Source organism: Lupinus angustifolius, chromosome LG18 (genome assembly GCF_001865875.1).
Source record: "Lupinus angustifolius cultivar Tanjil chromosome LG18, LupAngTanjil_v1.0, whole genome shotgun sequence".
Taxonomy (NCBI): domain Eukaryota; kingdom Viridiplantae; phylum Streptophyta; class Magnoliopsida; order Fabales; family Fabaceae; genus Lupinus; species Lupinus angustifolius.
The window spans coordinates 2,798,937-2,862,578 of NC_032026.1; the positions used below are offsets into that span (position 1 = coordinate 2,798,937).

The 63,642-nt window shown below is 32.8% G+C and overlaps 3 protein-coding genes, 1 long non-coding RNA gene and 1 pseudogene across 6 annotated transcripts; 3 read left to right on the forward strand and 2 right to left on the reverse strand.

The window, feature by feature from the left end:
* Positions 11,167 to 15,862, forward strand: LOC109333481 (AT-hook motif nuclear-localized protein 1-like). Its single transcript, XM_019568982.1, has 5 exons — positions 11,167 to 11,878; positions 13,262 to 13,329; positions 13,842 to 13,973; positions 14,668 to 14,829; positions 15,342 to 15,862. The coding sequence occupies exons 1-5, from the start codon at positions 11,500 to 11,502 to the stop codon at positions 15,570 to 15,572; spliced, it is 972 nt and encodes a 323-aa protein (XP_019424527.1). The 5' UTR covers positions 11,167 to 11,499; the 3' UTR covers positions 15,573 to 15,862.
* LOC109332470 lies at positions 19,040 to 23,383 on the reverse strand (annotated as a pseudogene).
* Positions 32,136 to 34,635, reverse strand: LOC109332302 (protein cornichon homolog 4-like). The gene is made up of 4 exons (XM_019567245.1): positions 34,380 to 34,635; positions 33,258 to 33,439; positions 32,601 to 32,723; positions 32,136 to 32,512 (listed from the first exon to the last, which is right to left on the reverse strand). Exons 1-4 carry the CDS (start codon positions 34,449 to 34,451, stop codon positions 32,476 to 32,478), a joined length of 414 nt encoding a protein of 137 aa, XP_019422790.1. The 5' UTR covers positions 34,452 to 34,635; the 3' UTR covers positions 32,136 to 32,475.
* On the forward strand, positions 53,849 to 62,388 carry LOC109332116. Its single transcript, XR_002105877.1, has 3 exons — positions 53,849 to 53,860; positions 56,100 to 56,104; positions 62,271 to 62,388. It is a non-coding gene; the product is annotated as an uncharacterized LOC109332116 (long non-coding RNA).
* Positions 59,415 to 62,237, forward strand: LOC109332115 (U3 small nucleolar ribonucleoprotein protein IMP3). Of its 3 annotated transcripts, XM_019566949.1 has the most exons (6): positions 59,415 to 59,527; positions 59,810 to 59,944; positions 60,037 to 60,144; positions 60,628 to 60,702; positions 61,850 to 62,089; positions 62,120 to 62,237. In XM_019566949.1, exons 2-5 carry the CDS (start codon positions 59,811 to 59,813, stop codon positions 62,079 to 62,081), a joined length of 549 nt encoding a protein of 182 aa, XP_019422494.1. In that variant the 5' UTR covers positions 59,415 to 59,527; position 59,810; the 3' UTR covers positions 62,082 to 62,089; positions 62,120 to 62,237. The 3 variants fall into 3 exon arrangements, with proteins under 3 accessions (XP_019422494.1, XP_019422492.1, XP_019422493.1); XM_019566947.1 differs by having other exon boundaries at positions 61,850 to 62,237; XM_019566948.1 differs by lacking the exon at positions 59,415 to 59,527 and having other exon boundaries at positions 59,804 to 59,944; positions 61,850 to 62,237.

Below are 63,642 nucleotides of genomic sequence, written 5' to 3' on the forward strand. Positions count from 1 at the left end.
GATTATCTTGCTTCTGTTAATCGATTAAAATTGTTTCTGTTAATTGATTAAAACTGTTTCTTTTGTTAATCGATTAATATTGTTCAAATAATCGATTATCTTTCTTCTTTAATCGATTAAATAGGGTTGATTCAGCATTAAGTGTTGATTTGCGAAAAACGGTAATTCTAACCGCAACACCTATTCAACCCCCCTCCCTTCTAGGTGTATTGTAACCACTGATACCTAACACAAACTCCCTCACAAGTTTGGAGTTGCCTTGGGTATTAAGAAAACTTGTACTTAATCAATTGCTTGTTTGTTTAGATTAAGTACAACAATATTTCTTATACCGATTTATGTTATGTTTATATATGCAAATACCATATTTACTATTGAATTATAATGTTTGAACAATTATTATGTGAATGATATGTATGTGATAATTATTAAATTCAAGGTTTAAAAACATGTGATATAAATAAAAATATTTTCCTTGAGAAAAATAACTAAAATGATAAGCAGGCTCTTCTCGCTTGAGCAAGACAGTTCTCGCTTGAGCAAGACAGCTCTCGCTTGAGCGAGAAGTGTCTAGAGAAAACGAGTGTTTTAACTCGGGGTGAGACAACTCTCGTTTGAGCTAAAATAGGCACCAAGAAAACTCATTGTTTTCTCGCTTAAGCGAGACAACTCTCGCTTAAGCCACAAATGCCTCAAAAATGGATGTGCCATCGCTTGAGCGAGACAGCTCTCACTTGAGCGAGAGGGCTCCATACAGACATGACTTCTTTTTAAGTCGTCTGAACAATAACTCTCATATATACAAGAGCCTAATGGCATGTTTGCCATCAAGAAGTTGTAAAGGTAAATAACTATATGAAATTCTTGAAAGTAATAAAAGTAAGGAATTGCTTTGTTAAAGGTGAGGGCCAGAGGGACCGTTTTGGGCGTTTTTGGCGGCCGAGCGATCGTATTTTGCCCGGACACGGACCAGACAGGTATTTTGACCAATTTTTGATGGATTTGTCGCTTGAGCGACAGTCCCTCGCTTGGGAGAGAATTAGGAAGAGAATTGAGTCTGTTTTGATGAGTTTGTCGCTTGAGCGACAGTTTCTCGCTTGAGCGAGAGACATATAATATTTTTTACTGTTTCTGATTGTTTGATTGGTTAGGCAATAGCCCTAGCTTGGGTGTGTGTATTTACACTTGGGAAAGACCATGACTCGGATGATTGAGTCTGGCGCCTATTTAGGGCAAGGTTTCCGACTATGATGTCGTGATTAGGGCAATGCCCAAAATGGATTACATGATACCATGCAGTGAGGTCGTCTGACCGTAAGAGGTTTGGCCATTTGGTCGTCCAGGATATTCAGCGATGGTTCATAGTGGTAAGGATGTTATTCCTCTTTTACGTGATGACGTAAGATCAGGTCTCACGTAAAGCATTCCTTTTGGAGATGTCTTAGGTTGAGTCGATCATATAAAAGAATGATTAAAAGATTTAAATGGCTAACCTCGGTTAGTGTGCATACTCATTATGGATAATGAAGTAGTGGAGAGGAAATTTACGGGAGACGAACGAGCCCCGTGATGTAGAGAGGGATGGCGATGGCGGTGATTCGTCAGCAAAGTCTTGAGGGTGAGTCTAGGTGAGACGAGTCCCTTGTATTCGTGGATGAGGTATTCTGTTTGATCGGACAGTTCTCACAGCGCAAACTAGACGACCTCTGACAACCCCTCTTTGCAATCAGGATCAATGAGAGGGATGCCCAGAAAGTATTTGATACGACACCGTCCTGAAATGGACAGTTCTTCGGAACAGATCGATCATATATCCTTGCGATGAATAATTTTGGTGCGTTCAAATCGGCTTATTATGGGACCTGTACTCTTGGTTATTTCCGAATAGTATATTGGGACGATATTGGTGAAAGGATGGATGAAACAAGCATAACATTCATACATTGAGATTGTGGACTTTGATCCTCATAATCTGAGATTATAACATCATTCATCATTATGCATTTTTATATGTGATGTATATATAGTGTTTATTATGTGTGTCTGTCTAGATGTGATATTCCGTGTAATTTCACGCCGTCAATGAGTAATATTCATTAGGATTCTTACTCCCTCTTCTTCTTGTTTGTCTTATATTCGTGTTTTGTTCAGATGGATCATTCTACCAAGATTCTAAGTTACCGCTTTTTGATATCCCGGGAGGGGGCATGGAGGATTGAGGGAGATCAGTACACCTACACAAGCCCTTGCGACTTAGATCTGTGTAGGGTAATTTTTGATGTGCTGGATGTCTCAGCCTTTTGTGTAACTTCAATTTAGGCGAATATTTCTTACGCCTTGTATTTCGTACATATATTTTCCGTTATTAAATGAAGTATGATTCAAAGTTATATTGAGTTATATTTTTTATTACCTTTAGGTAATGGTGTTTTTTATTTTCCGCATTGTATGTTACTTAAAGTGATGTTCCGAAAATGAAACGAATATAAGGAAATAAATTTTATATGACATTATTATTAAAAAAATACCTATTTTTGAGCAAGATTTTTGGAGTAATTTTTGGGGCGTTACATCAATGGAATCTTACACCACTAGACTAACACTCGGAAAGTTTTCGATTTAAATAAGAATGCTTATTGTCATTTTCTTGTGCGTTTATAATATATAAGAGTTTTTTTTTTGCATACTATATAATTAATTTTAAACCATTAAATTAGAAAAATAATAATTTAATATAAGATAAAAGGAAAATGTTAAATTAAAACAAAAAATAACCATTAAATGTTAACAAAAAATGCCTAAGGACATTGTTTAACAAAGACAAAGTATAAATTTTGTCTTGAAAAATGTTCCATCGATAGCAAAAATAACTCTTTAATCACATATATGAAAAATACAATTAATTTTGTTAGAATTTAGGTAAAAATCTATCTTACTTTTTAAACTTTATTTGATTTGTCATCATCCTTTGAACTACATGTAACAATTATTTCAAAACATTTTTTATTGTCTGGGTGAGTAGTTATTTAAAACAGATAAAATAATTAATATAATGAGAAATTTGTACTTAATTTTCCAATATAAATTTATTTATTTATTTTATATTTCTCAATGCACCTAAAAACATATATGTTGAAATAAAAAAGTCTAAGGAAATAATTTTTATTGCAATCATCACAAAATTTATTAACACAACCTAAAATAAAATAAGAGTGATAGTAGACACCTATGCATATTCTCACAATAAAGAAAACAAATGAAAGATGCCACTCAATTTTATATCGCAACATGTGAAGTCACTAAAAACCAGTAGTGATCTAAGCACACGAAGTGCTTATAGAGATAGCCCAATGACTATTAATTTTTTTTAAAAGAAAATGCTTTTTTTTTGTACATAAAAGATAACCCTTTGAGTAAACTTTAAGCAAAATTAAGGTCATTACTTCTCTGTAATATCAATAATTTATTCATAAACTGTAAGCATACATAAGGTTGTTACTGATGATCACAAAAATTTGATAATTATTTGCACTTGTGGTGGGTTTGAATTAGCTTCGTTTTAAAGGAATAATCGTTTATTTACTTGACTGCTTTATATATTTTTTTTATAATTCATTTGAATACAAAATAAATTACTTTGAAAAACATTGTTAATACAAAATAAATTCCAAAATAAAAGTTTGCTTAAGCGTGAAAAAAGTGAAAGTGTAGGGTCGTAATTCCTTTTCAAAAAAATTCCCATTATGTCTTTTCTAAATGAGAAAGTTATATATCCTCTTATAAATTTTCTTAAAGCAACACATATCATAAAATTTATTAATAATCGATTTACAAATGATATGTATTACTTTCTTAAAATAAAAAAAGATTTAAAAGAGAAGTCAACATTACTCTTTAAATAAATTATAATATATATGTATTGACAGTTAATGTATTGTCCTATTCATTTGTATTATTTAATTTAAAAATTAATTATAATTAAAAATGAACAATGAATTATACAATAACAATGTAAAATAAATTACACTTTCAATATATACATCTTTTCCTCTTAAGTAAATATATATGTTGAATATTTTGTTGTGATACTCATTACTTACCATTAATGTCATAACCCTAATCCCCTATTTAGCTATTATGATATTGTCAAATATGGCTTGCCTTGTAAGAGTGCCAACCATGCCTTCCTTTTCCTTTATAATATACTTTCTTTATTTCTTGGCAACCAACCTATTTTACTTTTTTCATTCACCTAATAAAATAACAATATTTGTTAAAATGTGTGGTTATTATTTTTTTGATCTTATTTATTTCTTTAGTCCATATTCACACACAATGTATATTTTAAAGTGGGGAAAGAAAAAGAAAGCCCCTCCCACAACTATAATATTATTTTTTTTATATTTCTCCACCAGATTCCAACCAAAACCAATGAATTATTCCCATTAAATATCATTAACTAATTAAATATTGTTGGCCAAAATATAATTTTTAATACCCACAATTTTCCTTATATCTTCCATCTCAAGTTTATTCTTATAATCTTAATTTAGACAATGATATGAAGCTAGAAACCTAATTGACTCAACACTATAAACAATTTCTCCACAATCTAGTTACTCAAAACCAATTATTTATTTTTCGACATAATGGGGTAATCATCTTTGTTGTACTATTCCCGCAATAAAGTGTTGCAGGTGGCCGGCATGTATCAAGTCTTCGATTGTGTCCTACAACTAGGTGCAGTCGTCGTGGCCAAATGTGTTGTGGTATTCACAGTATTTTGATCGATCTTATGGCTCCACCTTGTTGTTTGGATTAGGTTTTGGGAGCTGAATGAGGTGGGTGTAGGGAAGGCAAAAAATCTCGTACTTGTGGGTACATGCGGGTAAAACCTGTACAGGCATGGGTACGGGTCACAAATGGGTACCCGTGGGTATTATAAACGGGTTTTAAAAATATTCGTAGTACATATGGGCGGATACCATGGTACCCGTACCCGCAGGTACCAGTTATTTATATGATTAATATATTATATTTAATTAAAATAAAAAGTACATTATTCTAACATTCTTTACACTATGTAAATTTTTTCCTGTTACTTTGTTTATATATTTTATTGAGTTTGGTGGTGAAACACCCTACAAATATTATTACATGTGTATAAACACACATGTTTTACAAAGAAAATATATACTTTTTGTTAAGGAAATGAGAACAAAAAATCACACAAATATAAAACACCAATAAATTTAGCATTTTTGCCAAATATTCAATCAAAAGGTACAAAAATAATTAAGTTTCATCTCATTTGAAACATAATAGAAGTAAAAAAAAATAATTCATTTATAATATAGGAAACCCGCGGGTACCCAGAAATACCCGCACACGTGTACCCGTACGGATACGGGCGGTATGGGTAATGTTCTCCTATTTTGAAACGGGTAGCGGGTAGCTACTACCTGTGCCCGCCCGTGCCCGTTACCATCCCTAGGTGGGCGGCCATGACTTCTTGTAAAATTATGGAGCGGCTAGCATTCAGATGAGTGTAGGTCGTGTATTTCGGTTTGCAGGGTATTTTGGGGAGGTCATCTCTTAAGTGGTCGTGAAATTTTGGTCGTTTGGTTTCCCGCGAGAGGTTGTGTGTATGGTACTCGTCGGGTGACCGAGTAGTGTGGGTTTCTTCCAAGTTGATGAATTGTTGGGCTTTAGAGTGAAGGTCTTCCATAATGAGGTCATTGTACTTAGGTAGCTCAGTTCTAAAGAAACCATCTTTGAGACCCATTACCAGCACGTGTATGGCCATGTCAGGACTTAAAGTTCAGACCTTCATCGCCTCAGCACTGAACCTGTCTAAGTATGCACGGATAGACTCATGCGGACCTTGCCGGATTCCGGACAAAGTGTAGGACGATCTTGGTTGCTCCCTACCGGCTGTAAAGTGGACATCGAATGTGTTGGCCAATGTGGATCATTGATCGATGTTGTTCGACGTTAGCAAAGTGAACCATTGGAGCACAGTGCGTTTCAAGGTGAGCGGGAAAGCTCGACACATGGTGGGGTCTGTTGCACAGTAGAAGAGCATAGAGGCCTCAAAAACATCAAGGTGATCTTGAGGATCTAAGGTACCATTGTATTGGTCGATGTTGGCCGGATAGGCCAAGTGTTTTGGTAGAGGGTAGGACATTATATCATTAGTGAATGGGTGCTTAGCCCCACAAACGTTATGGTCGGAGAGGTGAGGAAGATTTATGGTCTTGGTGTGCATGGATGGTTTGTGGATTGGATTAGATTCACCGACAGATTCGATCGTACGTGTTTGAGTGTCCAGCGGTGAGGGTCGGTAACTTGATTCCAGTTTGGATAGGCGGAGTTCCTCCAGCAAATCTGTGTGCTGCTGGATTATTTTTTCATACTATTCCATGATTTGCAAGAATTGATGGGTGGTGGGCGGAGGTTGTTCTAAAGCAGTGTGGTGGCTTCGGTTGGCTTGTTGTGAGGGTTGCACTTGGGATTGTGGATTGACGTAGGGTGTATGGTGGTTGGGAGACATGTTTGAGGGTGTTGGTTCTATTTGGCTAGTAGGGTTTGCTTGATTTCTGGTTGTCACCATGGTGTAGTTAAACCACAGACGGCACCAATGTTCTTTTGTGGATGAATAGTGTGATCAGATTGGAGGTCCGAGTATGAGATCTTGAGTATCCGGGCAGGAGCTCTTCTGGAATCTGGTTGAAGGTTGATTTGGACCCGCCGATGGAGGTACCTGAAAAGGTTCCCCGACGATCAAGTCAGTAAGACTGGAGAAATAATGCTCATGAGCAATTAATGAGATATAGGAAGTAAGTGAAGAATAATAATGACAAGTGATGAGTTCTAAATGATATTTCATGTTGGGGAAGACCCCTATTTATAGTAGTTGAAAAGGATGATGTGGCCATGGAGGGTATTGTTGTCGTGGTCGATCATCCTGGCTTGTCTGGTCTAAGGAAGATGACTTTGGGCAAGCTCCTTAGTTGGTTATATCCGGTCTTCGTTCGGTTAGAGGGGAGGTCGTCCCAGACACTCAAGACATCTGCATGACTAGGATGAAACAAGTTGGAAATTTAATTTATTGCTAAAATTTTATTACTTGTAAAGGTAGGAAATATTTATAAACATAAATAAGGACGTTACTGATGATAACGAAAATTTGATATTTGTTTGCACTTGAGACAGGTTTGAATTAAATTCTAAGAAATGATTGTTTATTCATTTGATTCCTTTATATATACTTTTATTATAATTCATTTTCAATACAAAATAAATTACTTTGAAAAATATTGTTAACATGTCACGTGCTTGAAATAAAAAAGAAATAGTTTTTTTGTATAATTAATTGAGAATAAAGTATCATCTCATACCAAAAGATAACTTATCTCCTTAAATCCATTTGATGTTTGACATGTGTTTTATTTATCCTCATTCAATAAGTTTTCATTTTAAAATATATCATAAAAAAGTTATCTCATAATATGAGAATATAATTTATTCTCTAACTAATTATATTTCTCATCTCATAGGTAAAGAACTAATTCCTTTTAGATATATGAATGTCCTTTTCCAAAAACCGTCTTTCAAAGAAATCGAGCATTTGACCTATCATAATACCCAAAAATCTAATAGGTTTTTCATCACTATAACAAGTGCCAGAAAGTGCCAGAAAGTAATATACTCATTATCCTATGATTTTTTCTTTCTAATTTCTAAACACACATCTTATATAATTATTAGTTTAGTTTAATATGTGGAAATAAGAATAATTAATATAAATTATAAAATTTTATTTGAATGATAGAGATTAAAAGATAATAATAATGACATTCAATTAACTTTTAATTCTTTACTCAACATCTTTTGTCTATCTGTACTTAACTTTCAAGTAGTTTCAACTGTAAGTGGGACGAGAATTTATGAATGCATTGCTTTACAATTTATTCCAAAATAAAAGTTTGTTTAAGCGTGAAAAAGGTGAAATTGTAGGTCATAGTTCCTTTTCAAAAAATTTCCCGTTTTTTCTTTTTTAAATAAATATCAATGCTGAATAATTTATTGTGGGACACTGGTACTCATTACTTACCATTAGTGCCATAACCCCAATCCCCTATTTAGCTATTATGATATTGACAAATATTACTTACACTGAAAATACATAAATATTATATTATTCAAATATGTTTCCCTTGTAATTGTACATAAATCTTTATTTTCATATGATTTGAAACCCAATAAGTCATTTACTCATAATTTTCTACATCTTTGATTTATGATTAGCCACTCTCTAGTCATCCTCCACCAACAAAATTTTGTTTCTGTGTGTGTTGGGAGACGTAGGAAGGGACAATATATGTCATCTCATAAATTGTATCATTGTTTGTACCATAAGCCTATGATTAATTGAAAAATTATTTTTAAATTAAAAAAATTAATAATTAATTGTTTTTCTGATTAACCACAGCTAATGGTACACGTAACGGTATAATTTACAAGACATCAAATGTCTACACATAGGAATCCTACTTTTTAATTCATTTTTTTTATATTTTTAGTAATAAATGATAATAACAAATTAATCAAATAATTGTAACAACAATGTTGGTATAAAATAATTCATATATCCTTTATTATTAATAATTAATACAAATCGTGATAGTTTTGCTAATACTTTTTAAGTAATAAATAGTGATTCGCCAATTAAATTGGTGCATTTAACATATTTGTCAAATATTTAATTAATTATCATCTTAATATTTATTTTATAAAAAATTAATGAGGATTGAACATGCTGTAATGACTAAGATTTCATCCATCAATCCTTCAAGTTGAGACACAATAATAGACAATAGAATAAAGTATCTCATACTACAAAGAGATAAGAGCGTCCATAATAGCAAATAATATCTCTATTTTTATTTGCGCCTCACACAATATTTTATAATTTATTATAACTCCTCATAAAATAATCTCTAATGGTAATCGTTCACCTTTTGGATAAGTAAATAATCTCTTTCAGAGTGTGTGACTATTATTCTCAACAAGTGTTGTTTTCGAGAATTGAAACTTTAACATTTTAGTCCTTTTGGAATCTAGCAGAGTCTTACACCACTAGACAAACGCTTTATTAAAAAACTTTGGCTTTAAATAAGAATGTTTATTGTCATTTTCTTGTGCCTCTATAATAAATAAGAGTGTTTTTTTTTTTGCATACTATATAATTAATTTTAAACCATTAAATTAGAAAGAATAAATAATTTAATAAAATAAAACGAAAATGTTAAATTAAAACAAAAAAATAGCCATTAAATGATAACAAAAAATGCCTAAGGACATTGTTTAACAAAGAGAAAGTGTAAATTTTGTCTTGAAAATTATTTCATCCGTATAAAAAAAACAACTCTTCTATCGCATATATTAAAAATACAATTAATTTTGTTAGACTCCAGGAAAAAAATATTTGGTTTCTATCTTACCTTTTAAACTTTATTTGAATTTCTCATCATCCTTTGAACTATATGTGAACAATTATTTTAAAACAATTTTTTTATTGTCTGCTGGGTGAATAGTTATTTCAAAACGGATAAAATAATATTTTAATATGCTCAGAAATGTTGTACTTAGTTTTCCAATATAAATTAACTTATTTTATATTTTCTTAAGGCACCCAAAAACATGTTTGTTGAAATAAAAAAAGTCGAAGGAAATAATTTTTAATTCTATCATCACAACATTTATTAACACAACCTAAAATAAAAAAAGGGTGATAGTAGACACCTATGCATATTCTCACAATAAAGAAAACAAATAAACAAATAAAGATATGCCACTAAATTTTTTATCCCAACATGTACAGCCACTAAAAACCAGTAGTAATCTAAGCACATGAAGTGCTTATAGAGATAGCCCTATGAGTATTAAATTGATTTAAAAGAAAATTCTATGAGTAAACTTTAAGCAAAATTAAGCTAGTTACTTCTTTGTAATATCAACAATTTTATGAGTGTAATATTTATATACTGATAATATAAAGATTTGTATATAGTTATTATATCATTTATAATTCGTTTGTGTTATTTTTAATTAAAAGTCAATAATAATTAAAAATGAATAATAAATAATACAATAAAAATATAAAAACTCTAACACTTTCTTTAGAGATATCTTTTACTCATAATTTATTCATAAACAGTCGGCATAAATAAGGGCGTTCTGATAATCACAAAAAAAATGATATTTATTTGCACTTGAGGCAGGTTTGAATTAGAATCTTTTTAAAGGAATATTCGTTTATTTATTTGATTGATTTATATATTTTTATTATAATTTGCAAAATAAATTACTTTGAAAAACATTGTTAATTCAAAATAAAAGTTTGCTTAAGCGTGAAAAAAGTGAAAGTGTAGGTCATAGTTCCTTTTCAAAAAAAATAAATCCCATTTTGTCTTTTTTAAATAAGGAAAATTTATATTCTCTTACAATTTTATTTTAAAATAAAAAATGTAATATTTATATACTGATAGTCAATACATTGTCCATTGTTCGTTTGTATTACTTTTATTTAAAAATTAATAATAATTGAAACTAGAAAATATAAAATAAATTACACTGTAATTGCATAGATGTTTTTCTCTTAAATAAATATGTATGTTGAATATTTTGTTGTGATACTCATTACTTACCATTAATGTCATAACCCTAATCCCCTATTTAGCTATTATGATATTGTCAAATATGGCTTGCCTTGTAAGAGTGCCAACCATGCCTTCCTTTTCCTTTATAATATACTTTCTTTATTTCTTGGCAACCAACCTATTTTACTTTTTTCATTCACCTAATAAAATAACAATATTTGTTAAAATGTGTGGTTATTATTTTTTTGATCTTATTTATTTCTTTAGTCCATATTCACACAATGTATATTTTAAAATGGACAAAGAAAAAGAAAGCCCCTCCCACAACTATAATATTATTTTATATATTTCTCCACTACATTCCAACCAAAACCAATAAATTATTCTCATTAAATATCATTAATTAATTAAATATTGTTGGCCAAAATAAAAAATTTAATACTCACAATTTTCATTATATCTTCTATGTTAAAGTTTATTGTTATAATCTCAATTTAGACAATGATATGAAGCTAGAAACACAATTACCTCAACAACAAAAACAATTTCTCCACAATATATTTTCTCAAAACCAATATTTATTTTCCACTAGAAAATTTTAGATCAAAATCTTTTATTTTCTCAGCTTAATTTTTTTCAATTACAGAGTTTATGCAAATGGTGCAGAGTTGAAGTTTTCTGCTTCATGTTAAGCTTCTACAGCTTTTAATTTGATTTTTTAGCTTAAAATTTTAATCTTTTTGGTTAGAAGAAAAATCCCATCAAAGGTTTTGGTTTTGGGTGATTGAGTTTGAAGAAGAAAAATGAGAAGTTGAAGTGTGAGTTTACCAGTCTTATGAATATGGAGGCCAGTGGCGGAGTTAGCGGCGGCGTTACGGTGGTGGGATCGGATGCTCCGTCGGAATACCATATAGCTCCGACGAAGGAAAACTCAGCTCCGGGAGGCGGATCCACTGCACCGATTCCGGCGACTCAAGGGATTGTTCCGCCGCCACTTACGGCGCAATTGACGGAGCATGCGGCGGGGACAACGGTACCGGAGAAGAAGAAGAGGGGACGGCCTAGAAAGTATGCACAGGACGGTTCGGTGCTGTCGCCGAAGCCGATATCTTCTGCCGCTCCGATGCCGCCGGTGATTGATTTCACGGCGGAGAAGCGCGGGAAAGTGAAGCCAAGCTCAGTGAGCAAAGCGAAGTTTGAGATAGTGAATTTAGGTAACAAAGAAAATCACCTTCTTTTTAATGTCTCTCTTTTTCTAAATATAATAACATGATTTGAGTGTAAGTGTGAGAGAAATCTGTGGAGAGAGTAAATTTTTTGTTATGTTTTTTGGTTCTATAACTAAATTGTAGTTAGAAATTTAATTTATTGCTATAATTTGACTAGTTCTATAAGTTTCTGTACAAGTTTTTCTAGTCGAGTGTTATTATTGTATGCCTCTTTATTACCTTTTACGAGTTAAGTTTTATAGAAAAATTAAAAAATTAAATATTTTTTTACAAGTATATTTCATTACTTCTAAATATTTTATTTGCCTTCCTTTCTATCGAAAGAGAGAGAGTGTGCATATCGTATTTGCAGCAATCGAAATACTATTTGGCCTTATAGGGGATGTGGGACCCATGATTGGTGTTGATGACCTTTTGTTAGTTATTAGGCCAATTGTGTGTGTTGGTGATAAGTGAGGTTTAGTCCTGAAAAGTGAGTTAGCTTTGTGGGTCGGTGTGAGAAGGTAGAATCATGTTATGGCAGTACAAAGTTCAAACCTTGATCCTAGGAATTTGAAACCCAAAAATCATGCGAGGTACCATGTTAGTTACTACTTGCTAAAAACATACCAATAGGAGGAACTTCAAAAAAAACACTTTTTTTCGGTACTACTAAACATATCCTTTACATTTTGGTAAGGAACCAATCCTTGCCGAGTGCATAGTTGTTCTCTCAATAAGTGTCGTTCACATGAATATTGTTTGGTTATTTTGAGATCTAGAAGGGTCTTACACCAAAACAATGTCTTGTTTGTAAAGACTTTGTATTCTCTGCTCTAGGCATAATCTGAGTGTGCAACTTTACTTTCATAAGCCTAACAATTATAGGTGCTGTGTAATTTTACCATCTGACTCCAACCCCATCTATTAGGCAGGATGTTGGTCTACAGCCAACAATTTCCTCTCTATGGTCTTTCCCATCTGAAGCATTGATACTTTAGTTCCAGTAATGCACATGATACAGATACTCTCTGATACTTCATCGATATATGTTGATGAATTATCGGATTATTTTTTCAATAATTAAATTATTAATATTTTCAGATTATTAATAATAGAAGAAATTGTCAGATTATTCTGGAAAGAGAACTCTACGGTATTATTATTTAGAAAATAAATTTTATAATACTGTCTTACTGGGTTCTAATATGCTAATCTCTGAATATTATGAGAAATGTGTTGGTTGTACTTCCATGTTCCATAAATCTAAGACAAATTTTTTAATGTTGTTTCAACATTTTTAATGGTAATTGGGGTCTTTCACATTCTTTACTCTGATACTGATTACACCTCCAATTATTAATTGCTAAAATTTCTTCAATTTTTTAGGTGAATGGGTTGCATGCTCAGTTGGTGCTAATTTTACACCTCATATCATCAATGTTAATGCTGGTGAGGTAAGTGTGGAAATATCAAGTGCCTATGCTGTGATTCCTTATGCAAAAACAATTATATATTCATATTTCATGCTCAGGGTACTGCCAAAAAAATTGTGATATTCATGTGTTCAGCATAGATTGTGTTTTTTGGATTATGATTATAAACTGTGCTAATATAATTAGCATGTTTTTTTTTTCTTGATTTATAACTTTTTTCATTTACTAAGCTTGTTACCTAAACATAGTTTATAGAAAAGAGTTTATAACCCAAAATTATGGAAAAACAAGCTGAACTTTTCATGGGTAGAAGCTAAGTTTCACCATAAATAAGCATTGTACTTTCATTTTTTCCTCGGACTTACTCTTTTTCCCCAGAGATTACAAGTTATATATGTGTATCTTTCATCATGTCGATCGATAAGTTATATGGAACAATGGAGAAGATTAGTTAATAAAAGAATTAGAATGAGAAAGAGACAGAACTTATTAAGTCAATAGCTATCTTGACAACTTTTTTTTGGTTGTTTTAGGATGTTACCATGAAAGTAATATCATTTTCTCAGCAAGGGCGTCGAACTATATGCATTCTTTCAGCAAATGGTTTTATATCAAGTGTCACACTTCGTCAGCCTGATTCTTCTGGGGGAACATTGACATATGAGGTGAACCATTTACGAAGTTTGATAATATCATTTTCTCTAATTCAATGAACTGTAATTTATTTGTAGCATGGCAGATCTGCTTTAGTTCCTAAACCGGCTGAATTCGATCATTTCTCAACCATTCAAGTGTTAATGATATATGCTTAACAAATGAGTCATGCTAATCACTGGTACATATTTGCATAAAAAAGTAATAAAATGATTATTCTCTTCTCATTAAAATTTGAGGCTGTCATGAAAGAGATAGTGAGAAGAGAATTTTCAAGTTAGGCCACTATGTACTTAATGATCTAAATGGTTTAAAAGTGCTACTATTCTACCTTTCTGAATTTTGTTTTTGCATTTCATTGTTTAGTATATCCTTTATTTTGCAGCCTTTGTCTTTGGGTTTGTAGTTACAGTGTATTGCTCTTAGTCACTACTGCTACTTACCCTACAACAGTTTAATTGACTCTGGTCAATACTTTAGCTCATCCTGTTTTATCTTTTCATTCTACACTCATGCTTTTAAGTATTAGTGTTAGTAGAACAATCAACAATTTCTCTTATAACAAATCAAATTATCTCTCTTTTTTTATCTTTGATCTCTACACACATCTCGAAACCCGTTTAAATATCAAATGACAATTTAAAGTTGTCACAATTTGGTTGTCGTAATAACAATTTTGTTTCTATCCTGGTGCTGATTCAACAGGGAAGGTTTGAAATTCTGTCTTTATCTGGCTCATTCATGCCAAATGACAATGGAGGAACCCGAAGCAGATCGGGAGGCATGAGTGTTTGTTTAGCTAGTCCAGATGGACGTGTTGTAGGTGGCGGAGTAGCTGGTCTATTGGTGGCTGCCAGTCCTGTGCAGGTATCTTTTCTATCCATAGTCCATAAATTTGTTCCTTTTCCTTTTTGGACTGGTAAAGTTACCATGGACCTCCTGGAAACAACCTCTCCCCTTCTGGAGGTAAATCTGCATACATCTACCCTCCCGAGATTCCACTAAGTAAACTAAGCCGCCCTTTTTTAAGTTACCATGGACCTAAAATCATATAAGTAATATGCTAATATGCTTCACATACTAACAACCACTTAGTGAGATTTTTATGCTATTATAGTAGATAAATGAAGATTTTGATCCAGGAATATGCATGAGCTAGTAAGTAGTATTTCTTTTAGTCTTTGACTAATTGCTTACACAAGTTGTTGCTGGTTAGGCAAAGTGTTCATCAAATAGTGACTCCATTTAAACCCTTAATATTGTATAGATAAGATCACATTCGGTCATAGTTTACTTCCATTACGACCAATCACTTTTCGGTAGCTAGTAAATAGTATTTGATTGTTCATTCTAATGTCGAATCAATTGATGTGTATCAGGTAGTGGTGGGCAGTTTTCTGGCAGGAAATCAACATGATCAGAGGCCGAAAAAGCAGAAATACGAGGTTATATCGACTGTGACACCAGCTGCAATTGTTCCAAGCTCTACTACTGATCCGATACATTTTCTGTCATCGACACCTTCCTTCCGAGGAGATAACTGGTCTGCCATGCCAGCGGATGCTACAAATAAGCAAACCGATGTTAATGCAACACTTCCTGGAGGGTAATCGATAGGGATTAACCCATCTGGCATTTAAATTCGCTGCTAACGATGTTGTAATCGGATTCCTAGCAAGTTGGTTTTCTTTCCCTTGTTTGTTGTGTCTGTAAGCTTATTGAGTGTATTCCAAGCAACATGTTTTTCATAGTTTACCTGGTTCTTGTCTATGTAGAATTTAGTTAGGTGATTTGGTATGCTTTTAATGCTGATGTTGTGTCATGTAGAATGTTGTAACAGTTCTTGAAAATCAACCTTTCCTTGGAATGTATTGTTCTGCATATTTCAGAATGGTTTCTATAATTCTATGTTTTAACATTTTGTTCCTATTTCTATTTCTCGGTATAATCAATGGTATCTCATTCATTATCTGTATCAATATGGAGATCTATACATCCGTTTTCTAACTAAAGAGACTGGTATTTATAACTCTGACTCCAAATGAGGAAAAGACATTTTGGGATTTTAAGAATCTCTGACAACAACTTATATAAATTTATTAATATGGGGCTCATGATTTTTCATGGGATCTTCTTAAAAAATTAAATATTTTATAAGAAACATTATTAAATTTATTATTTAAGTTGTTTTTCCAATTTGATCATGTAACTTATTTGTTTCATTTGAATATAATAACATTTTTTATAGATCTCTCAATTGTCAACTAAAAGTTAAAATCTGTGTTAATGAGTTTAGAATGAAATACTTACAAAATCCCTCTATTATTTTATGAAACTATATCATTTAAAAATTATTTTAAGCTTAAAAATTAATAGAAACCTAACTTAAAAAGATCCATTTCACAACATAAATAACTTAAAAGAACAATTTAAAGATGGAAAGTATTTTAGAGAACTATTTGAAGAAAAAAACTTATATAGAACCAATTAGAAAACAAAGAATAACTTAAAGGATCAATCTTGTAGTTTTGCTTCTTGTACATCATTTAAGGTTTATTTTACGTGAATATATTATTTCCTCTAACAAACTTTTCTATTTCGATTGTTTTGGTAAGATGAGTTCTTCCGTAGCTAACTAAAGACTAATCTTTTTTTTAAGAGGTTGAGATCATCTTAAATTATACTGGTATCCCTGAGTTTTAATGAAATTACATAAATTACCTTTCCATTTTTTACGCATACAAAAAACCCTAATTTATATACATACATTATACTAGCTACCTTTACATGAAAGAAATAAGTGTGATATTTCAAATAAAAAATAATGATAAATGTAGTTAAGTTAAATAAAATATGATATATTATAGAGACAAATCTAAATAGTATACGAGTCAATACATTTTCATTATTTTTGGTTCATTACAAAATGCATCAATCATTCTAAGGAGATATTGTTTAAATCACTCTTATATAGAGGTGTCAAAATCGGCAGGGCCGCTCGGACCGACCTGCCAAAGTCCGAAAATTTATAAGGCTTGTGTATGATTTTAGGTATTTTTATTAAATCCATGCTTTTAGCCCGACGCGACCGGACTATATTTAAATTGGGTTCAGGCCAAGCTTACCCGAGCGGTTCGGACTACCCACTTTTCCTTATTTTTCTAATATTGTTTAGGACTTTTAGCTTGGTAATAAGTTTTAGGTAAAAATTGTCTTATAAAATAACTTATAGTAAAAAAATATATAATAAATATTGTGTTATAAATTTTGAATAAAAAACAGAGTAATATCTATAGCATAAATATTTATAAATTATAGTAGTATTATAAAGTTAAGTATTATATTATTTTTCCTATTTTGCACAATATCCTTTTAAGCACAATAACAAAATAGTGTACCAAATCAAATAAGGAGACATTAAAACATATAGAATCCACTTTTTATTTTTTAATTGTATATTTAATTAGATTTAATTTCTACAACAAAAATATAATAAAGAAAATAATTTTTACAACAAAATTAAAAGACGACATAATTGTTTACCATAAAGAACTTCACACAATCAAATTTATCGTAAGAGTTCGTACTAAATATGTTGATAAATAACATACAAAGGATCTTCATATTGAAAGTAAAGAATAACGATCATATATTACGATGGTGATTATACTTGACATATAGAATTCATTCTAAACTTGAATCTACATTATTATTACTATAAATCAAAGTGACAATATTTTGATAGTATCCAAATATTTATATATTAAAGTGAAGTTACAAATTGTATTGTGTCTGAGAGTAAGGGTGTGTTTGGGAGTACCATTTTGGAGGGGGGAAGGAAGGGGAGGGCTTAGTAGAGAGATTCCTTTGTTTGGGAGTTTAGTGGAGAGAGGGGAGGGTTTTGAAGAATTTTTCAAACCCTCTCAAACCCTCCAAATGCCAAAATACCTAGTTTCATCAAATTGGGGTGTTTTAGGAGAAAAATAAGCCAAATTACCTAACTACCCTCACTAATATTATTCTATAATATATAATACATAACATACTATTGATTTTTTAAAGGAGAAAGAGGGGTAAAATAGTATTTTTGTATTATATTAACCCTCCATCCCCTCTTATCTAAATTCCACACTCCCAAACAAGGGAGGGGTTTAGTTGGATTTGCCCTCCATTCTCTTTCCTTTCCTCCCCCCTCTTTACCCTCTCATCCCTCTCCTTTCATTTCCCTCTTAACTCCCAAACAAAGCCTAAGAGTCCAATAGAAATGAGAAATTTGATATGAGTTATGTTAAAAATGATATATGTGGGTTTGACATCTTGTCTTAATTAAAACACATAACATTATATCTATAAGTTTGGTTACACTAGGTATAACAAGTATATTAAAAAAGTTATACATTAATATCAAATGTTATATATATATATATATAATATAATAAATATACCAAGATTTAGATAAATATTTTTTAGCATTATGCAAGTTGGCCCGCCATAACTCGCTTAGGGGGAGTTTGAGCTACAACTTGATATTCATAAATTGTATCCTGACTTTTTAGCTCAGTCTGGTTTAGCCCGAATTCGATGTGGGTTAATCCGAACCTGTTCAGGTAGCCCGTTTTGACAACTCTACTCTTATACTATATTGTAATAAACGAAAAATAATCAAAATGTAGTGACTCGTATACTATTTGGACTTATTTCGACAAGATATCATATTTTGTTTAACTTAATTACACTTATCAGTTTTTTGTGTAAAAAATCACACTTAATTCTTATACAAGAAAAGTCAATATAATGTATGTATATAAATTAATGATTTTTTGTAAGTATAAAAAATGGAGAGATGAAATTATAATTTCACTAAAATTCAGAGGTGTAGTTTAGTTTATGTTAATAAATTTTGCCACTTTAAACAAAGTTGTTTCCTTGCCCACATAACCTATCACTTTTAACTAAAATACATTTTTCTCAACCAATCAAAACAAATGACAAGCTTTTTGAGACATAAAATGTGCCTCCTACAATATTATAAGGAAAAAGAAAGCTATGATGTTAAATACTTCCTCAAAAACTGTAGAAAGTAACCTTAGATTATTTGCCACTTTCAATAAGAATTGAAATTTACTCATTTCTCAACAAGCATCAATATATAGCCAACAAGTTCTAACTATCCAACTAGTATACATATTCCCAAAACTAATGAAGGGAAATAAAACATGACAAACATATAACTCTACTAATCTGAGTGGCAAACCATGAACTCTTAACCAAGACCTGTTCCTGCGTCCTTGCAAGGTGCATCGGCCTTAATCCGGGGAGGCCTGACAACTCGATCAATGAGCCCATATTCAAGAGCCTCCTGTGCATTGAAGCGCTTCATTCTGCTCAGGTCTTGGGTAATCTAAAGAGATGCATTAAACATTAGTTTTATAGCTTCTTGCCTGTTTGCTATGTTTTCTGTTTCCACTATCCGTAAATATGTTTTTATTAAAAAAGGGTGACCCAGTGCACGAGACTCCCACAAGTGGGGTTGGGTATGGTAGATATACGCAGCCAGGAACTAAGATGCACACCCTGGTAGAAGCATCAAAGTTCAACTAGACTACTCCTCCAAAAAAGATTTTTCAAGTTTCTTTATTTTTTCCCTGTCTTGAGGCGAGTAATTTGGTCAAGCAAATTAACAGTCATGAGATACAATACAGAAATTATACAAAAGCTTTTCTTTTTTGAATGAAAACCCACCTTCTCAACAGGCTGACCTGTTTTGTTAGCCAACTCCTTGAAAAGGTAATCTCTGATTCTAAGTAGTTCATTTGCTTCATTTTGAATGTCATCGGCCTGACAAAATTTGGATTGATGTTAGCATCGAGAGTGAAACCAATCCCATTCATACATGTGAAAGGAGATAACGAAATTAATCCCGGTCGGAAAATAGACATGCCTGACCACGAGCAGCTCCTGCTGGAGACTGGAGAGCAACTCTTGAAAGAGGCATTGCAAAGCGATTGCCCTTAATACAGTAGAACATCATAAAGCGTTAATGACATGGACATAAGACGCATACTGTACGAAACCAACTAGACATGAGTACATGACCATGACAACACAAAGGAATGGAGCATAAAAGGCTCAGGAGTAAATTTAGGATAGAATTTAAGACTAAAACTATAAAAGTAACTGTATTATTGTTCTTTCTTTTCTTTTCATTTTGTTACTGTTTCCAAGTACACAACTTTCCAACTTTTTTCATTATTACATACAGGGACGCAACTGAATATATAGATTATATGCTCATCAATAAAAGTTAAGGCTATGCTATTAAATTAAAGATATGTGTAAGGTACACCTGTGGCCACAGATGCAGAGAACACAAATATTGTCCTTTGCAGTTAATATATACATGATTTAATGTCCCAAATGTTTCAAATGCATACTTATGTTGAGCATAATTCTTAAACCTTAATGTAATTAATGCACTGTGCCAATCATACAAATGTGTGATGCAGAGATAACTCTCATGTAGACAAGTCCAAAGTCCATAAAACACAGGTCATGTTTGATTATATTGGGATTCAAAATCTCTAACCATACAACCCCTTACTATGACAGACTTAATTTCTACAGATTGTATTAACGAACAGCATGATAATATAGTACCTTTTCTCCTGCTGCGAGAAGAAAAGCCGCAAGATTATAGGCATAGCCAACACAATGAGTGGCTACAGGACTCTGCTAGCTCTGCATGGTGTCATAGATAGCCATGCTTGGTGTAAGCTGCAAAAACATGACTACTTAGCAAGAAGATAGAGCAAGAAATTGAAGCACTTGATTAATCAACCAACAATAATCATGGGAGACTTACATCCCCACCAGGGCCATTGATGTACATATATAGCTTCTTAGCATTATCTATGCTGTCAAGATACAGCATGGTTGCCAAAATTTGGTTACTAAACTCTTCATCTATGTTTTGCCCAATGAAGATAACACGCTCTCGATACTGCACCCGATAAGTTAATAGTTTTCCAGAAATATTTACGAAGAGATGAAAATCTAAAGGAAACTAGATTTTGACATGTGAATAATTATTGTCTACATCTACGGAAATCAAAGTAAGCTAACATCTTCTGGATGCATATATTGTAAAATTAATGTATGCAACTATGCATTAAGGCATAATAACTTACAAGGGCATTCCATAAATCAACCCATTGCCAAGTTCCTTCACCAGGTGTCCTATAGGGAACTCTAGGGGTCCCTATAGGCATCATATGAATTTGTGCCCTTGCTGGTTTCTGGTTAGGATACCTGAATATATCAAAAATTTATACTGCTCTTGCATCAGTCTCTTAAATCAAGAATATATATTTGTATCAATCTCTTAATTCAACCATATATGTTATATGTGACAAAATCTTCTACTAAATATGACACACTATTTGTTCTCAAATGGCATAAACCATGTTTTATTCCTTACTTTCACCAGGTCTAAATATTATAAGTAAAGAATGTACTTCAGAATACGCATTTGTAATAAAAAAAACTAATTGTAATAGATAAATATCTCTTACTTATGGCTACTATGAATTCAATTGCAGTTCAAGAATACCTGCTAATCCTAAAAGTTAATATAATTAATAAATATAATAATAATAAAGATGTTATTGGGGCTTCCTTCCAGCACCAAGGAAAATGTTGGAATGTAAGTGTCATATTGCAGACTTTAGGTATTAGAGAGGCTACAAATCTATCAGGAATAGAGTAGCAAAAATAATAAAAGCAGAGAAACCACAATGATGGAGCATAAAATGATAAGATGTGAGTGATTCCCCATTCCCAAAAGAGAGTTACCATGAGGGAAAAAAGAAACTAGAATAACAAAAACAAATACTAGAATTATGGTCACAAAAACAATTACTTGCTGACAAAACTTTTGGTCAGCGTTCCAATTCAAATCCAAAACATCATTATTCAAGTTACAGCATATTTGGCAAGGTTTAACCAAAGGAAAGATGGAACCAATTTTGAGAGCATCATCATATTATGTCTTCACTTGCAAAAAAAAAACAATAATAATAATATAATTAATGCATGTGACACTAAGGTCGCAGCTTCAAGTTATGAAATCAACTTCTTGCAAGATAAGACTGCATATTATAAACCCACCCGGTCATCCACCTAGCGGGTCCAACCCTTCTCAAAATCCTAAGGGTTAGTTTGGGAGTTGGATTTTGGAGGGGAATGAACGGAAAATGAAGGCTTGAGAGTCATCTCACAAGTGTATTTCATGGCTCCCAAGCCTTCTATTTCCCTTCCTTCCCCTTCAAAATCTAACTCCCAAACTAACCCTAAGGGTTTGTCTACAAGTTGAGTTTTGGAGCAGAAGAAAAAAGAAAATGAAGGCTTGGAATTGTGAGATGATTCTGAAGTGCTCTATTTTCCTTCATTTCCTCTAAAACTCAACCGACAAACAAATCTTAAGCATCCCCGGAGGTTTATAGCCTTAGCTTGGCCTTTTTTAGATTATTATCAAACTTTGCTATAAGGAAGGTTTTAGATTGTAGTGGTGGTTATGTTTACCAAAGTTGTGGATTATTGCAGGAAAATACATGAATGAGGATCAGCTATCCCACTTTTCTGTGTCCTATTGTGTCCCAATCCAATGGAAATTTGACAAATATTAGAAAATAAAATTAAAAAAAATATAACATAACATTTTTATGTGATTTGGTGAGATATGATTGGCTTGGGACATGGGAACGGAAAGATTTTGGAACAGAAGATCCTGGTTGAAAATATATATGGTCAATGTGACCGCAACTATGGTCACAGGGCGAATTTGAAGACTACCAAAACCTTAACATTGTGGTCGCGGAGCCAAATTTAAACCCGAAAGAGTTAAATTACCTGAGCTGTAGACTCTTGTGAACTCTTCCATAAAATTCAGCGGTGACATTAGGCTTAGAAGCACTAAAAAGACCTGCAATTGAGAAATTGAAAATTAAGAAGCAACCAATCACAATAAAGGTTGAGGATAGGGATTGGAAAACACACTTGTAGATTGAAGCTTCAATCCTGAATAGAGTTTTATGCCACAACTGCCAAACCAAACAGAAAAGAAGAACAATCAAAGTTAGCATTAATTAGTAAGGTTTCTATGAACTGTAATCAACGAAAAAACATGAAGAAGAATTGAATTAACAAAACCTAGGAGAAATACGAGGTGCAGAACATGGTGTATAAGGTGTAACCGCCAAGAAAAAATTAAGAATGAAGATCAATTGTTTTTGGATTCTCCGCCTTAAACACAATCCACTCTGCTACTTGTTATTTTGTTTTATTAGTTTTAAAGTATATTGTTATCAGTTGAAATTACACAAATTTCCTATACACCTACACAAACTCTCTGGCCTATATACATATTACATTTATTCATCTTCGTTATTTTTGGCTGTTATAAGTTTATAACATGGTATCAAATTAATTTAAACATTATCTTCTTCAAATTTTTGATGTATTTTACAAATAAAAAATAATAAATAGATATTAACTTTTATACTATTTTCACTTGTTTACCCAATATATTATATTTTCTTTAAGTTAGTTAGAATCATCTTTCTTTTTATTTAAAACATCACAACATTGATTGTTAACTTAATGTATGAGGATAAATATGGGATTTATGTATATATAAAAAGATAAGTAATTTGTATAATTTCAGTAAAACTCAAGTGTCTATATAATTTACTCATAAGAAACTTTTTGATTCAATGAAGACGGTGAAATTTTATAAATGCATCATCTCATCTATATTTAATCATCATTTATTTTTAAAAAAAGTAATTTAATAATTCAAATTAAATAATAGCAAATGTTATAGTAACTGTATGTAGATTTATCATTACACTCATAGCGTCTAGATAATATACTTCTTTTTTTTTTACATCTTTTGACTTTATTCTAATTACATATTTCTTAGCTATTTAACTAAATCGATAGGTCCTTAAACAGATCCAACATTAGCCCTACGACCATTGGTCTCTAACTAGAAAGTAAATGCTTGAACTTGAGAAGCTTCTGGTCCAGTGGGTCCATAAAACTCACTAGGATAAGCAGTAATATTAAACTAGATAAAACAAGAAGCAATAAAACAAAAAAAATAGAATAAATATTTATTTCAGTCCATCATACTTTTTTACTTTACTAGTTTGATCCCTCATACTTTTTTACCTTACTAGTTTGGTTTCTCAAAATATCTTATCATGTGTTATAAAATATGCTAAAATGATTAATTTGACTCTCATTTTAAAAAATTAGACCGCTTTCAATTTTTCAATTTTTGAGGAACCAAATTGGTAAGTTCAAAAAAATATGAATTACTAATATTTGTATTTACTCTAATAATAATAATGATAAGCATTTTTATTTCAGGCTATATGTCCCATAAATAAATTTTCAATATTTAACTACAATTGTTATGAAAACTTTTTCTAATACAAATACTATATTCTCTTGAAAACAAACATAAAATCATTGTAATTACAAAAAAAAAATATGCGTAGAGGTGTAAAGTCCTACTAGATTCCAAAAAGATTAAAATGTTAAATATTTAATTCTTGTGAATGAGATTTCTTAGGAGAGACAACCATACACCTGAAAGTGATTAATTCCATACTCCTAAAGTAAGATAATATCCTTGATAATACCAAAAAATACTTGTATGATGTCATATATAACTTAAAGTGACAAATAACATTTTTTTAAATATATTATTTATTTCTACTTTATAATTCCTTCCTTAGTAATGTCTTTTTTTCTTTTAGATTAATTACATGAAAATCAATTACTCCTCAGATCTTATGTCTGTATTAAGATATTTAACAATGTTTATACAGATGATTTGCTTTAAATAGAAGGCTCTGCTTATTTTGTCTCTGAACTATCATGTTCTATTGCTTAGGCGATTCCTTTCTATGGAACAACTTATTTGGTATTCTCCATGAAATATGGACTTATCCTATGGATTTACTATTATTTCTTCGCATTTATGCACTAATAGTATAAGAATATTTTAAATTGAACATATTCTCCAATATTTATATATGAATTATTAATAATATTTAAATAAAAATAATATAAATTAATAATGAATGATACATTAATCCAATGAAGAACTTTACATGAATGAACATATATATTAGATTATGGGATTTGACTCCAACATAGATGCTAAAAATTCTGCTATTTTCCTAGTTCAAATGTTTGAAATGGAACACTGCAATTTCTTACGGTAATGAAAGTCTATTTAGTTCGATTAGGATAGAATAGTCATTATTTTGCATTTTGTGCTATTATACTCAAAAACTTTACAATATCTCCATCAACAAATATTAACTTCATTTTTATTTGGGTTTTATACAATACTTTATAATTTAATACATATTCTCATAAATGAGGAGTTATATCTTCTGTCTCAAATTTTGTATCACTTCGTATATCATTTGTTTCTCATTTGTCAGAAAAATAAAACAAGAATTAAATATATATTAACTTTATATTTTGCGATCATTGGAAAGAAACAGGACATGGAGTTATATAGATCTTTTGTTGACGAAATATGTGATCCCTAAGAATTAAGGATAACATTTATTATTTCGTTCTAACAATAGTAAGTATCACTCTCATTCTTATTTGGGTCCAACAACATATTTTATAATCTATCACACAACTTCTCTATCTTCCTTTTTCCCTTCTAAGGTCCACATTTTCTTATAAAAATAACCATAAAAATATTTTTTTGTGGAAAGAGTATTCTTAGTAAATAAGAATCACACACTAACTAATAAAAAAAAATTCTTTTTCCAATAAAAATGATTATGCTCTAATAGAGATTCTTTAAGGTTAGAGAGTGACCGACATACTTCTTATCCTCACAGTTTTGTATAATGATGTAAAAATTGTACCGTACCAGCCAGTTTGACTGGAAGACTGGTGAACCGAACTCTTAACCGGTACGGTACAGATGTTGAATCGACCAAGTATCAAGACCGGTGAACCGGCCGGTATTTGACTAAACCGACTGACTTATACACATATTTTTTTATAAAAAAAAACTTAAAAACTTAAAAACTCATTACAAGGTGACCCATCTTTCCAAACCTTCTTCAACTCTTCAAGGCACATGCTTCCAAGGTATACTTAGATTACACCTTTTGGTTCCTAACATTCGTGTAATCTCATTGACATTTGTGTAATCTTGGAGTACTGTCTGATAAGATTTGGTGCAAAAATATAATCTCGATATGAGACAACGTTGACTCCCTGATGTTAAATGTTACAACTCCAAATTTATTTGTTTTGTAGAGTGAGTTGTAAACTTATGTCATTTATTTATATTTTGCTGTTGTTAAGTGATATTTTTGGATTGATATATGTTTTGTAATTTATACTTTGAATTTGTTAAAGACTTAAAGTTGCTTATTTACATGAATTTTGAGTAGATTATGAATATGGATTATAAATTTGAGTATGTACTTATTTGGAAAAAAATTGTTATAGGTTTATATATATAATATAAGCAGGTATGTCCAGTTTAATTAGCATGCAGTTCAATTACTGAACCATCGGTTGAATCACTGTACCACTATACCAGTACCCTGACCGGTTTGATAACCGATACGGTTTTAACCATTTTTGAATTGTTATTTTCTCCCTTAATATATATTCTTCTAAAAAGGAAGCTTGATGTGTAGTAATTTTCTCTTCCAATTGCAGATATTAGAGTATTATATTCAGGTATTCATAATGTAAAAGTTTATATTCAAATAATATATTATTCATTATTCATTTATATTACTTTTATTTTAAGAGTTAACTATAATTGAAAATGAATAATAAATAATATCATAACAGTATATAAAATACACAATACATTATTAGTAGATTTATCCTTTTCTCATCATATTATAACTAATTAAGCTCTATATTTTACACAAGTGTACTTTCTAACCATGCCAATTTGTGTTTCGAGCATTTCTTTATTACTATTTATAGGTGCATATTATTTTTTAACATAATACATGCATCAAGTTTGAAGTGAAGTAATTTTAAAATATAATACTTTTCCCAATAGCCATATCCGTATATTATTTTCAACCAAGGTATATATGGTGCATATTATTAGGATACATAATTAATTCTTTCCAAATTTGTATCTATATATCTCAATAAGTATTTTTCAATGATTTATAATGCGCAAGTTGATAAGAAATACATTGAGATTCAACTTACTTACCATTAAACCAACAACAAAATATAGAATATATGTTGTTACCGTTAGCTTGCAACAATTATAAATGACACGAAATAATAATTACTAGCTGAGTCAGACCAGGTCGCTCTCTTTAAGATGTTTTGTGACACTACCCAAAATGTGCAAGCAGACTATCAGCCACGCTGTCCCCAGGATAAAACAGCACAGATCTCTGTTATCGAATTCTTACTGCATTGTAAGAACCGATCTCGAATACACCCACCACAATATGGATATCAGTGTCAATTCTCGAAATTACCCATAATATGGCTACTCATGCCAATTCTCTTCCCACAATACTGACTACCAGTGTTAGTTCTCAAAATGCCCACAATATGGCTACATGTGTCAATTCTTTCCCCCAATACTGACTACTAGTGTCAGTTCTCGGAATTTCCAGAATATGGCTACTTGTGCCAATTCTTTCCCCCAATACTGACTACCAGTATCAGTTCTCGAAATTTCCACAATATGGTTGCCTGTGCCATTTCTTAGTGCCACGGAAAGAAAGGGGGAGAAGTTTGCCGGAAAGCATTGACGGAAAATATGAGGGAGAAAGAAAAAGTTGAATGAAAGCGCATTCAACTTGAGGCAAGAAAATATTAAGGGAGAAGACTTCTATTTATAACTTGAGATTTTTTCCAAGTTCCCCATCTCTTCAATGTGGGACTTGAGAGTTGTTTTTTTTTCAAAACTCTTCTATATGGGACTTGAGAGTTGTTTTTTCAAAACTCTTCCATGTGAGACTTGGGTGTTTTTTATATTTCACACTCAAAAGTTCTCACTAATGATTTTCAACAAACCATGTTCCAACAATCCCCCATTTGAAATTAAAAAACGATTTCCGAGAATATTTGTGGTCTCAATAAGATTGTGCATAAACAAAGGTGTCATGCGACTTGAACCTTTGCATAGTGAGTAAGATCCAGATTTTACTAGAGTGACTCGTAGTCTTGAACTCTATCTCCAGCATCAAACCACACACAACCTTTTCAAAGGTGTATTCTAAGTGTATTCTGTAAAGCCCGTGCATTAAAGGTCATGCACGTCTATCTCAGTATATTGAACACTCTAGAAATTTATGCCCCAAAATTTCATAGAAAGCGGCCCTCACTTCCACATTCACATAGGTGAGTCTATTAAGAGTACTCATGTAGCCTAGGTACTCCACTCTAATTGGAGTATAGATCCCATTAAGAGTTTAACTCATCCTTACATATGCTGCAGGAATCATGCTTCTCATAATTTTATAGCATGTACATTCTCATATCACTTCACAACTTGTTATTACACATTGAACCTATTTCTTGGGATCTCCAGTCAGTTAGGTCGGGTTACCATCATGAGTGACCCTCGCTCTAAGGGAAATAGTCTCATATTCTTAGAAGTATTATGGACTTTCTCTCTAGCTAGTCCTTTCGTTAAAGGATCTGCTAAGTTATTCTCAATGCGTACATGATCCACTCTAACAACTCATGTAGAGAGTAACTCTCTAATGATGTTGTGCTTACGACGTATTTGTTGCTTCTTACCGTTATAAAAGCGGTTCTCAATTTTTTTTTGCAATAGCTACGATACTATCACAATGGATCAATCATAATTAATATATGTTTTTCCCATAGGGGAATCTCTACAATCAAACTTCTCAACTAACTTGTTTCTTCATTAGCTGTTGTTAATGATATCATTTCAACTTTCATAGTGGATTGAGATAACATAGTCTGTTTCTTGTTAGACTCTAGATAATCCATCTCATCATTTATGGCTTCTCACCACAAATCAACATCCAAAGAAGTCAAAAACTTCTTGGAGAGTTGATGGATTATCCTCCAGTATATAGACCATATAATCAGGTCTATACTCTCTAATAATTATTGCTCTCTTACTTCTTCTAGTTTCTATTTCAAACCTTTCATTCCTTTCATTTTCTATCATTATCACTAATCACAAGTATGTGACTAGTTGATGTGCCCCACTATTCCTCAATTTAAAAAGGAATTTCTTCTCATTAAAGTCAACATCGTTAAACTCAATGATCATTTTGCGTTAAGGTCGTAATGCTTATACACAATACTGTTTATATCATACCCAATGAATATACATTCATAGACTCTCTGAGTTTAACTCTCTAGGGCCATACCATCATAAATGATTTCATGAGCAAATTATATGTATCTCATAAGACTGAGACTGTACTGATTTATTATCAGTCATTTGATACATTATATATATTATCTTAACTTTCTCGGTATCATATTTCTTTATTTCTCAATTGCATACCAAATTAATTTGGCACACTTGTATGGGCTGTAGTAATCATACAGATCATCAGACAACTCATTCAGAATGAAGTTCTTACATAAGTAATCATTTTCATTCCAGAGAGTTATTTCAATAGTCAGTTTATCCCTTTCCTTTTTTTCAGCCTCATCCGACACCACTGGGATGTGGGTTTTCAGAACGTGGACAACCTTTCTCATAATGAGGAAAAATTTATCTTATGTTGCCAACGTTTGAAATTTGTTCTGTCAAACTGAAATGGCTTGTTCAGGTCATAGATGTTCGGTTCAGTAATATTATCTACGAATGTCATTGTAGTCGAAACGTCTTAAAATTGTTGTTACCGTTAGCTTGCAACAATTAAAAATGACACGAAATAATAATTAGTGGCTGAGTCACGATCAGATCGCTCTCTTTAAGCGTTTCGTGGCACTGCCCAAAATATGCAAGCAGACTATCAGCCACGCCGTCCCTAGGATAAAACAACACAGATCTCTGTTATCGAATTCTTACTGCACTGTAAGAACCGATCTCGAATACAGCCACCACAATATGGCTACCAGTGCCAATTCTTGACATTACCCACAATATGGCTACCCGTGCCAATTCTCTTCCCACAATACTGACTATCAGTATTAGTTCTCGAAATGCCCACAATATGGCTACTTGTGTCAATTCTTTCCCCCAATACTGACTACCAATGTCAGTTCTCGAAATTTCCAGAATATGGCTATTTGTGCAAATTCTTTCCCCCAATACTAACTACGAGTGTCAGTTCTCGAAATTCTCATAATATGGCTGCATGTGCCATTTCTTAGTGTCACGAAAAGAAAGGTGGAAAAGTTTGCCAGAAACGCATCGACGGAAAATATGATGGAGAAAGAAAAAGTTGGATGAAAGTGCATTCAATTTGGGGCAAAGAAATATGAAGGGAGAAGACTTCTATTTCCAAGTTCTTCATCTCTCCGATGTGGGACTTGAGAATTGTTTTTTTCAAAACTCTTCTATGTGGGACTTGAGTGTTTTTTATATTTCACACCCCAAAGTTCTCACTAGTGATTTTCAACAAACCATGTTCCAACAATTGGAAAACAACAATAAGAAAACTACTTTCATATGCATAAAAAGCTTAGAGGAGACGTGTTCTAAATACAAAGAAACTTAATTACATGCTCCAAGCTTTTAAAAATTGTCTTAAACATCATTAAATCTCTCTTCATCCTACAAGAGGGCAACAATTGAACTTATGATATTATTACCATTATTCGGTATTGGATTATTCATAGTATTACTATCCCCCTATTCATTGATTTGGGTATTGGTTAACACAAGTTTAATTTATGATGTATTTGGAAGTCCACGCCCAAATGAGTCAACGAGTAACTCCATTAATAATATGCCATTTTAATAATGTCATTTTGATCTTTTGGAACCAATAGGTGAACTTAGTAGATATTTTTAGGAGGCTCAAATGATCATAGATGGGAAAACCATGAAAAAAAGGCTCGAATGATACAAACCCGCTGTCACCCCAGAATGAAAGGGGCGATCTCGTAGTTCTTGGTCTGTGAAGATACGTTACTCAACTTTTACGGTGCGAGGTTGGTTGCTCACAGATTAGCAGTACCCATGATTTCGTTTTTGGGATCAATATCAACAATGCAGTTGAGGACATGATAAACCTAATCTGGATTATAGAGATACAACACAATCAAAATCTAGTAGTACCCATCATTTTATAACAAAGTTTTGAACACCATTGATGAAGACCAAATGAGAATGGAAAGGAGGGTTCTGCTTTAGACATTCATGGAGTCTAATTTACAACAAGCAACCTATAACTATCATCAGGCAATACATAAGCTTTGCCTCGGTGAACAAAGGTCCGCCACTAACACGGTGGTCACGACCACCACCGAACCGGCGAACTCCATCAACCAATAATCATTATCACCACACATCAACATGACATACTATCCCATCAACATTAAGCTAAAACAGCAAATAATAAAGTGCAAGTCTATCTCTAATCGCTAGCAAGAATCGAAATGAATCATACATGCACAATAACTTATGCATGAGCTCATCTAAAAGAGGTTTCCATCACCTCAAATACAGCTCCATTCTAGTGCATCATATTTCCCATAAAGCGGTAAGGGTAAAAAGAAATATCACATGCACTGTTAGATGGTCCGTGAATGAATTTATATATGTAACACACCCCCTCACAAATAGCCCTTTGGACTTGAAGCGTGGCCCACCATTCCTTGTGCTATAATATCATGTTAAGGTTTCATCTCAAAACCAATTGTTAATGACAGGACTAGCCTAACATGTACTTAAACCAATCACGAGACAATGAGACAGCTGATGTGAGACTTAATTCCCAACATTCCCTTCTGCATAAACCTGTCGGACCAGACAATAGACTACCTTTGAGCCTAACGAAAGAGCATCTTTTGCCCATGACAACCGAGAGAAGTTGAGCTCTAGTTTCGATACTATTTTAAGAACCAACTTTCCCAAAAACTTAAGTTGTTAGGTGAAGGCATATGAGTGATTATATATGTAACAAAATAGATATTTAAACCATTCATGCAACTTTAGTTAACAGACTTACTACTCAAAGTCTCATACCCCACACAACATGGTGTTCCTAGTGGCTTTTCCTCATATGAAAGGAAACGTGAAATAAATAAGCACATACAAACCAGGCAATGAGGCAATGAAACTGAAGGAAAGTGTATTAATATAAATGTACAGCCTATTGTTCAACAATTGAAACAAGCATGCAACTCACGGCTAAAAGTGCATGTTAGCCCAGAATGATGTCGAATATGTAAAGTAATCAGCTTCGCTCTACCGCACAAGTCATCAGATACATCCAGGAAGCACCCCACAAAACAAGCAATGAACTCCAATTAATCATCATGGTTCTCCAATGATGTGTAGATCATCCTGCGACAAAAATGCACATGTAAGCATAACATGTTAATAAGACCTCTCTTTTGAATGAAAACGATGCCGTTTTTTCTAGTTACCATACCAAAATATAGACAGGAGAAGGAGAAAAAGAAGATAAAAGAGTTTGATAAGCCGCTGCTTCTTTTCTTGAGGGAGCAAGTTGAATATCTCTGTGACATCAACCCGATGCTTTCCTTGTTTGTGCCTGATGAAATGCAATAAATTAAGACTTCGGCAGGATCATATTAAGAACATTCCAGTAATGTAAAATATATATTTATGTAAAATCTATTTGATGATGATGACCAATTAATGCTGAATTTTCCAACTGGAAATTTCTACTTTATTTGACATAAAAGGCAAGTCCGAGCTGCAGAGTCACAAACTGAGATTTTGTCTCGGCAATCCAGTTACTGCAGCAGAAATGTGTTACTTTTGGCTCTAATTACCAATTTGTACATTAAATCTGTTCCACAAGTAACACAGTTGATATTTGAGAATTAATGAATGCCTTTAAAAATGTACCATGCTTATCAATTATCTTAATACATAAACCAAAACATTTTGAAGAATGCAAAGAACTCCAAACAAACTATCATCCCAATTCCACTACCAAATTATAGTGTGCATACATGGATTATTTCCACTTAGATATATCTTAACAATATATTCAGTAATCATTATCATTCAGGAAGAATAAACTTGCATAGCATATTTCTATTGTAGATAGAACACTTACAATCTAAAATTATAGTAGAGGTAAGGAGCACAGAACAGTGACATAACCCAATGCCCTGTCACAAGGTAGAAGCAGCATAGAACACCGTGTATAATATACTCGGCCAAAACCACTTTGTCTATTCGAGATGAGCAGTCATAAGGATTTATATAATCAAATTCTAGGTCTGCCAGGCACATTAGCTGCACGAATGTAGGACAAGGTCAGCATTTGTCAGATATTACAAAGAGTGAGTAAGCTTGATAGTCTGCCGAGCTCAACCAAATTCAGCACACACTCATTCAAATATATCGATGATTCAATGACAAAATATGATTTGATAGTATTATGAAGAACACTTAACCATTTTTTGAAGGCTCTGAACCAGAAACATAGAATAACAGGACATGGACACATAGATAGATCAAACTTCTAAATCCTTAAATATGAGAAACAGAAAAATGAAGACACAATAACATATATCACATCATATCTGTACATTCTCGCGAATCCAAATTCCAGTACAAATACCTCTTACCAATATTATAACAAAAATCATTTACAACTTAATTATGGTTATATTTTCAAAGTTTTTATAAATTTTTATATCTTAAGCATATATCATAGAGTGCAATACATTCATTCTGATCATTAAAATACATTTTAATTACACCTTAAAGAAAAACACATCTTATGAAACACTCAAATGGAGCCCCTTCACAGAAGGTTATCCTAAACACTTCTTCCCTTGCAGTCAGTAAGTAAAATTCTATTTTTTCAACTTCTTTCAAATATGAATTGTTTCTACATTTTTACGGATTGGGGGCTTCGCAATAGTCTGCGATTTTGGTGAATTCAACATACCCACAACCGTGACCGCAATTTAAAACATTGAATATCCAAACAACAACGTTATGAAATATTTGTTCCATTCCACCGAATACAAGTTATCCATATATCAATAAATAAAAATTTAAAAATTTGCATTAGGAATATGATAGATACCCAGTTGAATATTTGAATCAAAGAAATAATCTTTGGATAATGGTGTGCTGGAATCACATTTAAATTCGAATTTGGAATAGAAATAAACAATGGGGAAAGTAAAGAAGAAGAAGAAGAAAAAAAAGTGATAAACTTGACCTGGTAGACAACAATGACGAGTAAAGCGATAATGGTGAAAAAGGCTATGAGCCACACAAAGATATCAATCATGCTCTCTTCTCTTTTGATTTTTCAAGATTTCACTGTTTTGTATATGATATGAAGTGCGCACAATAGCACCACTCAGGAGCAGAATAAGAATAAGGAAGAAGATAAGTTGGTTGGGGAATGAGGGTTTCGTAGGTTTTCTGTGAAGCTAGGAATCTCGAACCTGTTTCAAAATCATACAAGTCTCCTGGTATAGAGAATAAGACTATTTTTATAATCGTGTTGTCTCTCAACAATTTTTTTTTAGGAATAGAACTTTTTATCTTTTAATCTAAAACAAAGATTTGATATACTTAGATGATGAATTTCAGATTTTTGCAATGATGAAAGATTTAATAATTTGAAATAATTAATTTACTTTATCCAATTTTCCCAATTCTTTGTTGATTAAATTGGTCCCATACTAAAAAAAATGAAATGGTTAAAATTGATATTTACTTTGAAAAAATTAGCGAATCCTTTTTCTGTTAGAAAAAAAATACAAGATTGCTTTTTCTGCAAGTCCTTATTCGTTAAGGATCGATTTATAGGAGATTTAGATTGTGAATGAGGATTTTTTGAAATCTTAATGTATTTTGTGAGTGTAATATATATTATAACATTTGTGAGTTAAAGTTAAAATTATTAGTTTATATAACATATTCATTAAAGATTATCTACATCATCCTTTACTTGATTCTGTTATATTTGTTATAATCGTTCCTCTTATATTTTTATTATATTTCTTATTATCTTCTATCAGTCTATGCTTATCTTACCCTTGTTAATCCTAAAAATCATTATTCTAATAAATTATTATTCATTTAATTCAACATTTAAAAAAACAAATCTTTTAAAAAATTCCTCTTAATAATAGGGGAAGGCTGCTCATATTCCACCCACATATTATTTTATATATTTATCCAACAGATTCCAACCAAAACTAATAAATTATTCCCATTAAATAGCATTAACAAATTAAATAGTGTTGGCCAAAGTTAAATATAATATTTAATACCCACAATTCATTATACCTTGATTAAAAAATTAAATAATGTTCGCCTATTGGCAAAACATATCTAATATGTATATAGATAATTGAACGTGCTTAATTTTTATATCTAAATTTTACCATTACTACTATATAAATGCAAAATATACTTAAAGATATTAAGTTAATTGAAAATATATAATTTCATTTACATGCTTAAATGACATTTATGTATACTTTCAAATTTATAACATATAAAATACAAATAATTTTGCACGCTACAAAAAAATGGCTCAAAAGATTGTATATGATTATTTTAGGTTACTTTTTAAATGAAGAACATATTATGTTCTTTGAAACACTCAAAAATTAAACAATTTAACATCTTTATGACATATTATCAATATCCAAAGATTATCTCAGGTTCATCTTTGATTCAATGTTTTCAGATAAAGAAGATCACAATTTTGAATAAGTGTTAAAATACAAACAAATCAAATATTAAAGGTCTACTCTTTCTTAGAAGATACTTCTTTTGTAATAATTTATATTATATAGAGACTATACACTCAATCTCAAACTAACCAGAATTATGATATCATGTGTAATTAAATATTCAAAAAGAAGTCATGTATACTTAATACAAAATCAATATTTTGACAAAGATAGGAAACTAGGAACCCAATTACCTCATCAACAAAAACAATTTCTCCACAATCCATTTTCTCAAAACCAATATTTATGTTTCATCCTCTCGCAAGCTCTAATACATGTACTTAATTGAAGTTTCACCTACTCTCGTGGTACGGTTATCAATCAAATCCTTTACTTGGATTTTTCTATCCAATCGCTTCGTAGAAATCCAAGGTGAATTTCAGAAACCCCCGAGAATCCTAATACTCTTCTCGTGAATTAGGATTCTAGTTTGAATAACTGAATGGTCGGATAGTTGGATTCACCTCTCGGTCCTTCCCTAATGTATCTAAGAGGTGTAATTTGTTGGCCATACAACTCACACGAATAAAACTCAGTTTAATGATTCAAATCACAACACTCAATAAAATAGAAGTAAGAACAAGTGTTTATTGAATGTAAAAGGGCATAGGCCCAATCCTAGAAAAAAAGGGAATTACTCACTCATAATGGAGAACTGAATACCAAATTCTAAATTAGAGAATTGTAATGTAAAGTGTAAAAATTAAAGTGTCTTTCATCATTGAGGGAGAATCCTCATTTATCATAATTACAAATTATTGGGCTAAGCCCAACAAAACAAATCTAAAAAATAGGAATAGAAGAAACCCTTATCTTGGGAACTCTTCCTAAATTAGATTTCAATCCTTTTTAATATTTTCATAATTATTCTTGTCAATTGTTCAATTGTTCAATTGTTCGAAATCCAATTTTATTCCTTATTCAAGTTAAGTATACATTAATTATTGTAATTAAAGGAATTTCTAGTCCTTGTGGGATCGATATTTTATTACTTGATGATATAATCGTGTACTTGTGATTTTCTCTATCAAGTTTTTGACGTCATTGCCAGGGACTGTGTCAAAAGTTCTTTAATTCACAATTAATTTATTATTTTACTGTAGTGCATTACACGTTTTCCTTTTTCTTGGTACCGTTGCAGGTTTCCCATTTGGTTTATGCAAAGTTTGAATTATTACTTAGAGCTAGAAATGACTTTGCGTAGAAGAAGAAGAAGGCAACAAAGAGAAAGAGCATGAGAAAGACGTGCACATGTATAAACAATGGCTGAACAATATGAAAAACCTTTTTGCGACTATGCAGTCCCTAATGCTCTTAGTTCACGTTCTGGAATAATCCGCCCAACTATTAAGGCAGAGAAATTTTATTTGCCATCTACTTTAATCCAAATGGTGATGCAAAACCAATTTGGAGGAGGAGCTCATGAAGATCTGAATGCCTATATTGATCAGTTCTTGGAATTTGGTGAGACTGTAAGGATCCATGGGGGCTTTTGAAGATGTCATTTGTCTCCGCATGTTTCCATATTCCCATAGGCCTTGTTTGGGAAACTTAATTTGGAGGGGAGGGAAGGAAGAGGATGGTTTAGGAGGGAAATCCCTTGTTTGGGAGTTTAGTCATAGTAGGGGGAGGGTTTTGAAGATTTTTTAAAACCCTCGTCAACCTATTTTTTGTTGATTTTTGGGAAAAAAAACAAGGTGAAATACCAAATTATCCTTACTAACATTTTTTAATTACATCTATACCCTTTCTCATTTATCATAACCTAATTTGTTTTTTCGTTCCTTCTCTCCCTCTCTTTGTGTGAAGCTTCAACCAAAATTCCAGAAATGATGATGAAGTTATCTCTCTTTGTCATGCACGATTGGTAACTTTCTACTTTCATTGATGAATCAATTCGTGTTTTCTTCTCATTCTTGATTTTCGTTGCTTCTTTGTCTCTTAGGATTTTGTGATTTTTGTTGGATTGAAGGTGGTTTAACTTTTATGTTTGTAAGAATCTCAAATTACACTTGGTATGTACCACTATGAATCTAAACACTTATATTTTCAATATCATTTTCAATTTGTCACTATAATTAGTGAATTTGTATTCTAGATCTATTATGCTAGGTTTATGTTTATGTTTCTAGAAGACAATGCATAATTGTTGTTGAGATTTTTAGAACTTCATATTTTGCTAATTATATTATGGTTAGTGTAAATTTTCTACTCTACATGATACATTTAATTTTTGATGGGTTGTTCTGTATCAACTGTGGCCATTTTAGATCATTTTGTCTGCCCAATCTTAATTACATGAAATGAGAATAACATTAACGTTATGATGTTGGTACCTCCAAAAGCTGAGAGAATAATCAGAATGATTGAAAGAGTTTTGTTTTATTGTGTGTTTTTAATAGTGGCCTTATGTAGAAGCCATAATCCTATTTGACTTGTCATTGTACGAATGTTTCATCACTTTCCCCATTGTCTAAAAAATATAATGCTACCTTTTCTGTTTGACTCAAGCCCCCACCACTTTCTTAATCATCTCAATCCTATATCTATGTTTTAGTTTTTTTCTTATTAAATTGACTTGTATGTTGTTACATTTTTGCAAGTGCCATAATCTGTTACTGACTTACTGTTAGTGAAGTGCTCTAATGAAGTGGTAGACTTTTCAATGTGGTGTGATGTACTCATGAAATGTACCTGCATTGCTTATGATAATTTAAGATGAGAACAAACTTATTAATAATAAGTAATTGGAAAAGGAAATGCTTGGTGGGAATAAAGGTTGCAAGTACCTTAGAATGAGAGGAGAGTGCCTCAGAATAGTGTTATGGCATTTGTTGTTGAGATTTGAGAAGTACCCTCAATCATTTTTCTCTCTTAGTTTTGGTTTATTTCTAGCTTGCCCTTATGGTTGTTCAAGGTTTTGGTTTATTGTATTCTTGTTTCCCTTGATGAAATTTTGCATGAAGTTTGAGTCCAAATGCAGAATTTGATTGGACTACCTTTTCCATTTTCTTAAACATGTGTTTCTTAACCAAAGCGTTGGTCTAGTGGTGTAAGGTCCTACTAGATCCCAGAAAGACCAAAATGTCAAAAGTTTGTGAAAGGGCAAAGTGTCAAGATAACACTTAGCTTGCCTATGTTTTGATGAAGATAAAGGATTTAGTGAAAGCTTAAAGATATCTAAAAAAATCAACATGCCAAAGATTCAAGAGCTTCTTGTCTAAACTAGAGTCTTAGATATGTGTCTTAGTTATCGAGTCTAGGTTTAGGTAAACCTAGATGCAAATCTCACAAGTTCTAAAAACTATCATATCATTTACATGAGACGGACCATCTAGATTATTACATGTTCATGCATTAATCATACATGTTATTTGTGCATCTTAGGTATAACATAATGGTCAAATATGTATAGTTGATAATCATAACATATAGGTAGTTTACCATTTAATCTCTTAACTGAAAATATGCTAGTTAATCGATTAAGCAATGCTTTAATCGATTAACGTGAAAACAATTTTAATCAATTTCAACACATAACTGAAAAACAGACTTCAATTATTCTAAACAGCCCGTTAATAGATTAAAAGGGCACTTAATCGATTAACTGGGCATAAAATAGCTTTTCTACAAAAGCTGTGATTTTACACCATGCTTCATACATTCATTCATTCATTTTTAGAATTGCTAAGTTGCATATTTTCGTGCTCATTGTATGTCATATAGGCAGAGAGAATTCCATGTGAGAGATAGTATTATGCTTAGGAATTTAAATGTTATCCATTGCATGTGATTCAATGTGTTCATCATTCTATCTTTTCTTGCATGATTCTTTCATTTCTTTTAGAGATTTCTTAGGGTAGAAATTACATGTTCTTCATGATTCTGATCTTATACATATTCATAATAATTTGTGAGATTTGTATAGGGTTTATAGCTTGTTCTGAATTGTAAAATTTGAGCCATTTTGTGCTTCACTTTACTCTGTTTTTTTTGTTGTTTTTGTAACAAGGAAAGTTGTCTCTTGATGTCGTACCACCACCGAGATATAGAAAGTCTTCACCAAGACTTGGAGGTCTTGAGTTTAGAACATACTCTTGGCTGGGGCTGGATCGTAGGAAAAGTTTTCCTAGGCGATAAGTGTGGTCAAACCAAGGTAGGGATTCTGGGAATTCAAGAAGGCAGCGTCCAAGGTCTTGTAATTGGAAGTGTGTATGTAATATACATTGGTTTTAGTTTTTAGTGAAGAAAATATCCCGATATCACAAGGGGAGGATTGGATGTAGTTTTTTAGTGAATTGCACAACGAACTAGTATAAAAACCTTGTTGCAGGCTGTTTCTTACCCTTATCTCTTTATCTTTTAAAGTTGTTTTAATTGCCTATTTTAGCTGATAATTTGAATATTGAAATTATGCCATATAAAGATCATTTGTGTTCAAATATATATGTTGTATGATTTATGTATAATCGGTGAATGGTTGTGCAATCGAGCCATTCAGCAACTGTCTGTTCAGTGTGACTTAATCGATTAAGGCAGTCCTTTAATCGATTAACTGGATGATTTTCTAGAATAAGGATTTGGTGTGAATAGCGGTATTTGTGAACTGCGACACCTATTCAATCCCCCTTCTAGGTGTATTCTGTCACTAATGCCTAACAAGTGGTATCAGAGCTAGTACGACGTGCTAGCTCAACCGCATACGCGTGATCCTTAAGGGAAAATAAATAGGTTCCACTAACCCATTTGGCAGTGATGGCGCATCCATTAACCGTCCTCCCATATTCAGTAGCGAAGAATATGCCAACTGGAAAGTCCGCATGAAAATCTTCATAGAAGTCATTGACTCGAATATTTGGGAATTCATAGTCAATGGGCCCTTCGTTCCACAACATTTAGTGGATGATGAACCAAAAGAAAAACCGAAAAGTCTATGGACCGATGATGAACGTAAAAAGGTTCAACATAACCTACAAGCTAAAAACATCATCATATCAGCCCTATCCTATGATGAGTTCTTTCAGGTTTCATGGTGCCAAAGTGCCAAAGAAATATGGGACACTTTACAAGTGACTCACGAAGGCACTAGCGAAGTCAAGCGTGATAGGCTGAATGCCCTGACACATGAGTATGAGTTGTTTCATATGTTACCGAGTGAATCTATCAGTGACATGCAAAAACGATTCACTCATATAGTTAACCATTTAGTTGCTCTAGATGAATATTTTACCAAAGGAGAACATTTAAAGTTTTACATTGTCTTGACAAGAGATGGCAACCTAAAGTAACAGCTATCATGGAATCCAAGGATCTTGACTTCATGCCTTTGGCGACATTATTTGGAAAGCTTCAAGAGCACGAGATGGAGCTTGGATGTCTGACTATGCATGAAGAATCAGATCACGAAAAGAAAAGTATACCTCTCAAAGCAACAACGTCTCAATCTACAGTAAAGAGAAGAAGACGAGCCTGATTCATATATGGATGATGAAACTTTGAGTCTTCTCGTACGCAAATTCGGGAAATTCCTAAAGAATGAGGCTTCAAACGTTTCCAGAAGAAAGAAGCTCGTGAGTCAACTAGAAAAGGCAAGGGTAACAAAGAGCGCTTCACTTTCCATGAATGTGGTAAACCAGGACACATGAGGTTTCAATGTCCTACTTACCTCAAGAAGGTTGATTCAGATAAGAGTGCTCCTCGGGACTTCAAGTTAAAGACAGTCTACATTGTATGGGACGTATGAGAGGAGGATACGATATCTAGCACCTCAGATGAAGAGGAAACATCCAAGCTATGGTTAATGACCAGAACAGATGATGCTTGTTGCTCAAATTCAAAAGAGGTAAACAACAAGGTATATTATGATACCTCCTCTACTTCATCTGATGATTCCCCTCCTTATGAGAATTTGTATAATGCTTATGTTGAATTGCATGATGAATTAAAGAAATTAGCTAGGATAAGTTCTGATAGAAAAAGAGTAATCCTTCTAAACGAACAAAAAAATAGTTTCATTACAGAAAGAATTAGATGAACTAAAACTAGAAAATGAAACATTAGATCTAATCTATTCTTGTAATGCATGTGATTTCTCTAATGATAATTTATATCAATTAACTGTCTGTGATTCTTGCGAGACTTTGAAAAATGAAAATTTGAGACTTGATGAAAAACTCGCAAAACTCAGAGAGAGTCAAAACATGTTAGACACTATGCTTAGCCAAACCAAAAATGTTGGTGACCATACCAGACTAGGATATATTCCTCCTATGCATAGGAGAAAACCATATAGGAGACCTATTAATCGGCCTAATAAGAAATATTTTAATAAGAAGGTTCCTAGATGCTTTTATTGTGTCACACATGGCCATACTTCTTACTCTTGTTACATTAGAAAATATGGTATACCTAGTGGCGTGTATGTCTGGGTGAAAATGGGAGATGACTCCCTGGTACCTGAAAAAGGCAAGTGATCTATTTTGCAGGTATGTCTACGAGCACATGGACATCATTGGTATCTTGATAGTGGATGCTCGAGACATATGACGGGTGATAGATCAAAATTCCTCTATCTATCCTTGAAAGAAAAAGGGTTTGTCACATATGGAGACAACAACAAAGGAAAGATACTTGGCACCAGAATGATTGGTAACTCAAATCAGGCAGTGGTCGAGAATGTGCTATATGTTGAAGGCCTGGAACATAATCTCTTGAGTATCAGCCAACTATGTGATAAAGGTAACCGTGTATCTTTTGATTTTGAGTATTGTATTATTCGTGACAATATATCTAATAAAGTTAAGTTTATCGGATATCGTATAAATAATATCTATATAGTTAACCTGGAGGATGTCACTACTCTATTCTCAAAATGTTTTATATCTGAAGAGGATGACATCTGGATTTGGCATAGGCGCGTCGCTCATACTCATGTAAAGCATCTAGATAAATTGTCTAAAAATAATTTGGTGGATGGGCTACCAAAACTTGATTTCAAAACTCAGGAAACTTGTGATACTTGTCAAAAATGTAAACAAATTAAAGACTCTTTTGGTACCAAGAATATGATATCCACAACAAGACCCTTGGAGCTTCTCCACATGGACTTGTTTGGACCATCACAAGTTATGATTTTTGGTGGTAGTTTTTATGCTTTAGTAATTGTTGATGATTTCTCTAGATTCACATGGACATTATTTTTTCTATCGTCTAAGAGCGATGCATTCAAGTCTTTCAAAAACCCTGCCGAACAAATCCAAAATCAGTTTAACCATAAGATAATATATATTCGATCCGGTCATGGTGGCGAATTTGAAAACCATCAATTTGATAAATTTTGTGATAAATATGGTATCATGCATCAATTTGCGACCCCTCGTACCCCTCAACAAAATGGAGTTGATCGAGTCTTAGAGGAACTTGCTAGAACCATTCTAAACGAAAGCAAGGTTCCTATATATTTTTGGGCTGATGTAGTGCATACAGCTTGCTATGTGATAGATTGTATACTCTTGAGGCCTACTTTTTCAAAAACACCTTATGAACTTTTAAAAGGCCGAAAACCTGATATTGTTCTTTTTCATGCTTTTGGTTGTAAATATTTTATATTAAATAACGGAAAGAGAGCTTTAGGTAAGTTTGATTCAAAAGTTGATGAAGGTATATTTTTAGGATATTCATTGCATAGTAAAGCTAATCGAGTCTTTAATAAATATTCAATGCAAGTAGAAGAGTTTGTGCATATCCATTTTGACGAATCTTCTCCAAAAGAGAAGATGAAGGTATTTTCTGATGATGTTGCAGGTGCTTTAGAAGAAGCATACTCTATTGACATGGACCAGAACAAAGAAGAAGCATAGCAAATTGTCCAAGATGAGCATCATGACCTGCCAATAGCGTGGAAAACCAAGAAGGATCATCCACTCGACAAAGTTATAGGTGATATAATTACGGGGGTGGTAACCCGTAGCTCTTTACGTACATTTTGTAACTTTGTTGCTTTTGTATCACAAATCGAGCCAAAGACCATCGATGAGGCCATTGAGGATGTGCATTGGGGTATAGCTATGCAAGAAGAGCTAAACCAGTTCGAGCGTAATAATGTATGGGATCCCTAAGCCTAAAGAACATCCAGTGATTGGTACTAGATGGGTCTTTTGTAACAAATTAGATGAATCTGGCTTGATCATAAGAAATAAAGCACGCTTAGTGACGAAATGCAACAACCAGGAGGAAGACATCGATTAAGATCAGACCTACGCTCATGTAGCCAGATTAGAGGCCATTAGGATGCTTCTATCCTTTGCATCGATTATGAACTTTAAGCTCTTTCAAATGGATGTCAAGAGCGCCTTCTTAAATGGCTACATTCAAGAGGAGGTATATGTAGATCAACCTCCTAGCTTTGAAAATTTTAAATATCTGAACCATGTATATAAGCTCAAAAAGGCCCTTTATGGCCTGAAACAAGCTCTCAGAGCTTGGTATGATAGATTGAGCTCTTTCCTCTTGGAAAAAGGGTTCGTGAGAGGTATGGTTGATACTACCCTCTTTATTCGTAGATTAGATAATCATGTATTATTAGTTCAAATATATGTTGATGATATAATCTTCAAATCTACTAATGACAGTCTTTGTAAAGAATTTTCTAAGATGATGCAGGGTGAATTTGAGAGACGATGATGGGTGAGTTGACCTTCTTTCTTGGGAAACAAATCAAACAAATGGAAAGTGGCATCTTCATTCATTAATCGATATACTACAATGAGTTACTGAAGAAGTTCGACATGGAAAAGTGTAAAGAAGATTCAACACCTATGGCATCCGCTTGCTATCTAGACAAAGATGAAAAGGGAAAAGCAATCGAGGTAACCAAGTATCAAGGGATTATCGGCTCATTAGTATACTTAACTGCGAGTCGCCCCGATATTATGTTTAGTGTTTGTATGTGTGCTAGATTTTGAAGCTTTGCGTAAAGATTCACATTATACTGCTGTTAAACACATCATGAGATATTTAAAAGGAACAACTCATATGAGATTATGGTATCCTATGGATGCCTCATTATCCTTGGTAGGGTATTGCAATTCCAATTTTGCGGGATGTAAGTTGGATCGGAAGAGCACTAGTGGGACTTGTCACTTACAAGGCATTTCCTTAGTTGCATGACACAGTAAAAAGCAAGCGTGTATTGCTTAGTCCACCGCCGAAGCGGAATACATTGCCGCCGGTGTGTGTTGCGCTCAAATCCTATGGATGAAGCAGCAACATAAGGACTTTGGACTTAACCTAGAAAAGATTCCTATAAAATGTGATAATAAAAGTGCCTTAAATCTATCCAAGAATCCTGTTTTGCATTCTAGAACCAAGCATATAGAAATTAGACATCATTTCTTGTGTGACCATGTACAGAAAGGCGATTATGTGCTTGAATTTGTTGAAACTACTAAGCAATTGGCTGATATTTTCACCAAGCCCCTCTCACGAGATGCTTTCTATGTTCTTCGAGGAGAACTTGGAATCCTTGATAAAAATTATCTTGATTAAAATCGTCTAAAACTTTATTATGTGTTTCGCATGATTAATGTCTTATATGCTTCAAAATGTATATTTGTTTTGAATGCATTATATTCCTATTATGACTCATGATCTTGTATGATAAGCTGAAAATGTATTATATGTGCTTGAGTAAAAATTGCTTGATATATGTTAGAAATCTTTACATGCCTTTAAAACCCAAAAACCTCTTGATTCTACAAATCTGATGTCAGTTAATCGATTAACTATAATTCTTAATCTATTAAAATGAGTTCTAGTAGCAAACATTTCATTTTTCACTGAATTTAATTAATTAACATTCCATTTTAATCAATTACCTGAGCTCATTTTTCTGAAAATTTGGAATTTTAACTATGATTAATCAATTAAATGCAGCTCTTAATCGATTAACGGCAGCATATAAATTAGAATCAGTAGCGTTTTTGCCATTTTTTTCAAACCAACTCTTCCTCCTTTTCTCTCAAAATCTCTGAAGCAATAGCAAAATTTGAATTCTTAGCTTAAAAGAAAAATTAAACCTCACCTTTACCCATATTGCACCTTAATTCATTTCATCTTTCTCTCAAATTCCCCAAGAAACCCCATTCCTAATTCCAAATCCTAAGCTCTAGGTTCCCTCCCTTATCCTTCTTCTCTTCTTATACACTCACGATTTTCAATCAACAATGGAAATAGGGCGTTCGAAGAGGTTCAAGACAACTACTCAACGCACTATGTGATACTTAAAGTCTTCATACACAATATGCTCAAAGTCTTCATACACAATATGCTTTCCAAAAACATTTTGTGTTTAGTGTTTAATGCACAAAGCCATTTGTGCACATTTAGATCATGCCACTTTACAATATCTTGTGGTGCAAGTAATATACCTTAAAAATATGTATGAATTATGTTTAGGTTGAGTTTGATTGAAATTCCATATTTATGATATCATATCCAAAAATCTTCTACTCCAACAATGAATAGATCCAGTGTCACTATTTTTTTCCCCATTGTCTAATATTGTTACTTTGCTTGATCTAAGTAATTTATATTGAAAATTAAATCACTGTTCTAGCAACAAATTTGTGACTATAACTTTCCAATAGTAGAATTTGGTGTTATGTTATTATTTGCATAAATGAATCCCAACCAAACTGGGGTCAGCTTGTTCGGACCAAGTTCTGACCCTCTGTTCTTTAGATAGGTAAAAAAAATTCATCTCTTACAAGAATGGGGCTATTTCCCCTCAAAATTTATAATTAGTAATCATTTGTGTGTGGATTGAATGTATTGCATATGTGATACTTAAAATAAATTTTCTGTTTCTCAATGTGGATCCATCAAATATCTAAGCTTGTAGTATAAAGATTAGGTGTTGAGCTAATGTCCTAAAATCACTAAATTTATAAATATAGAGTTTGATATTTAGCTAGGTCCACAATTAGATGTTAGTTAGGACCTAATCTTCTCTTTATGTAAATGGCGATAGAATAATAGATGGATGATCAAGGAGAAGAGATAAGTCTTGCTTACTTTAGATGGAGAGAAATTCGTCAAAGGGATATTTTTCAAGTTATATGTATTGTAGTTTATTACTACATAATGAAAGTCCAATCTCAAAGAAAGATAGTTGATCGTGCTTTGACTTTAAAGAAGGATAAAATAAGAATGGACTTTATGAAGAAACTTGATACCATTGAAGGTAAAAAGCTAACAAGAATGAGGCCTAAAACCTTCTTAAATTTATGTGCTCTATTAGAATCAGATGGTGGATTTCGATCAACACAAAGGGTTAATGTAGAGGAACAAGTTGCCAAAACACTCTACATTCTAACACATAATGTAAGAAATCATCATATTCAATTCTGGTTTCAACGATCTGGTAAGACTATCAATCGTCATTTCCATCGTCTGCTTTTGTTGATAATTGAGTTAGAAGATATATATCTCAAGCAACCTGATGGCAGATGAATCCCTATAGAAATTCTTGGAAGCAACCGATTTAACCCATTTTTTAAGGTAAAATATATTTTAATATCAAAACTAAGAATTTGCATATTAAAAAATATTGATGTCAATGATGAATTGGCAATGATAGGATTGTATTGGGGAAATTGATCGTACACACATTCGTGTAAAAGTGTCATTAGTTGAAGCTCCAAAATATCGTGGTAGGAAGGATTTTCCAACACAAAAGGTTCTAGTTGCATGCTCTTTTGATCTAAGGTTTACTTATGTTTTGCCTGGATAGGTGGGCACTACATCTGATTCAAGAATATTGAAATATGCATTATACAGAATAAATAGTTTGAAGATACCTAGAGGTAGTGAAGAAAATATTTTCTTTTTCTTTTTCCTTCTTCCTTTATGTATATTTTTTTTGAAATAATTCATGTTTTATTAGGTCAATTTTATCTTCTCGATGTTGGATTCATGTTGAGAAAGGAACTAATTACCCCTTATAGATCAACATGTTATCACTTGAAGGAATTATCTACAAGAAATCCACCTCAAACACCTCAAGAATTATTCAACAAGCGACACTCTTCCTTGCGCAATGTTGTTGAAAGGGCTTTTGGAGTTTTGAAAAAAAGATTTCCTATTATTGCAAGTGGAACTGAGTCAAATTATGGAATCAAAACACAAAGTAGAATTATCATAGCTTGTTGCATTTTGCATAATTACTTGGTAGGGATAGACCCCATTGAGGATGAAGAATTGTTAGTTGAGGTAGATGCAGAAATTTATTGCGAAAGTGTCGCTCAATATGATGGAGCACCAATAATGACAATGATGAAGAACATACTCGTTTGGAAGAGAATTTGAGAAATTCTATAGTCGCTGCTATGTGACAGACTATCAGTCTTGATTACGACATTAATCTGAGAATTTGTGATGTCCTTCATGACTTGATGTATTGTTATGCAATATTTTAGAATTTATAATGTTTTCTTGATGTTTTAATATGGAAGTTCTTTATGATGTATTTCGTGACTTATATACATTGGGATGTTAATTTAGAACTTGACATTTATGATGCTTTAATATAAGAATTTGCAATATATTTTATGAATATTTATTTCATGAATTTGTGACAAATTTTTAGGAATTATGTCTGAGACAAAAAGTGAGCCTAAAAGAGAGACATGGACTAATGATATGGATAATGCACTTGTTGAGCCTTTTTTGCATCAACAAAATGAGGGAAATAGAGTGAATGGAACCTTTACCACAGATGCCTATGAAGCCATAGTTAATGAGTTACAAGAAAAAATTTAAAGAGCTTTTGGGAAGGAAAAAGGCGCAACAAAAAGGCTGACACTATATACATCCCTTAAAAAGGCTCCAAACTCAGGGAGACATTAAAGAAGATACTAAAAGCTAAAACTAATGAGCTAAAAAAATATACCTTCAGCATGGGTTGCCTCCCATGAAGCACTCATTTAATGTCAATAGATTGACGGTTGATCCTTGCACATCACGCAGGATCCCATGAACTCATACCCGAGAGTGGATGGATTATTTTTACTTTCGTTTTAGGTGATTTCCCTTTCTCCCGATTATCAGATTTAGGTATGACCTTCAACCTCTCCTTATGCGGGTTGTAGGGGAGTATTGAGCTTGCATTTATAGATTCACTATTCTTGACCACTTCCTCATCAAAATTCGAAGTGTCACCTACCAGCATTCTTCTCTCTAAGAGATCCTCATATTTCACTTTAGGCACTTCTTCGTTCACTACTTCGTTCAGCATATCAACTATGCAATATGAGTCATCAAGAGAATTTTGTTTAATAGATTTAGCAATATCAAATTCAACATTATCATCCCATATGCTTAGAGAATGTTTTCCATTTTTAACATCAATTATAGCACCATAGGTAGCCAAAAATGGTATACCTAGTATGATTCGATTTTCTGCATCTTTTTCCATCTCTAGTATTACAAAATATGTTAGAATGTAAATTTTCCAACTTTGATAGGAACATCCACCAAGATGTCTATAGGGAATTTAATTCACTTATCCACTAATTGAAGTGACATAATAGTAGGTTTTAATTCACTCACGTCCAATTTTTTATGCACGGATAAGAGCATGAAGCTCACACTTGCCCCCAAGTTACATAAAGCACGATCAAAATTAGTATTATCAATTAAGCATGAGATAGAGAAACTATCAGGATCATTTGATTTAGGAGGAAATTTATTTTGAATTAAAGCACTACACTTTTCAGTTACAGCAACTATTTTATAATCCCCCAGTATTCTCTTTTTGGATAGAACATCCTTAAGAAATTTCATGTACGCATGCATTTCCTGCAGTACCTCAATGAATAACATACTTAGAATTTCCCATATTACCTTTCTAATTTTTCCTTCGCAAATCTCTAGGGAAAAGGAATTGGTGTTACGTATGGTGGTGGAGCCACATACTTAGACACCTTTACAAAATTTGTTCCCCTCCAGGGAATTGTTTCCCAATATGTTTCTCTTCCACTTGTTATCATTCTCGGTTCGAGGAACATCCTTGAGTTCCTTTCCACTCCTTAATCGAACAGCCTTACAATGTCCATTATTTCGATTTTTCTCTCATTGTTTTAGAAACATCCATGTTTGCCCATTAATGTTGCTAGCTTGTTGGGAAATTTGTGTTTCTAACATTTTTCCATTGATGGTCATGTTTTCTATCTTAGAATTTGAATCCTTTAATATATTTGCAACATTTTTATTAATCGTGATTTGATCCTCTTGAAATTTATCAAGGTTACCAAGTAATCTTTCTTGGCCTTTCATTATTGTTTTAAGAGTGGGATCAATAGAAGAAGATTGTACTTGTGGAAACCGTGTTGTAGGTTTCCTATTACCTTGCTCATCTTGATATTGATGATTTAAAGTGTTGTTGCTCCTCCAAGAAAGGTTGGGATTGTTCTGCATGTATGGTGGGTTGAATTGATGTCCGCTCCTCTCCTTGCGGTCATAGTAATTGCATGATTAAGGTTGTTCATTAGCCCAAGCTCCATGTACAGTTTCGGTGAATTGTTTGCATCTAGACCACTCATGTCCTTTTGCTCTACATCCCTCACATGTTGCAATTATAGACCTAATAACATTAGCATGATATTTTTCCAGCTTTCTAAACCTTTGAGAATGATTCTCCAACGTGGAAATTACATTTTCTATTTGATTTCCTGAATATTATACACCAGAGTCTCTCCTTGGATGATGTCTCATCTCATTCATCCATCAGTGATGATTGGAAACCACATTCTCTATGATCTTTGAAGCATCATCAATTCCTTTGCACATGAAGGCACCACCTGCTGAAGAGTCCAACAATTATTGTGATGGAAAGTCTAGCCCAATATAGAAGTTCTGAACTAGCATCCAAGGTGGAATAGTATGATGAGGGCAAGCTTCACTCAACTTATTTAATTTTTCTCATGCCTCAACAATTGACTCCCCATATTTTTTACTGAATTTTTGGATGAGGTGTCTATAGTGCAAAGTTTTGGAAGGAGAAAAATATTTGTTGAGAAAAAACTCCTCTAAAATTTGTCATGTTGCTTGAATTTCAACATTTTGATTTCTTAGCCACGTCTTAGTTCTGTCTCAAAGAGAATATGGAAACATGCAAACATGAATGACATCTTCAGAAGCCCTATGGATCCTTACAGTCTCACAAAATTCCAAGAACTGATTAATATGGGCATTCAGATCTACCTGAGCTTCTCCTCCAAATAGGTTTTGCATCACCATTTGGATTATAGTACATAGCAAAGAAAAGTTCTTTACCTCGATAGCTAGGTGGATTATTCCAAGACGTGAACTACGAGCATTAGGGGTTGCATAGTCATGAAGTGGATTTTCATCTCGTTCAACCATTGTTTATACATGTGCACGTCTTTCTCTTGCTCTTTCTCTTTGTTGTCTTCTTCTTCTACATAAGGTCCTTTATGGCTCTGAGTAGTAATTCAAACTTTGCTTAAACCAAATGGGCAACCTATAGAGGTACTAGGAAAAAGGAAAACGCGTAATATACTAGAATAAAATAATGAATTAATGGAGAATCAAAGAAATTTTGACACAATCCTCAACAACAACGCCAAAAACTTGATAGGGCAAATCGTAAGTACACGATTATGTCGTCAAGTAATAACTATCAAATCCATGAGGACTGAAAAAATCCTTTAATTATAACAATTAATTTATAATTAACTCAATGATGAATTAAAACTGAATTTAGAACAATTGAACAATTGACAAGAATAATTATAAAAATAATATAAAGGATTGAAATCTAATTTAAGAAGAGTTCTCGTGATAAGGGTTACCGCCTTGACACTCATAAATCCTTGTTTTGCTCATTTTCATGAACTTTAATTTGTGAGGATGAATTGCTCTTTGATATGTGTCATCCTCTCTTGAGCTCTGACATGTGTACTCCATTGAAGTCACACATACTCTCGTGGTACGGTTATCAATCAAATTCTTTACTTGGATCTTTCTATCCACTAGCTTCATATCAACCCAAGGTGAATTCCATAAACCTCCGAGAATCCTAAGATTACTCTTGTGAATTAGGATTCTAATTTGAATAATTGAATGATGGGATAGTCAGTTTCACCTCTCAGTCCTTCCCTAATGTATCTAAGAGGTGTAATTTGTTGGCTAGATAACTCACACAAATAAAACTCAGTTTAATGATTTAAATATCAACACTCAATGAAATTAAGTAAGAAGAAATGTTTCTTGAATGTAAAAGGGCATAGCCCCAATTCTAGAAATAAATGGAATTACTCACTCATGATGGAGAAGAAAATATCAAATTCTAAATTAGAGAATTGTAATGTAAAGTGTGTTTAATCCTTGAGGGAGAATCCTCATTTATCCTAATTATAAAAGATTAGGCTAATGCCAACAAAACAAATCTGAAAAAAATAGGAATAGAATCTGACATCCACGACCATGGGCGTGGAACACGACTTGGTCGTGGATCGTGGCGCCTTCACTTCAAGTTGTTTCTCTTCGATCTAGGCTCCAAGGCGACTTCTTTTGGCCCTTCAATTGGTCTTGACGTAGCCTCAACACTGAGTTTCATCTTCTTGCACAAAATCTCTACTCTTTTTGGCTTCAATTCATTCAAACTGCATAACATAGCCAAAAACACCAACTCAACATGAACTAAAATAAATAAAAGCTTAAAACAATCCTAAGGTTCTAATTATGTCCTAAAATGTAAGTTAAATGCACTGCAAATGTAATATAATTTCACACTCATCAATTACTCTTTTCTCATTAAATCAATTAATTTATTGGTTGATAGTATGAGTAAGGAAACAAGCCAAAGTCATTATCCAACACTTCTCTTCTCCCTTCTACTTTCTTTGTATTGAAGGAGAGAGATATTGTTTTTTGTAACAATGTGTTTTTCCGAACACGTTTAATTAAGTAATTAGTTGTTAATGAATTAATTATAGATATTAATCATTAATGTTTTAGGCTAAACCTTAGTTGAGTTTTAGTCTTGTATTATAATATTCTCGTTTTCCCTATTTTTTCAAGATTTTTGGAGAATAAAAGTTTATGAGAAGATTTTGGGTCTTTTATCGATTGTTCACCCATTTTTTTAGTTTCGTAACTCGAAATCGAATTCCGATTTCTCCGTTGGCTTCGAAATATTATTTATAGTCAAAATAGACACCAAGTTTTTCAGTAACTCATTTCTAGGTATATTTCACCTCGAAATTCAAGTTTCAACATTTCGGGCAAAAAACCTAAATCGGTAGATCGTATATTTCCGGACGAAGTTACCCGGTAATACTCGGGCACGACTTCAATTGCGAAATCACATCACATCAATCAAGTCGGAGTATTAATCACATCATAGGTCAATGGCTTGTCAAACAAGCAAAGTCAAAGCTTCCATAATCCCCTAAATCACTCACCAAATCTCCTCACTCCACTACCATTAGACACATCACCTAAGCTAGCCTAAAGCTAGATCGCATTTCATTAATTTTAAATTTTTTGAGAGGGTGAGGCTCTCCTATAAATACCTCACCCCATCCTCTCATTTTTACACTAATTCTCCTAAAGAAAGTTAAGGTATTCTTTCTCTTTTTCTCTTCTCCATTTTTCTCTACATACACCATGAGAAAATCATGATCTCTTAGTATGTTATTCATGGAGTTGAGTGTATGTTTGTTTCCTTTAAATATTTTGTAAGTCATGACTAAAGGGGATAATAATGAAATCATATGAACCTTTGTGTAGTTTTTGACTTATGTAAAACTTAAAATTTCTTCCTTGTTCTTAGATGAAAAAACTATATCTTTGGACAAGGTTAGATGAGTTTATTTTCTTTAGAAATATTGGAAATATTTGTAGTATTTGAATATGTTTAAAGGTGATGATTTGAACATCAAAGGAACATTTATTGTGGTTAAGAAAAGTTTTTGTCTATTATTGAAAGTTCAAAATGTTTATGAGTTTTGTTGAAAAAATTTCATTTTTAAAAGGTATTATGTGTAAAAGGTTGTTTAGCATATGTATTCTTTGATTTCCAAGTTAAAGTAATGATTTGGGATAAAATATGATTTATTAAAGTCTTGACTTCATAAACTTAAAGCGTTATGAAGTTTTGGATAGTAAAGTAGTAAAAGTGTTAACAATAGTAAAAGTGTTAACTTACGATTTATAGTTCATAACTATGAAATCAACAACTATTAACCCTTGAGGTTATCCTAAAATTTGGAGGTGTTGAGATGATCATGAAATTAGTTGTGTTTTATTTAGTAGCATACTTTAAATGAGGCGATTGACCTAAAAAAATTTGACTTTATAAACTTAAGGTGTTATGAAGTCTTGGATAGAAAAATGATTTAAAAGTGTTGATCTTGGTTAAGTTAGCTTACTTTAAAGTGGTAAGATTGACTTAAAATGTCTTGATTTAAAAGTATTGATTTTGTTTAAGTTGGCTTACTTTAAAATGGTAAGTCTAGCTTAATAATCTTACTTAAAAAGGTTAATCTTAATAAAAATGTTTTACTTGCAAAAGATAAGTTTTATGAATAGTTATCATTACATACATATCTACAAAAGTTTTGTCTAAGGAAAGACTTGGTATTTAAGTGTGTCTTTACGACCCACTTCTCTTTCCTAAGAACTAACCTGGTGTATACCCACAGATTATGACATAATTCCATTATAAATTTGGTTAAATCTTTACTTTAGAAAGTGTCATTGTGTTGTAAGACTTTCAATGATAATGATGATTCAAGAAATACCTAACCTTGAATTGGATAGATGAAAGCGATTAAGTTCATTTTAGATCGGAAGTGTTATTTTCGCATAAAATGTTATTTCGTAAGAATAATAATTATCAAAGTGACCTAATTAGTGTTATTTTGATTTTAGCATGATGAAGAGTTCGAGAAGAGACCCGACGAATTAAGCTCACCTAGAATCGAGGAAACAATCTGCACGACACACTCAAATGAAGGAGAAAACATCGTGATACAGTGGTGTCCGAATATGCTTCAGGACCTCCAAACTCTCTCACAAGTTTGGAGTTGTCTTGTGTATTAAGAAAGCTTGTACTTAATCAATTATTTGTTTTGTTTGGATTAAGTACATCAATATTTCTTATGCCAAATTATGTTAGCTTATGTTTATGTATGAAGATGCCATGATTATTTCTGTTTAATATTGCTCGAATAACTGTTCTAAGAATTATATGTATGAGATAATTGTTAAATTCAAGGCTTAAAAACATGTATTATAAATGAGAAAACTTTTCATTGAGAAAAGAAATTTAACTAAGTTTCACGCTTTTCTCGCTTGAGCGAGACAGCTCTTATTTGAGCGAGAAGTGTATAGAGAAAACGGGTTTTCTCGCCTAAGCTGAAATATGCACAAAGAAAACTGGTTGTTTTCTTTCTTAAGTGAGACAGCTCTCGCTTGAGCCACATGTGCCTTATAAAAATGGTGATTCCCTCGCTTGAGCAAGACACCTCTCGCATGAGCGGGAGGGCTCCATACAGATAAGACTTCTTAAGTCGTCTGAATGATAACTCTCACATGTGTGAGAGTCTATATGCCCATGCAGTGAGATCGTCTAACCGTAAGAGGCTTGGCTTGATAGCCGTCCAGGGTGATTCAGTGATGGTTCATAGTGGTGTTAAGGTTTATTCTCCCTGGTTTAAATATTAAGATCGGGTCCCACTAGAAGCATTCATGATGGGAGATGTCTTAAGATGGGCAGATCGTTATAAAAGATTGATTAAAAGATTTAATTTGCTAACTTCGGTTAGTGTGCATATTCATTGTGAATAATGAAGTAATGGAGAGGAAATTTGTGGGAGACGAACGAGCCCCGAGGTATTGAGAGGGATGGCGATGGCAGTGATTCGTCAGTAAAGTCTTGAGGGAGAGTCTAGGTGAGACGAGTCCCGCGTATTCATGGATGAGGTATTCTGTTGGATCAGACAGTACTCATAGTGCAAACGAGACGATCTCTGACAACCCCTCTTTGCAATTAGGATCGATGAGATGGATGCGCAAAAAGTGTTTGATACGACACCGTCCTGAAATGGACAGTTTCGTTGGAACAGGTCGATCGTATATATATCCTTGCGAGGAATAAGTTTTGGTGTGATCAAATCGGCTTGTTATGGACTTGTACTCTCGGTTATTTCCGAATAGTAATTGGGAGGATAATGGTGTAAGGATAGTAGACATATGCATAGTATACATACATGGTATTTATCGATATTGATTCTAAAATCATAAGTTTTATACGCCATTCATCATTAATACATGTGTGTATGATCATATGATATATTTGTATTTGTTCTTTGTCTTGGTGTGATATCCTGTGTAATTCTACGACGTCAATGATAAATTTTTCATTAGATGTTTTACTCCTTCTCTTTCTTTTTAGTATACTTGTATACATCCATGTTTAGATAGACAGATCGGCAATGATCAGGGGCTACCGCTTTACCATGTCCCAGGAGGGGGCATAAACCGTTGAAGGAAACAGATACACCTACACTGGTCCCTGCGACCTGGAATTGGATCTCATATATGATGGCTCTGTGTTGCATCTCCCGACACATTACACAGTTCGGGAAGCATCGTTCACCCTACCAAAGCGAAGGTTCGTACCTGCCGCTCCATCCGCACCAGCTGAGGCACGAGGCAGATCAGAGGTTGTCAGGACCTAGCCCCAACTGGAATTCTCATCTACTGACTCAACGCCAAGAGGGACGGAAGGAGAAGACATGGCTACTTCATTGGGGCCTAGGGGGTACACCCCCGACCCTTCGATGGATTGGGCACTAGAGGTGGTGGAGGATGATGACTATGTAGAGTTAATTTGCATAGAGGATTCGATGGAGGTTATAGAGATCTCTTCAGACTCGGAGATTGAGGAAGACCCGAGTGAGGTTTCTAGTGCATCACTGGTCTAGGAGCTCCTTTCTTTCTTTTAATAGGGAACCTGTGTAGGGTACTTTTATAATGCCAACGCCCCCAGCATTATTTTATTTTTATTTGTATTTTTAGTATTTGTTAGGGGCGAAAAATAGACTCTGCCTTGTATTTTGTAAACCATGATGTACGTATTACAAATTCAAGAATTGATTAATGAGAAGTATTCAGAAAAGAATTGTGTTTCGTTCAATTATATTTTAAGTATTAAGAAATTATTTTCATAAAGGTTTAAAAATATGACGTCTTGAAAGAGAATAGATAAAATGGAAAAAAATGATTTGTAACTTATATGTTACATAAAAGAAAAAGGGAAAAAAATTACTCATTTTTCCAAGAGATTAAATATAGTAATTATGAAATGATTTTCGGGCATTACAATTTTGGGCATGAGTACACAAAAAATTATTTCCTCTTCCTTATTTCACTTGTAAACCAATGGTAGAAAAACATTAAATCTCTATTTTTTCTCTCTTCACAATGTCTTTGATCATTAATTTGTGTATACTAAAGGAAGGATGTGACTACGATTCCTAACAAGTACAACTCTCAATAATCAAACATTAACGATTAGAGTTCCATAAACTAATAAAATAATATGTGTATAAGTAAGACATTATTAATATTTATAGTTATTATATGTATAGAAAAATAAGACATTATTAATATTTGTAGTTATTAAAACACCTTTATAAGACAAGAACTAGTTTACTATTATTAATATCATAGTCAAGGTGCATTGTTAAAATATGTTGGTCTCATGAATTGATCTCATATGTATTAGGGGTGAGCAGGACCTGGCCCTACCTGCTCACCCTGCACGACCCGATCATGATCGGATCCGAATAGGGTCGGGTCTGATTGGGTCTAAGGCCGAGTTCGGATTCAAAAAATAGATTCGGTCAATACTTAGAGTTGGGTAGGGACCAAGCATGATCTGGTTTGTCCCATGGTCACGTACTCATCATGTTTGTATGTGTTTCTACTCAAATGTGTATAGAGTAATTATACCATTTTGGTCGAAAATATCATTTATTCTTTAATTTTTTCACAATATATACATGATTAATAATATATATACATATATAATTTTATATGTCAAAATACATATTCATAATAATAAATAATATTGAGAAGTCTTTATCTAAAATAAATATACATTCTATTTAATCGGGTCTAGGGGCGTGTCAGATTTAAAGGCTGACTCAGTCGCTATTTAGGGTCAGATTAACTTCGAATCTAAGACCGGATGTAGGTTCAAAAATATGATTTGACCAATATTTAGGACCGGGTAAGGACAAGCCTGCCCATACCCACCCCTAATATGTATCTAATGGTACCTTACAATGTGATATCAACATAATAAAAAAGAATAAAATGAGTTGTACATTGAAGATATAAAAATTTGTTATACTCTCATTCTACAATTAATTATTAGTGTCTTAACTACTAATGACGTGTAAATAAAAGTCATGCATGTAACAAATAGATATATTGACAATACAATTTTTTTTACACCTATGATAAATACTCATTAAATTCATAACAATGTTTCTCAATTGATTTTCAAAGTTGTTTTTGATAAAGGCTTGCAAAAAATATAAGAAAGTAACACTCCAAGAACTATCATGCTCGTCTAACAGCTACCAACTATGAATGACAACTTGTTCGGGTAAGCATGAGTAATGCATACATATACCCACATTATTTATGAATGTCCATGCGGATAGTGGGTATCTATGAGTACTTAACATATTTTAAATTTTAATTATATCTTTATATACTTTATAATAATCAATATATAAAAATAAGTATTCTTTAATAATATGATATGTATACGATGATTTTATGATTATAGTCCAATCAATAAATTTTGTTATGAAATAATAATAAAATAGACAAAAATATAATGTTAAAATAATATTAAAAAATATAAAATATTTAATTAAAAAATATATTTATAAATATATGGGTACCCGTGAGGTGAGTATCATGATATTTATTCTCACCCATAAGTTGTTTTTACATATACCCATTATTGGTATTTTGATGAATATCTATGAGTCAAATATTTTTGACATCCATACCTCTAACATCAAACCAACAAGTTTTTGTTTTAGGATGATTCACTTAGACCAAAAGATTAAATTGAAAAACATAATATATATAATTCTTACACACCATTAGCTATTGATTAATGATTAAAGATAATTTTATCTGATTAAAAATATCACACGAGTTATTTTAAGTATTTAGTATTTAGTATTTATTTTGGTATTTTTCAAGCCAGAAAGCTGGGAAAAAATAACCAGGCAAAAAAGATGTATTGGGCCAACTAAATAATATAGACCCAATCCAATAGCATAGAATAACAAGAATTGAGAATAATAGGGTTTAGTTTTCTCTCGTTGTTCTTCAGCGCCATTCACTTCTTCATCTCTTTCTCTCGCCGTTCCCGGCAGCGCTATTCCGCCATAACCACCGCAATCACGCAGCAGCGCAGCCACTAATCTTATCTTTCACTCACCAGTTTCCTCTGACTGTAAATTAGGAAGTAAACTTCCGAAGTTCCACAACAAAGGTGAAAAGGTGTTCCTCTTATATATCATCTTTCTCTGTTATTTTATTTTAAAGAAAACCGGTTTTAAAAATCCGGTTTAGTACGATTTTCTCCGGTTTAACCAGGGATCCGGTTCGGGTTTTACAACACTGTTTTAATTTAAGGGTTTGAACTTTGAAATTAGTTTTAAAAAATGGACCAAAACGACAACGTTTTAAGGCCCTCATTAGTCACTAATGCAATATATCTATAAACCCTAATTTCCCATTATTCATAGTTTTTCATACTCATATCCACTTGCAGTATGAGGCAGCTTAAATTTCATGAGCAGAAGCTTTTGAAGAAGGTTAATTTTCTGGAATGGAAGAGAGAACATGGTCAAAGAGAAAATATGGTTATGCAGCGTTACCATATTACTGGACGTGATGATTACAAAAAGTATAATATTCTTAACACTATTTTTCCATTATTATTCATTGTATATTCTTTTTCTGATTTGTACCCTTTTATTTTGATTTTTGAATGAACAGATATTTAAGTATATGCAAGATGATTCAGAAGTTAGTTAACACATTGAAGCAGATGGACCAAAAGGACCCGGCTCGGATTGATATGACTGATAAGCTTTTGGAGAAGCTGTAATTTCACATTATCTCACTCTCTTTCTCTATGTGCAAGTTTTTATTCACTTTGAACATGTAACTTTAATTTGTTAGCTATCATATTTCATAGTCATGGTTGGCGATTAAACTGCAATTTATAACTTGTTTTTTAGAAATAATATTTGCTTTGATGTTCTGAAACTGTATCACTTGATTCTGGATGAGCTAAATTCAGACACATTAAATGTGCGTAATCAGATTGCATGGTTATAAGACTAGGGTGAAATGATTCACATTATAACTTGCATGTTTTCGTAAAATATTTGAAATTTTTAATGGGTTTTTGTTTTATTTTAAGACGAATAAGTTAGCCTTATAGTTTCTATTCAAATAGGTTGGCATGGTTTTGGCAGCCACTTTCTCTTTGTTTCTTGGTGTTGGGATATTTGTTGGAAAACTAATATTTACTTACACATCTGTTTTTTTGTGTTTTTCTTTCCTCCCCTGTATTGACCACAGTTACAACATTGGTGTCATTCCAACCAGGCAAAGCATCACATTGTGTGAACGTTTAACTGTTTCATCCTTCTGTAGGTAAGACACTTTTATATTGCTTTAAACCAAGATTTAGATATTAGCTTTATCTGTTTGCAGCACATAAGAATGTCCAGATCAATATGGATAGCAAGTGAAAGAACTTTAACTGTTAAGAGCTACCATAATGGTTATTCTTAACAGAATAAGAACATTATTATTTTGTTCTCTACTGTGGCATTCTTATCTTATGAATTTTGTTCATAAATAAGAATAAGGAGAGAGAAATAAGAACAATGAGAGAGAACGAAAAAGATAGATGTTTGGTTAAGAGTGTGGTAGGTCGTGGGGCCCAAATAAGAATAAGAATGATGTTTGCTATTGTGGGAAAAAAGATAGATGTTCTTATTTCATGGAGAGTTGTAATAAATTATAAAATAATGTGTGAGATGAAGATGTTGTTTGCCATTTGGTTGCTCTAAGCATAATAGTGTTAAGAATTAGAAGCAAACAAAATGTTATCTTTTGGCATGTACAATTGTTAGTTTGTTAGATTTGAAGCTCGTAAATAGACTAATAGTTGCAAAAAAACAAAAGGAAAGAAGAAATATTTATTACCAGAAGTTGTTTCAGGGATACACGTATGCATCTTAACTGTTGCTCCATCATAACACTTTCCTGCTTTGCTCACTTACAATCAGTCACTTAATTCAAAATGAAGTTGCATCTTAACTGTTGCTCCATTATATCTCCGGTTTTGCTCACTTACAATCAGTCACTCTTATATTAAACATATCCTCCCAGATTCTTCATAAATATTTAATTTTTCCGTACATTTTCCACTAGGTGTAGATTGATAACTGAATATTGCAAATGTTTAGCCCATTTTCCTGTCTTTCATTTGCAGTGTTAGTTGATTGTAATTAACTTTCTTCTAATGAGATTGTCAAGTATCCTAATAGAAGAAACAAGAAAATTAAAGAGTAACCGATTTTGTTCTAGGCTCCCTTTTATAGCAGATGTGTTTCATTGTATAGTAGTGATCTCTAGAAAATGACATCCAGTATGCATCTTGTGTCTTCATTTTATTTTATTCCCAAATAACTGAATATTAAGTTGATATACCAGTACATTTTTTGTAGTATGGCCTCCTTGCATCATATTACCCTGGTTTGGATAAAAAAATTACTTTCTCTGTTGTGTACAGGCGTCGGCTCTCAACTGTTTTGGTGCGGCTAAAATTTGCTGAGCACTTGAAAGAAGCTGTCACATACATTGAGCAGGGGCATATACGAGTCGGTCCACAGACAGTTACAGACCCAGCTTTCACTGTAACCAGAAATATGGAAGACTTCATTACCTGGGTTGATTCGTCCAAGATAAAGAGAAAGGTGTTGCAATACAATGACAAGTTGGATGACTATGATTTGATGAATTAAGTTGAGTGATTAAATGTTGTGGCTCATCCTTTAATTTAAGGCTCTATTACAACCTTTCATTGTTGCATTATGCATGTAAAAGGATTACAAAACTTTCTATTGGGATTTCTACCCTCTCTACTTTAGTGAATGATGGTAGTATTATTTGTTTGAAGTTTGGAAACACTGCGAAGGTTGCTGTATAGGTAGACCTTATGGATTTTTTGAAGTGAACAATAGTCTACTTTAAATATCTGAAGAGAATCAAATATATAAATGATACTGCAAAGCTAGCAATTGTGAAATACAGTGTTAGAGACGTTAGTTTGGAATCATGGTATAGTATTGTGAAACAAAAAAATTTACAAAGACAATATATGATGGATGCTGAAGTTTGAGAAAAAAAATCATATTTACAAACATCAGAATTTTTATCAAAATAACCAAGTCAGTAGAGATGGTGAAACAGGCTGTCCGACATGTCTTGCCAGTGCATGCAATAAATGCAGTAAGTAATAAATCAATAGATTTTACATAATCACATTACATAAAATCTCCATAATAATGGTGGAGAATGAGAGTTGGAGGAAGAAGTGGAAATGAAGATGGAAGGTGTTGAGAATTGGGTGAATAAAGAGGGGAAAGGAAATAAGGAGTTGGGTGGGTGAATATGTAAACGGAGTTGAGTCTCTGGGCCACATTTAAAAATTAAAGGGATTGGATGTAATGCATGTGGCCGATCCGTGGAGCCCATTTAAAATGTCCGCTAATAAAATGGACAAACATGCCAAGCAGTATGAGCTAACAGGAAAAAATATCATGTCTTGCCCACATTTTTTGTGGGCAATGTGGGCTGACCCATAGGTAATGTCAATATTGTCATCCCTAGTTACCAGAGTTGTCTAGTGCCTATAGCTTTGTGATGTCCAGGGCAGTATTATGAATACAATACTGGTTAGAGTATTGGAGTAGTTGTATAATCAGTACTTCGGCAATCAAACACATACTAGTTATGTTAAAAAATATTATAATAAATTGAAGAACATGAATATATATATTTTTTTGCAACATATAACTTAATTATTGTGATGATACAATAATTCATCGTTTTATAAACAACCACATGATTCAAGGTTTGAATCACAAAGAAAAAATATGAATAAAATTTATGCACAAATTGATTTCGACTACAACTGAACAATATAGTTTGACTAGTTTAATTCCATGTCTAGTATAGTTGTCATATTATAGGATATAGAGATCAATTCATTGTTTTTCAAGTAGTGTTAGCTTGTACGATATTAATAATTAGGGTCAGTGATTTCCTATTGTTCCCAATATATTTCATATGAATGCTCTAACGTGGATCATAAATGACAATGACGCAGATAGAGATATAGGTTGAGTTTTTTGTTTATTCAACTCTTCATATGAACTCTCAATCCCCAAAATAGTGGACAGAAAAACGATTACCATGTCCTCTTTATCATGTTTCAAATATCTTAAGCTCATATTAAGCTTAATATAAAACATGCCCATTTGTCATTTAAATGGACCTCTTTCCCACATATATATATATATA

Bases quoted from the DNA above. Each gene is read 5' to 3' on its own strand.
- LOC109332302 (XM_019567245.1), bottom strand. From the start codon at position 34,451: ATGATTGATATCTTTGTGTGGCTCATAGCCTTTTTCACCATTATCGCT. The intron at 33,440-34,379 runs GTCAAGTTTATC...ACATTCGTGCAG, and splicing joins TCGTCATTGTTGTCTACCAG to CTAATGTGCCTGGCAGACCT. The intron at 32,513-32,600 runs GTATGGTAACTA...TTTTTGTCGCAG, and splicing joins CTTCTCCTGTCTATATTTTG to GATGATCTACACATCATTGG.
- LOC109332115 (XM_019566947.1), top strand. From the start codon at position 59,811: ATGAGGCAGCTTAAATTTCATGAGCAGAAGCTTTTGAAGAAGGTTAAT. The intron at 60,145-60,627 runs GTAATTTCACAT...TATTGACCACAG, and splicing joins GATAAGCTTTTGGAGAAGCT to TTACAACATTGGTGTCATTC. The intron at 60,703-61,849 runs GTAAGACACTTT...TGTTGTGTACAG, and splicing joins ACTGTTTCATCCTTCTGTAG to GCGTCGGCTCTCAACTGTTT.
- LOC109333481 (XM_019568982.1), top strand. From the start codon at position 11,500: ATGAATATGGAGGCCAGTGGCGGAGTTAGCGGCGGCGTTACGGTGGTG. The intron at 11,879-13,261 runs GTAACAAAGAAA...TCAATTTTTTAG, and splicing joins GTTTGAGATAGTGAATTTAG to GTGAATGGGTTGCATGCTCA. The intron at 14,830-15,341 runs GTATCTTTTCTA...GATGTGTATCAG, and splicing joins TGGCTGCCAGTCCTGTGCAG to GTAGTGGTGGGCAGTTTTCT.